This window comes from Pteronotus mesoamericanus, unplaced genomic scaffold, assembly GCF_021234165.1.
Source record: "Pteronotus mesoamericanus isolate MK-2021 breed Mesoamerican mustached bat unplaced genomic scaffold, CSHL_Meso_final scaffold_36, whole genome shotgun sequence".
NCBI classification, from domain to species: Eukaryota; Metazoa; Chordata; class Mammalia; order Chiroptera; family Mormoopidae; genus Pteronotus; species Pteronotus mesoamericanus.
In genome coordinates this window covers 26876066-26948154 of record NW_026555313.1, presented here as the reverse complement: position 1 = coordinate 26948154, position 72089 = coordinate 26876066, and positions in this window count along the sequence as shown.

Here is a 72089-nt window from a genome sequence, read left to right as displayed (position 1 = left end):
ACAAAAGACATTTTAAGCAAAAGTGACAGCCAGGTGGGGTATTGTCATCTAATGGAGAGGCAATGACCCTGAACTAGGTCTCTGCATTTATTTTTTTTATAGGGGTTGGTTAGATAAAGCTCAAGAGAGTTTTGGAGATTTAAGAATGCACTGTGAGCACAGATTGTTCCATTACCAGGTTATCTACATGATAAAGTATTCTTCTGTAAAGTTACCACTCATCTTCAGCTGAAGCTTGCAGTTATCTGCTCCCTTCTCAACCCCCATCCTGGGCTCAGGATGTTGCCAGTTTCCAGCTTTCTCTGTTTTCCAGATACAAGTGGTCAAACATGGCCTTACCAAGTACTTAACTTGACTTTTGATGTCAGCCTTCACTATCCCCCACAGGAGCACCCAAATAAATAAGGAATTTTGGAAGACTTCAAGAAAAAATATATACTGAAGCAGAGGGATAGTAGGGGATTTAAACACCCTACTTTCAAAAGTAGATAGATCTTCCAAAAAATAACACCAACAAGATCATTATCCAGCTAAATGAAGCATTAGAACAAATGGACTGAACTGACATATATAGAACCCTTCATCCCAAAGAAGCAAAAACCATATTCCTTTGAAATGCACATAGAATATTTTCAAATATAGTTCACATGATTAAACATAAAACATGAACCCCAAAATTCAAGGAAATAGAAATCATAACAAGCATTTTCTCAGACTACAAGGTCTTGAAAGTAGGAACCAACCACAAGGGAAAAACTTAAAAACATTTAAACTCATGGAGACTGAATACCATGCTATTAAACAATGAATGGGACAGTAATGAGATCAAACAAGAAATCAAAAAGTTTCTGGAAAGTAATGAAAATAAACACACAACCGTCCAAAACCTATGGGACACAGCAAAGACAGTCCTGAGAGAGAAGTTCATAACAATACAGGCTTACCTAAAAAAGATAGAAACATTTCAAATAAAAGACCTAACACTACAACTTCAATAACTGGAGAATCAACAACAAATAAATCCCAGAACAAGTAGAAGGAAGTAAATAATTAAGATTAGAGCAGAACTGAATGACATAGAGACAAAAAGAACAATTCAAAGGATCGACCAATCCAGAAGCTGGTTCTTTGAAAAGATAAATAAAATTGTCAAGGCTTTAGACAGACTTATCAATAAAAAAAGGGAGAGGACCGAAATTAATAATGTCAGAAATGAAAGAGGAGAAATAACAACTGAGACCACAGAAATACAAAGGGTTGTAAGGAATGACTATGAACAATTATATGCCAAGATATTTGAAAACCTTGATGAAATGGACAAATTTCTAGAAAAGTATAATCTTCCAACACTGAAGGAGAAAGAAACAGAAAGTTTGAACAGACCGATAACAGCTGGGGAAATTGAAGCAGTAATCAAGAAACTCCATAAAAGCCCAGGGCCAGACGATTTCACAGGAGAACTTTACAAAACATTTAAAGAAGAGCTAACCACTGTTATTCTCAGACTATTCCAAAAAATCCAAGAGTACAGATGACTCCCAGACTTTTTATGAGGCCAGCATCACCCTAATCCCAAAACCAGATAAAGATCCTACAAAGAAAGGAAACTACAGGCCAATTTCTCTGATGAACATAGATGCTAAAATCCTCAATAAAATATTGGCAAACCACATCCAGCAATACATTAAAAAGATTATCCACCAGGATCAAGTAGGATTCTTGCCAAGGACGCAGGGATGGTTCAACATACGCAAGTCAATAAATGTGATACATCACATAAATAAAAGAAAAGACAAAAACCACATGATCATCTCGATAGATGCAGAAAAAGCATTTCATAAGGTACAGCATCCATTTATAATGAAAACACTCAGCAAAATGGGAATAAATAGGGCATTCCTCAACATAATAAAGGCCATATATGAAACATCTACAGCCAACATCATATTCAAAGGGGAAAAACTAAAAGCTTTCCCACTACAATCGGGAACACAACAAGGATATCCGCTTTCACCACTTCTTTTCATCATATTGGAAGTCCTAGCCACAGCGGTCAGACAAGAAAAAGAAATAAAAGCCATAGAAATAGGAAAGGAGGAAGTAAAGCTATCACTGTTTGCAGATGACATGATAGTGTACATAGAAAACCTTGTAGCCTCCACCAAAAAACTACTCAACCTAATACGTGAATTTAGCAAAACAGCAGGATATAAAGTCAATATTCAGAAATCAAAGACATTTTTTGTACACTAGCAATGAAATAGAAGAAGAAATCAGAAAATAAAATATGATTCGATATAGCAACAAGAAAACAAAGTACCTAGGAATAAAAATAACCAAGGAGGTAAAAGACCTGTATGCAGAAAACTATAGAACATTGAAGAACGAAATCAAGGAAGAGACAAATAAATGGAAGCATATACCGTGCTCACGGATTGGAAGAATTAATAGCATCAAAATGTCCATACTACCTGATGCAATTTATAGATTCAATGCAATCCCGATTAAGATATCAATGACATATTTCACAGAAATAGAACAGACATTTCAAAAATTTATATGGAACCAGAAATGACCCCGAATAGCTGCAGCAATTTTGAGAAAAAAAAATAAAGTAGGAGGGATCACAATGCCAGGCATCAAACTATGTTACAAAACCAGTATACTCAAAACAATCTGGTGCTATCACAGGAACAGACCCATAGACCAGTGGAACAGAATAGAAAGTGAAGAAATAAGTCCGGTTCTACATGGGCAATTAATATTTGACAAAAGGGGCAGAAGTATAAAATGGAGTAGTGATAGCCTCTTTTTTTTTTTATTAATACCTTATTTATTTAGAGCAGTTTTAGGTTCACACCAAAATGGAGTGGAAGGTAGAGAGATTTCCCATATAGCTCCTGCCCCTCTAACTTCCCCACAAGCAACATCCTGAATTAGAGGGGTGCCTTTGTTACAATTGATGAACCTACATGGACACACACTATAACCCAGAGCCCATAGTTTACTTTAGGGTTCACTCTTGGTGCTGTACATTCTGTGGTTTGGACAAATTTACTTGTATCCATCATGGTAAAATGTCATAAAGGGTAATTTCACTGCCTTAAAAATTCTCTGTGCCTCACCTATTCATCCCTCTCTCCCCTGTACACCCTAGCAACCATTGTTCTTTTTTACTGTCTCCACAATGTCCCATAATGTTGCCATTTCCACAATGTCACATAGTTGGAAACATACAGTATACAGTGTTTTCAGACTGGCTTTTTTTACTTAGTAATATGCATTTAGGTTTCCTCTTTGTCCTTCCATGGTCTGATAGCTCATTTCTTTTTAGTACTGAATCATATTCCATTGTCTGGATGTACTGCAGTTTATTTTTCTTTTTTGTATTTGTTTCAGATGTACAGCTTATTGGTTAGACAATCATATGCTTTATAGTGTTCTCCTCAATATTTCCAGTACCCCAACTGGCACCATATGTAGTAATCACAACATTATTGACTATATTTTCTATGCTAAACTTACTTCCCCAAGAGTGTTTTGGGGAAATGAGTGAGAACTGTAAAGGGACTAAGAACAAACTGATAGTAGTACAGTTTACTTACCCATTCGCCTGCGGAAAGACATTTTGGTTGCTTCCAGGTGGGGGCACTCCTATTACTGGGTCCCCATGGAGTTTTTAACTCTCACACTTGTTGACTCTGGGCAACCAGTAATTTGCTAATTACAGTTCAAGTTTTCACTCTGAAACTGGTTCTCCCCAAGGTTTCTGCTTTTGGGTTTACCTCACACCGGTCATAATGGCCATCATAAACAGATCCACAAACAACAGGTGCTGGCGGGGCTGTGGAGAAAAGGGAACCCTAGTACACTGTTGGTGGGAATGCAGACTGGTGCAGCCACTATGGAAAGCAGTGTGGAATTTCCTCAGAAAGCTGAAAATGGAACTGCCTTTTGATCCAGGGATTCCCCTGCTGGGACTATACCCTAAGAACACCAAAACACCAATACAAAAGAACCTATGCACCCCAATGTTCATAGCAGCACAATTTACAATAGCCAAGTGTTGGAAGCAACCTAAATTCCCATTAGTTGATGATTGGATCAAAAAATTATGGTACATATACACAATGGAATACTACACAGCAGAAAGAGAAAAAGAACTACTAAACTTCGCGACAGCATGGAGGGAACTGGAGAGCATCATGCTAAGCGAAATAAGCCAGGGGGTGAAAGACAAATACCATATGATCTCATCTATAAGCAGAACCTAACCAACAGTGCAAAGATGCAAGGAAAATATAACCAGCAACACTGAAAGGAAAAGAAATCAACAGAGACAAGAGGGAAGGGGGGGCAGGGAAAGGGAAGGGAAGGGGAAAGTCAAGGGACATATAGCAAGGATTCATGGACAAAACCAAAGGGGAAGAGCTGAGGGAGGGAAGGTGAGAGGGGGCAAGGGAAAGAGGTAGGGGGGAGGCAGAGACAAATGTATTTAAAAAGTAAATAAATTAAAAAAATAAAAAATATAAAACAAAAGTCAATAGCTTATACTTTTAGATAAAGTAGAAGAATAAAGGCCAGTTTGGAAGACAATCTGTTATTTTACAGCACAGATTTCATTTAAAGAATAAAACACACCACCAGTGTTTGGTGAACATGTTGTCTCTAATAATGATATAACATCAGTGTTTACACAGTAAGACCAGACTCAACAATACAATTTTTACTGAACAATATTCCAAGATGGCTAGCAGAATGAAAATGGAGAAAGGGATAAAAGCTTTAAAAATGTGTTAAGTTGAAGCATATGCAAATGTAAGACTAAAAACTACATAATACAAATCTGTAAATGAAAAATATTTTGTGGAATGTAAATTAAAGTTATACTCATACAGTTTTTTATTATGTAATTAAAATATAGTTGGCTAAAAAAAGAGAGTATAGGCTCTGATGTTAGACTGGCTGGATTCAGTCAAAATTCAGCCCTTACACTTTCTAGCTATTTGGTCTTGCTCTTACCTTTCTTATGACTCAATTTTCCCATCCAAAAAATGAAGATCATGTCATAAATTTTTAGGTGTACCTTTATATTTTGTACCAATAAAATAATGTTGCAATCAAAATCACAAGAAGATACCACTTCATACTTACTAGATGTCTCTAATAAAAAAGTAACTGAATGACTTCAGTTTTCAGACCTGCAGATAAGGAGCTTAGAAATTGTTGTTTTATCCTGATAACAATTAAAACATTTAAAATATGGAAAAATCAGCAAGTATGCTTAGACTTGGCAGAGAAGCAAAGTCACAGGACAAACTGAAGTCTCCCAAACTGAAGAGACAAACAGTGGATACAGAGAATCACAAACTACCTGAGCCTAAACCCAAAAGTGATAGCTTCTTAAAAAATTCTGTTAGGAGAGCTGGACAGCTACATGAAAAAATTGAAATTGGATCATCAGCTGACACCATACACAAAAATAAACTCCAGATGGATAAAAGATTTAAATATAAGTCGCAACACCATCAAAGTCCTAGAGGAGAACATTGGCAGGAAACTCTCTGATATCCCACGCAGCAATATTTTCACTTGTATGTCTCCTAAAGCAAGGGATATAAAGGAAAGAATAAACAAGTGGGACCTCATAAAAATAAGAAGGGTCTGCACGGCCAAAGAAAACATCAGCAAAATGAAAAGGGGGCCAACAGTATGAGAAAATATATTTGCTAATCAGATAGAGGTTTGATCTCCAAGATATATAAAGAACTCACTTGACTCCAATCCAAAGAGACAAATGATCCAATCAAAAAATGGGCAAAGGACCTGGGCAGGTGCTTTTCCAAGGAAGAAATACAGAGGGCCCACAGACATTTGAAAGGATGCTTGGCATCACTAGCCATCAGAGAAATGCTGATCAAAACCACAATGAGATACAACCTCACACACACAGGTTAGAATGGCCATCATGAACAGATCAACAAACAACAGGTGCTGGCGAGGATGTGGAGAAAAGGGAACACTAGTCCACTGTTGGTGGGAATGCAGACTGGTGCAGCCATTGTGGATAGCATTGCGGAATTTCCTCAAAAAGCTGAAAATGGAACTGTCTTTTGATCCAGTGATTCCCCTGCTGGGACTATACCCTAAGAATCTCAAAATGCCAATACAAAAGAACCTATGCACCCCAAAATTCATAGCAGCCCAATTTACAATAGCCAAGTGTTGGAAACAATCTAAATGCCCATCAGGAGGTGATTGGACCAAAAAGCTATGGTACATTTACACAATGGAGTACTACACAGCAGGATGAGAAAAAGAACTACTACACTTTGCGACAGCATGGATAGAACTAGAGAGCATTATGCTAAGTGAAATAAGCCAGGGTTGAAAGACAAATACCATATGATCTCACCTGTAAGTGGAACCTAACCAACAATACAAAGATGCAGAGAAAATAAGACCAGCAACACTGAAAGGAAAAGAAAGCAACAGAGACAAGGGTGAAGGAGCGAGAGGTGGTCAGGGTAAAAGAAAGGGAAGGGGCAAGTCAAGGAACATGTATAAGGATCCTTCGACAAAGCTAGAGTGGGGAAGGATTGAGGGAGGAAAGTGGGGTTTGGTGGGGCAAGGGAAAGTGGTTGTGGGAAAATGGAGACAAATGTATTCAAATAATAGTAAAGTTTTTTTTTTTATTTAAAGAAATGATTTAGAGAAGCTGGATGGGTGAGAAATTGTAAGAGTGTAGAATGGAAACAAGTGTATTAAGAATGAAAATAAAGCTTAAAATGAAAATAAGAAGAGGATAGAAGATAAAATGAGGTAAGTAAGGGGAAGAATAAAATATGAGGTTTGAAATAAATTATAATAACTAGTGTCATAATATACATGAACTTGAAGGACAAATAATGAATTTTTAAAAGCTATGCAGGAGAGAAAATAACACAAATCATGTCAAAAACCATGGTGGAATTAATCTCTTGTTTTCTCTTTCTCGATCTGCCCCTGCTAATGTCAGATGGCATCTCAGTCGGGCCCTAGGCACTCTCTTCAAGGCTACCAGTGATCGTTTCTATGGCTATCTCTTGCTGTTGTTAATCTATCAAATCTCTATTCCGGAGTTAAATTTAAGCATTACAGCATGGAGCACAGTAATTCTTATGGGAGGAGCTATTGCTTCACCTCAGACTGATGTCAGTTAGAGTGGACTACTCTGAACAAGATACCTTCTGCAGTATTGGGGATGACTTACCACAGGAATCCTGGTGGCTGTTCCCTCAATTCTCTCCCCTAAGCCTCTATCCCCCAGCTCTCCTCCATCATCTCTAGGTCACTCTGCTCCCACTTTGCCAGAGCCCATGTTCAGCAGCTGCAAAATAAATTATGTGCATTAGCCCTTTAAAAATCTCTCTGTGACTCCAGCCATCTCTTCCTGGCAGACATAAACTCTGCCACTCTTCACAGCTGGATGTTATCTGGGTTCCTTTCTCAGCTCTGGTGCTGTAGGCTGAGAAGCCCAGTTTGGGATTTAGACCCCATATTTCTCAAAGGAAACTCCCTGGCCACTGAAGTTCCCTCTGGCACTTCAGCTGCCACCCATGAGAGCCCAGCCAGCCCTCTCACATCTCTGCATTCCATACAGGTCATGTTGTGTGTGAGCAGTTTCTTCTTTCTGCCCATTGTCTCCAGCTATTGTTCTGCTGGTTATTCCAGATGATTTTTCTACAATTTAGTTGTAATTCCAGATTGGTCTTGGGAGGTTAGTGTAGCTTATACTTACTCATCCTGGATCTTAATTTTATTTTTTGTTGTTTTTTATTCTATTACAGTTGTCCCATTTTTTTTCCTTTTTCACCCCTCCACTTAGCCCACCCCTCTAGCCTGCAGTCAATCTCCTCTCCATTGTCAATATCCATGTGTCATTCATACATGATTTTGACTAGTCCATTTCCCTTCCTTCACCATTTCCCCCCTCCCTCCTCCTCTCCTACAACTATTAGTCTGTTCCAGGTTTCCATGTTATTTCTTAATATTTTAGCATTCATGGAATCTTCACATTTTCTTGCATTTTTTCTCCCCCTCTCTCCACTTCTCACTTGATACTTCTTCCTCCTTCTACTCCTCCTCTTTCTTCTTCTCCTTCTTCATTTTCTTCTCAATCTCCTCCTCCTCCCCCTCCTCCACCTCTTATTGTCTTGTCTCTTTTTTTTTTATGTAGACACACACACACAAACACACACACACATACATACACAGATATACGGGGGTGGGCAAAAGTAGGTTTACAGTTGTGAGTAAACAAAACACAATGTGTATTTTGTGTTATTATTTATTAACTATTTTATTATGTATTTGTATTACAACCATAAACATACTTTTCCCCAACACTGTATATATATAAATTTTTAGGGGGAATATTTGATTGGTATTTTATTTGATCCAAGATACAATTTGTAGAGACATGGCATCTTAACTTTACTAAGCTTTCCCAACCCATTATTATATCTATCTCCCTTTACTGAGATCTTTAATGTTTTTAAATAAAAGTACAATTTTTCCATAAAAATCTTACTTTTTATTATATTTATCAATAGTTATTTTATTAAAGTTTCTGTACAAGAAATTACCAAATACTAATGGCTCAAAAACTATTTATTATTACTCCTTATGGTTTTATTCATTAGCTGGGCTCACGTAGTGTTTGGTTCTTATTTGGGTTCTCTCATAGAGGATTAATCGGATAATCCTATAGTGAGTGGGGCAAGAGTCACCTGAGGGCTCAACTGTGCAGAACTGTGATCTGTTTCATGTTTACTAAGCGTGCACCATCTGGCCATATTCTATTGCTTATGTTAAGGCAATATCATGAGGCATTAGAGTAAAGGCCTGGGGTTCAGCAGCCATCTTTCTCACCACCTGGAATAAGCATCTCTGTGAATGCCACAATTATGTTGTGAGAAAGCAGAATACAAATGTAGCAAGGCAGCTAGACCCTTGACAACATCATTTTAGCATCTGAATCTAAGTAATATATTCTATAACTCATTTCAAAATATGTTAAAAAACCTACACAACAAAGAATTTTAAAGTAAAAAATAAAAGTGGCTTGCAGATAATGTTAACAAATGCCTAGATGCTTATCTGGAGCTGCAGAGTAGAGCCTCTAAGTATCTTCTATATGCAGTCTCTCAATGCAATTCAGGTTTTTCATAGTTTGGGGACAGTTTCAAAGACAATGTCTCACTAACAAGAATGGTAAGAACAAATGTTCAAAGAAAGGAAGGTAAAAGATAAATAAATGGACTTTTGTGACCTTGTCTTGGAAGACACACAGCATCGCTTCCATTGTACTCTATTGTCAGAAGCAGTCACAAGCTGCTTCATGTGAAGGAAGAAATATAAAACACTTTGGAGCTATAATGCAAAACTGCCACATTAAATATTTTTTCTTTTCTCTTGCTACAAAAATAATGTTTTTTAAAATTACTTACATTTGCTGTTAAGTGTATAAAAATGCAGCTACATGTGAATATTAATTTTATATCCAGAAACCCTTTATTTTTTTAAATTTATTTACTTTTTAAATACATTTATCTTTGCCTCCCCCCCACCACTTTCCCTTGCCCCCTCCCTTCTTCCCTCCCTCAGCTCTTCCCCTTTGGTTTTGTCCATGAGTCCTTGCTATATGTTCCTTGACTTTCCCCTTCCAATCCCTCTCCCTGCCCCACCCTTCCCTCTTGTCTCTGTTGATTTCTTTTCCTTTCAGTGTTGCTGGTCATATTTTCCTTACATCTTCGCACTGTTGGTTAGGTTCTGCTTATAGGTGAGATCATATGGTGTTTGTCTTTCGCCCCCTGGCTTATTTCGCTTAGCATGATGCTCTCCAGTTCCCTCCATGCTGTCGCGAAGTTTAGTAGTTCTTTTTTTCTTTCTACTGCGTAGTATTCCATTGTGGATATGTACCATGATGTTTTGATCCAATCATCTACTAATGGGAATTTAGGTTGCTTCCAACACTTGGCTATTGTAAATTGTGCTGCTATGAACATTGGGGTGCATAGGTTCTTTTGTATTGGTGTTTTGGTGTTCTTAGGGTATAGTCGTAGCAGGGGAATCCCTGGATCAAAAGGCAGTTCCATTTTCAGCTTTTTGAGGAAATTCCACACGGCTTTCCACAGTGGCTGCACCAGTCTGCATTCCCACCAACAGAGGACTAGGGTTCCCTTTTCTCCACAGCCCCACAAGCACCTGTTGTTTGTGGATCTTTTTATGATGGCCATTCTGACCGGTGTGAGGTGGTACCTCATGGTGGTTTTGATCTACATTTCTCTGATGGCTAGTGATGCTGAGCATCCTTTCAAATGCCTCTGGGCCCTCTGTATCTCCTCCTTAGAAAAGCACCTGCCCAGGTCCTTTGCCCATTTTTTGATTGGATCCTTTATCTTCTTGGAGTGGAGTCGAGTGAGTTCTTTATATATCTTGGAGATCAAACCTCTATCTGATGTATCATTAGCGAATATATTTTCCCATACGGTTGGCTCCCTTTTCATTTTGCTGATGTTTTCTTTCGCAGTGCAGAAGCTTCTTATTTTGATGAGGTCTCACTTGTTTATTCTTGCCTTTATGTCCCTTGCTTTAGGAGACATATCAGTGAAAAAATGGCTGCGTGGGATATCTGAGACTTTCCTGCCAACGTTCTCCTCTAGGACTTTGATGGTGTTGCAACTTATATTTAAGTCTTTTCTCCATCTTGAGTTTATTTTTGTGTATGGTGTCAGCTGATGATCCAATTTCAATTTTTTGCATGTAGCCGTCCAGCTCTCCCAACACCATTTGTTGAAGAGACTACTATTGCTCCATTTTATGCTTCTGCCCCCTTTGTCAAATATTAGATGTCCATAGAGACCTGGGCTTATATCTGGGCTTTCTATTCTGTTCCACTGGTCTATGGGTCTGTTCTTGTGCCAGTACCAGATTGTTTTGACTATGGTGGCTTTGTAGTAGTGTTTGATGTCCGGTATTGTGATCCCTCCTACTTTGTGTCTCTTTCTCAAAGTTGCTGAGGCTATTGGGGGGTCGTTTATGGTTCCATATAAATTTTTGAAATGTCTGTTCTATTTCTGTGAAATACATCATTGGTATCTTAATAAGGATTGCGTTGAGTCTATAAATTGCTTGGGTAGTATGGACATTTTGATGATATTAATTCTTCCAATCCATGAGCAAGGAACATGGGTCATTTATTTGTGTCTTCCTTAATTTATTTTTTCAATGTTGTATAGTTTTCTGCGTACAGGTATTTTACGTGTTTGGTTAAATTTATGTCTAGATACTTTATTTTTTTATCTTGCTATATCGAATGGTATTTTTTCCTGATTTCTCCTTCTTCTATTTCATTGCTGGTGTACAAAAACGCCTTTGATTTCTGAATGTTGACTTTGTATCCTGCTGTTTTGCCAAATTCACTTATTAAGTTGAGGAGTTTTTTGGTAGAGTCTACAGGGTTCTCTATGTACACTATCATGTCTGCAAACAATGATAGTTTTACTTCCTCCTTTACTATTTGGATGCCTTTTATCTCTTTCTCTAGTCTGACCACTGTGGCTAGGACTTCCAATATGATGTTGGAAAGAAGCGGTGAGAGCGGACATCCTTGTCGTGTTCCCGATCTTAGTGGGAAACCTTTCAGTTTTTGCCCATTGAGTATGATATTGGCTGTATTTTTTTCATATATGGCCTTTATTACGTTGAGGAACGCCCCATTTATTCCCATTTTGCTGAGTGTTTTGATCATAAATGGGTGCTGTACCTTATCAAATGCTTTTTCTGCATCTATCGAGATGATCATGTGGTTTTTGTCTTGTCTTTTATTTATGTGATGCACCACATTTGCTGATTTGCGTATATTGAACCATCCCTGCATCCCTGGGGTGAATCCCACTTGATCGTGGTGGATAATCTTTTTAATGTAATGCTGGATGTGGTTTGCCAATATTTTGTTGAGGATTTTAGCATCTACGTTCATCAGAGAAATTGGCCTGTAGTTTCCTTTCTTTGTAGGATCTTTATCTGTTTTTGGGATCAGGGTGATGCTGGCCTCATAGAAAGAGTCTGGGAGTCTTCCGTCCTCTTGGATTTTTTGGAATAGTCTGAGAAGGACAGGGGTGAGCTCTTCCTTAAATGTTTTGTAAAATTCTCCTGGGAAACTGTCCGGCCCTGGGCTTTTGTGTGCCAGCAGTTTCTTGATGACTGTTTCAATTTCCCCAACTGTTATCGGTCTGTTCAAGCTTTCTGTTTCTTCCTCCTTCAGTGTTGGAAGATTATACTTTTCTAAAAAGTTGTCCATTTCATCAAGATTTTCAAATTTCATGGCATATAATTGTTCGTAATAGTTTCTGATGATCATTTGTATTTCTGTGGTATCAGTTGTTATTTGTCCTCTTTCATTTCTGATATTATTAATTTGGGTCCTCTTCCTTTTTTTTCTTGATGAGTCTGCTTAAAGGCTTGTCAATTTTATTTATCTTTTCAAAGAACCAGCTTCTGGATTGGCTGATCCTCTGAATTGTTCTTTTTGTCTCTATGTCATTCAGTTCTGCTCTAATCTTAATTATTTACTTACTTCTACTTACTCTGGGATTTTTTTGTTGTTGATTCTCCAGTTATTGAAGTTGTAGTGTTAGGTCTTTTATTTGAAATGTTTCTATCTTTTTTAGGTAAGCCTGTATGGCTATGAACTTCCCTCTCAGGAGTGCATTTGCTGTGTCCCATAGGTTTTGGACTGTTGTCTGTTCATTTTCATTTGTTTCCAGAAGTTTTTTTATTTCTTCTCTTATCTCATTATTGATCCATTCATTCTATAATAGTGTACTCTTCAGTCTCCATGCATTTGCAAGTTTTTGAAGTTTCTCTTTGAGGTTGATTTCCAGTTTCAAGCCCTTGTGGTCTGAGAAAAAGTTTGGTATTATTTCAATTTTCCTGAATTTGCTGAGGCTTGCTTTGTGTCCTATCATGTGGTCTATCTTTGAAAAACTGCCATGAGCATTTGAAAAGAATGTGTATTTTGCTTCTTTGGGATGTAAGGTTCCATATATATCAGTTAAGTCTCTTTGATTCAGTGTGTCATTCAGTGCCACGATATGTTTATTAATGTTTTGTTTGGAAGATCTGTCCATTTTTTGACAGTGGAGTATTGAAATCCCCTACACTCAGTGTGTTGCTGTCTGTATCTTTTTTGAAGTCATCCAACAATTTCCTTATAAACTTGGGGGCTCCTATATTGGGAGCATGTAAGTTTACAATGTTGATGTCTTCTTGATAGATTCTTCCTTTAAGTACTATAAAGTGCCCCTCTGGGTCTCTCTTTATGGCCTTTGTTTTGAAATCTACTCTGTCTGATACAAGTATGGCAACCCTGGCCTTTTTCTCATGCCTGTTTGCTTGGAATATTTTCTTCCAACCCTCTACTTTCAATCTGTGTAGGTCTCTTGCTCTCACGTGGGTCTCTTGTCGACAGCATATGTGTGGGTAATGTTTTCTTATCCATTCAGCTACCCTGTGTCTTTTGATTGGGGCATTTAGTCCATTCACATCTAGAGATATTTCTGATAGAAACTTACTCATCTTTTCTCTTTGTACTTGTGTTCCTCTTTCTCTCATCTTCTCCTTCATGTGCTTAAACCAGTCCCCATAGCATATCTTGGAGTGCTGGTTTGGTAGAGATATATTCTTTTAGCCTTCTCTTGTTGGGGAAATTCCGTATATCCCCTTCTATTTTAATTGAGAGCCTCACTGGTTAAAGCAGCCTTGGCTGTAAGCCCTTGCTTTTCATCACTTGGAATATTTCTTGCCATTCCCTGCTGGCTTGCAGTGTTTCTGTTGAGAAGTCAGATGCTTGCCATATTGGGGCTCCCTTATATGTTACTGCCTCTTTCTCCCTTGCTTCCTTCAGGATTCTGTTTGTCTTTGACATTTGCCATTTTAATGATGATGTGACTTGGATTGGACCTCTTTGAGTCTCTCTTGAGTGGGGTCCTCTGTGCCTCCTGGATTCATGAGAGCCTTTCTCTCCTCAAATTAGGGAAATTTTCCATCATTACTTTTTCGAGGAGGTTCTCTATCCCTTGTTCCTCTTCTTCCCCTTCTGGTATCCCTATTATACGGATATTATTGCGTTTCAGGTTGTCCTGCATTTCCCTAAATGCCTCTTCATTCATTTTGAGCCTTTTTTCCATTTTTTGTTCTTCTGGGAGCTTTTTTCTACCTTATCCTTGATCTCACTAATTCGATCCTCAGCTTCATCCAGCCTGCTTTGGATTCCTTCGACTGTGTTCTTCAATTCAGAAATGATATTCTTCATATCCTCTTGTGTCTTCTTGATAGTTTTTATGTCCTTTTCCAGGCTAATATATTTTGCTGTATGATCCTGATAGGTTCTCTGCAGTTTCTCAGAGTTATCTTTGAGTTGGCTGAGCTCATTGACCTTCCTTAGAACCATTGTTTTGAACTCAATATCTGATAGTTCCCTTGCCTCTATTTCATTTAGCTATCTCTGTGGGGAGTCCCCTTTTCCACTCATTTGGGGGTAACTTCTTTTTCTTCCGATTTTTGTGAGAATCTGTTCATTAATTTACTTATTTTTTTTTTTTTTATTTATTTTTGCTTCTGCTTCCATTGGGCTGTCTAGATTTCCTGACTTTGTGGATTAAACTTCTATGGTAGTAGGTGGGTCTTTCTATTTATTTATTTATTAATTTTTCCCTTTCCTTTTCTTTCTGGGCCTGCCTGTGATGATGTCTGTTATTGACCCTATATGAGCTTGGGTTGTTTGTTTGAGCCTTCCAGGTGTTTACTGTCTGTGTTTTACTCCTGCTTGGGGCAGCTCTGTGACCCCTTCAGTCTGGGCTGGACTATTTTTTGGGATCACTCTGCACTCTCATGCCCACTCCTTGAGCGTGGTCCCTGGCGTGGCAGGATCCCCCTCCTGCCTGGGCTCGCGAGTGCTGGCTCCAGACCAGGGGGCTTATTCACGACCTCGTGTACTTGTCTGTCCCCCCTGGCCAGTGAACTCCCTGGTACTGGTCAGTTTAGGATCTTCTATTGTGTGTTTTCCCCGCTTTTGGCTCTCTGGGTGCGTTGCTTGCCCTTCGCCAAATGGAGACTATGGAAATGGGAGGACGTCAGCTCCAGGACTCTCTGGTTAATCCTGTCTCCGGTCTCTCCTCCAGGGAGTCTGGGCAGCTCTGTGACCCCTTCGGCCCGGGATCTACTAATTTTGTGAGCCACTCCACAATCGCGGGACGGGCAGGTCAATTTATGCCTGCCCTTGCAGCTCTGTGTACTCCCTCGGAGGCCGTATGGGTGTCAATCTGTGGGAGGCCTTGCCAGCTGGTGCAAGCATTCACCAGCCCGTGCGGGTCACTTGGTGCAAGTTTGCATGCCTGTGCTGGGTAGTTTTGGGGTGTCTATATGTGCTTTTAGGCTTTTGGCTCTTTGGGGGTGTGGCCTTTTCCAGCACAACGGAGACTACGGCAAGGAGAAGGAGACTGGACTCCCCACTTCCTCCTCCAGTTCTTTCCCCAATGCCTCTGTTTCCAGTCTCTCCTCAAGGCTCTCCCAGTCAGTCTGCACTCAGTCCTCCAGCTCACATGCACAAGCTGTGTGTGGAGCACAGGAATGGCAGGTTAATTGATTCCCTTATGCCTGAGTGAGATGGTAGTTGCAGAGTGGGAGGTGCGTTATCACTGGGGCTCCACCAACCGCTGTATCAGTTCTCTTCACAAAGTTTTCCTCACCAGTCTTTTCCCAGGCACCAGCCCACCCTGCTGCCACCTCTACCCAGAGATCAAGGAGGGTGGCTGCCACTGCAGTTTTTGCGTTGGCCCTTTAAATGTGTCTTTGCATCCCCAGCCACCTATCTCTGGCAGAGAGCACCCCTAACCTTTTCGGGGTTTTGTTTTGTCTGTTTTTTCTTGGTTTTAGCTGCTGTAGTTTAGGGGGTCCCTCTTTATGATTCAGACCGTGTTCTTGGGGGAAGCTAACTGGCCGTTTCAATGTCCCTCTGGTGCTAGTGTCTGTGGGCACCCAGCCCACCCTCTCGAGCCTCCACCGCACTTCTCGCCCGTTGGGATGTGTGAGAGTCGAATCCACTGTCTGTGGCTCCAAGGCTCCTCTCTCACTATCATTCCATTGTTTTCCAGGTGATTACTCCACTATTTAGTTGCAATTCCAGTTTGGTCTTCGGAGCAGGTCAGCGTGACTCCCATTCACTCCTCCGCCATCTTCTGTCCTCACAGCTGATAGTCTTATGGGATTTCCTCTGTTAGGTAACCACGTCCTTTTCTTTTAGTGCTTTTAAGATTTTCTCCTTATCTTTAATCTTAGGTACTGTGTTTATGACACTCCTTGGTGTATGCTTCCTTGCTGCCAACTTCTTTGGGACTCTGAGCTTCTTGGAATTCCTGATAGTTTATTTCCTTGGCCAGATTGGGGAAGTTATTCATTATTTTTTCAAAAAAAGGTTTAATTTTCTTGCTCTTCCTCATCTCCTTCTGACACTGGTATGATTCAGATGTTGGAATGTTTAAAGTTGTCCCAGAGGTTCCTAAGGATCTCATTTTTTTTTTTTTTTAATTCTTGTTCCTTCATTCTGTTCCAGTTGGATGTTTATTGCTTCCTTCTCCTCCAAATCATTGCTTTCAGTCCTGGTTTCCTTCCCTTCACTGCAGTTCCCTGTATATTTTTCTTTATTTGCTTTTCATAGCATTCACTTTTTCCTCCATTTTGTGATCATACCCCACCAATTCTGTGAGCATCCTGATTACCAGTGTTTTGAACTCTTCACTTGATAGATTGGTTATCTCTTCATTGCTTAGCTTTATTTTTGGAGCTTTGATCTGTTCTTTCATTTAGACCACATTTCTTTGCTTCAGCATGCCTTTTATGTTGGAAAGGATGGAGCCTTAGGTATTCATCAGTGTGGGGCAACCCAAGTCACTGTGTTGTGACACTGTATATTGTACATTGGTAGGGTCCAAGAGGGAACAATGACACTTGCTAGATTCCTGGCTGGCTTTCAGTTACTTCCTTTGCTACCTACAACCAAATTGGGCCCTCCTAGTGCTGAATCCCAGGTGGGTGAGTTTGAGTATGTTCTTGGACTCTGTGGGTCTCTCCAAGAAATCTCCTTTGAGGCTGAGAGTTTCTCACTTCATCCCCCCCAGATTTTTACTCAGAGTTTTTGAGGGTTTCTTGTCCCATACTGGAACCCTGGATTGTGTGCTCTGTCTCACTCGCCAGCTGCTCCTCCTGGTTTATCTGCACATGAATGTAGGGTCACTCACACTGCCAGCTGCTGCCTTGCCCACCTGGTACTCCTGCTGCCATCTCGCCTCACATCCTCTCTGCCCCAGCCGCCCATCTCTGCCCCTTGTACTGGTCTGGATGTATGTTTCTTCTTTGCCTCCTTGGTTGTCGGACTTCCATACAGTTTGATTTTCTGGAAGCCTGGTTATTTTTTGTTTTTAAACTTGTTGTGGTCCTTCTTTTGGTTGTGTGAGAAGGCAAAGGGTATCTACTTGTGCCTCCATCTTGGCTGGGAGTTCAACCATCTCTGTGAGCATCCTGATTACCAAGTGTTTTGAACTCTGTGTCTGATAAGTTGGCTTTTTGTCTCATAGTTTTATGGGTTTTTTGTCTGTTTGTTTGTTTATTTAGTTTTGGTCTGTTCTTTCATTTGGGCCATATTTCTTTGTCTTGGTTCACCTGTTACATTATTTTGGGTGGAGCTTTACATATTCACCAAGGTGGGGCATCTCACATTGCTGCGTTGTGGTGCTGTTTGTTGGGGAGGGGTCAGAGAGGGAACAGTGTTGCCTGCTTGGCTCCTGCCCTGCTATCAGTCACTTCCTCCACTACCCACAAGTGAATCGCACCATTCTGGTGCTGATTCCTGGAAAGGGGTTGTTTGTGTACCTTTTAGGACCCTCATCCAAAGGACTCTCCTGTGAGACTGAGAGTTTTGACCACCACCACAACCCCCAGAAGTTTTTACAGCCAAAGTTTTGAGGCTTTGTTTTCCCACACTGGAACCCTGGGTTGCATAGTATGTCTCACTCTCCTGTTTTTCCTCTTGGTTTATCAGCACGCAAATGTTGGATCACCAGCTGCTGTCATCTCACTTGTGCAATCCTCTAGCCACTATTTTGCCATATGTCCTCTCTGCCCTGTCCCAGCTGCCTGTCTCTGCCCCTCCTACCACTCTGGGTGAATGTTTCTTCTTTAAGTCCTTGGTTGTCCTACTTCCATACAGTTCAATTTTCTGTCAGTTCTGGTTGCTTTTTGGTTTTAAATTTGTTGTTGTCCCTCTTTTGGTTGTTCAGGAAGGCAAAGTTGTATCAACCTATGCCTTCATCTTAGTTGGAAGTCTTTTGTTCTGTAATTTTTATCTCATGTTTTAATCTAGATTTGGCAACACACCTCTATGGATTTCAAATAATACAGAAGGTTCTATTTTTTTCGTTTTTTTTCTTTTAGTCCTCTCTGTAAGAGAAGAAGAGAAATTTTTATTTTCTTAATATATAATAGAATCCCTCTGTAAAACAACTGATTTTAGTGCTTTCATTATAAGAATATTTTAAAAGTGTGGGTCCATATTTTAAAATGAATGTAGCAAGTAAGGTTTTCTAGTTATTGATTCGATCTGGGCAATTTATATTTTTGTAGGGATTTGTCCATTTAACTTAAGATGTGAAATTTATTTGCATAAAGATATTCTTAATATTCCCTTATAGTGTAAACCTCTGTTGCCTGATTGAAAATATCCTTTCAGTTGTTAATATCTGTGCTTTTCCTCAATCAATCTTGTCAGAGGTTTTTTGTTTACTTTTCTTTTTGAATAACTAATTTTTTTCTATTTGGTTAACTTCTGCTTTCGGTTTATTATTTCTGTTGGCTTTCTTGGTGACTTTATTCTCTTTCATTTTCCTAACTTTTTAAAGAACATGTTTCACACATTAATGATATATTTTCTTCTTTTTAAAAATATTTTATTTAATTTTAGAGAGAAGTGAAGGGAGGGAGTAAGAGAAGGAGAGAAATGATGTAAGAGAGGAACATCAATCAGTTGCCTCTCATAAATGCCCCTACTGGAAATGAATCTGCAAACCAGGCCTGTGTCCTGACTGAGAATCAAGCTGCTGACTTTTCAGTTTGTGGAGACTCCCAGCTAACTGAGCCACACCAGTCAAGGTATATTTTTCTTTCTTAATACAAGAATTTTAGCTTTGAAGTGTATCACTAAGTACACTTTTAGCATAATTCCACACATATTTATACTCAATATTTTATTATTATGAATTTATAAGTATTAACTTTCAATTTTAGTTACTTCTTTATGACTGACTCAAAGTATGTCTCATATATTTCCAATTTATGTGATTCAGAAAATAATTTTTCATTTTCTTTCACATTTTTATTTTTATATATGACATTCTTTTTTTTATATATTTTTAAATACATTTGTCTCTGCCTGCCCCCCACCACTTTCCCTTGCCCCCTCCCTCAGCTCTTCCCCTTTGGTTTTGTCCATGAGTCCTTGCTATATGTTCCTTGACTTTCCTCTTCCCTTCCCTTTCCCTGCCCCCACCCTCCCTCCTTCCCTCTTGTCTCTGTTGATTTCTTTTCCTTTCAGTGTTGCTGGTCTTATTTTCCTTGCATCTTTGTATTGCTGGTTAGGTTCCACTTATAGGTGAGATCATATGATATTTGTCTTTAGTCCCCTGACTTATTTTGCTTAGCATAATGCTCTCCAGTTCGATCCACGTTGTCGCGAAGTTTAGTAGTTCTTTTTTTCTTTCTGCTGCATAGTATTCCATTGTGTATATGTACCATGATGTTTTGATCCAATCATCTACTGATGGGCATTTAGGTTGCTTCCAACACTTGGCTATTGTAAATTGTGCTGTTATGAACATTGGGGTGCATAGGTTCTTTTGTATTGGTGTTTTGGTGTTCTTATGGTATAGTCCCAGCAGGGGAATCCCTGGATCAAAAGGCAGTTCCATTTTCAGCTTTTTGAGGAAATTCCACACTGCTTTCCACAGTGGCTGCACCAGTTTTCATTCCCACCAACAGTGGACTAGGGTTCCCTTTTCTCCACAGCCTCGCCAGCACCTGCTGTTTGTTGATCTGTTTATGATGGCCATTCTGATCGGTGTGAGGTGGTACCTCATGGTGGTTTTGATCTACATTTCTCTGATGGCTAGTGATGCTGAGCATCCTTTCAAATGTCTCTGGGCCCTCTGTATCTCCTCCTTGGAAAAGTGTCTGCCCAGGTCCTTTGCCCATTTTTTGAATGGATTGTTTGTCTTCTTGGAGTGGAGTCGAGTGTGGTATATCTTGGAGATCAAACCTCTATCTGATGTATCATTAACAAATATATTTTCCCATAGGGTTGGCTCCCTTTTCATGTTGTTGATGTTTTTTTTTGCCGTGCAGAAGCTTCTTATTTTGATGAGGTCCCACTTGTTTATTCTTTCCTTTATATCCCTTGCTTTAGGAGACATATCAGTGAAAAAATTGCTGCGTGCAATATCTGAGAGTTTCCTGCCAATGTTCTCCTCTAGGACTTTGATGGTGTTGCGACTTCTATTTATGTCTTTTATCCATCTTGAGTTTATTTTTGTGTATGGCATCAGCTGATGATCCAATTTCAATTTTTTGCATGTAGCAGTCCCAGACGCTTTTTATGAGGCCAGCATCACCCTGATCCCAAAACCAGATGAAGACCCTACAAAGAAAGAAAACTACAGGCCAATTTCACTGATGAACATAGATGCTAAAATCCTCAACGAAATATTGGCAAACCGCATCCAGCAATACATTAAAAAGATTATCCACCTCAATCACGTGGGATTCATCCCAGGGATGCAGGGATGGTTCAATATACACAAGTCAGTAAACGTGATAAATCACATAAATAAAAGAAAAGACAAAAAGTATATGATCATCTCGATAGATGCAGAAAAAGCATTCGATAAGGTACAGCACCCATTTATGATCAAAACACTCAGCAAAATGGGAATAAATGGGACATTCCTCAACGTAATAAAGGCCATATATGAAAAACCTACAGCCAATATCATACTTAACAGGCAAAAACTGAAAGCTTTCCCACTGAGCTCGGGAACACGACAAGGATGTCCGCTCTCACAGCTTCTTTTCAACATCGTATTGGAAGTCCTAGCCACAGTGGTCAGAGAAGAGAAAGAGATAAAAGGCATCCAAATAGGAAAAGAGGAAGTAAAGCTATCATTGTTTGCAGATGACATGATAGTGTACATTGAGAACCCTGTAGACTCTACCAAAAAACTCCTCAACCTAATAAGTGTTTGGCAAAACAGCAGGATACAAAGTCAACATTCAGAAATCAAAGGCATTTTTGTACACCAACAATGAAATAGAAGAAGAAGAAATCAGAGAAAAAATACTATTTCATATAGCAACAAGAAAAATAAAGTACCTAGGAATAAATTTAACCAAAGACGTAAAAGACCTGTATGCAGAAAACTATACAACATTGAAAAAAGAAATTAAGGAAGACACAAATAAATGGAAGCATATACCGTGCTCATGGATTGGAAGAATTGATATCATCAAAATGTCCATACTACCCAAAGCAATTTATACATTCAACTTAATCCCTATTAAGATACCAATGACATATTTCACAGAAATAGAACAGACATTTCAAAAATTTATATGGAAACATAAACGACCCCGAATAGCTACAACAATTTTAAGAAAGAAACACAAAGTAGGGGGGATCAGAAAATATTTTTTCTTAATTGTGTAGGGATCAGAATGTTAACTTGATAAATGATTATTTGATTTCCTTTTTAGACTTGCCTTATAACATAGCACAGAATGGGATTTAATAGATATTGGGTTCAATCTATGGAGTTCTTTAGGTAGTAGGGGTGTTTTGATTATCTTAATTCTTTCAATCCATGAACAAGGTATATGCTTCCATTTGTTTGTGTCTTCCTTAAGTTATTTCTTCAGTGTTGTTAGTCTTCTGAGTACAAACCTCTTAACTCCTCGGAAAGGTTTATTCCTATTACATTTTTTTTTCTCGTTGCTATAACAAATGGGATTTTTTTCCTGATTTTTGATTCTGATATTTTGTTGTTTTAAAAAATAAAGCAGATCCATTTTTAATTTTTGTGGTATCTCCATACTGCCTCCATCCAAGTGGCTGTACCAATCTGCATTCCCACCAAAACTGTAAAAGCTTTCTACTTTCTCCATATTCTCACCAGCAATTGTTGTTTGTTGTTTTATTGATGATAGCCATTCTGACAGGCATGAGATGATATTTCATTTTCATTTTAATTTGCATTGCTCTTATGCTTAGTGACATTGAGCATCTCTCCATATGTCTTTTGGACATCTCTGTGTCCCCCTTGGAGATGTGTCTATTCAGTTCCTTTGCCCATATTTTAATTGTGTTGTCTGTTTTATTTTGATTTAGAGTTTTGTAACTACTTTATATATTTTGGGTATTAATCCCTTATCAGATATAGCAGTGAATATTTTCTCCGATTCTGTAGGTTGTCTTTTTACTTTGTAAATGTTTTTCATTGCTGTGCAAAAAATTTTTAGTTTGATGTAGTTCCACTTGCTTATTTTTTCTTTTGTTTCCCTTGGGAAGATATATTCAATAAAATATTGCTACAAGAAATGTCCAAGAGTTGCCATGATTTCTTCCACGATTTTCTTGGTTTTGGGTCTATAGTTAACTCTTTAATATACTTTATATTTATTTTTGTATGTGGTGTAAAAAGGTAGTCTAGTTTTATTTTCCTGTATATATCCATCCATTTTTTCCCAACACTATTTATTGAATAAAGCATCTTTAGTCCATTGTATTGGCTTGCTTCCTCTGTCAAATATTAATTGGCTATAAAGGTATGGGTTTATTTCTTGGATGTCTACTCTGTTCCATTGATTTATGGAACTGTTTTTATGCCAGTACCAGGTTGTTTTGATTCCTGTGGCCTTATAATATAGTTTCATATTAGGCAGTGAGATTCCTCCAACTGTGTTCCTTCTCATATTTGCTGTTGCTATGAGGGACTTTAGTGGTTCCATATACATTTTTGAAATATTTGTTCTAGTTCTGTGATATATGTCCCTGGAGTCTTTATAGGAATTGAGTTGAATCTATAGATTATTTTGGTAAGGTGGACTTTTTAATGATATTTATTCTTCCTAACCATGAACACGGTGTGTGCTTCAACTTATTTGTACCTTCTATTTCTTTCTGATAATTTTCTGAGTATAGATCTTTTACATCCTTGGTCAGGTTTATTCCTAGCTATTTTATTGCTTTTGTACCAATTGTGAATGGGATTGTTTTCTTAATTTCCCTTTCTGTTAGTTCAGTATTGGTATATAAAAATGTAACTGATTTCTGGATATTAATTTTGTACCCTGCTACTTTGCTGAATTCATTCATGAGTTCTAGTCATTTTTTGGTGGAATCTTTGGTATTCTCTATGTACAGTATCATGCCATGTATAAATAATGGCAGTTTAACTTCTTCTTTTCCAGTTTGGATCCTTTTATTTCTTCTTTTTGTCTGATTGCTGTGGATAGAACTTTCAGTACTGTGCTGAATAAGAAAGGTGAATATGGATATCCCTGCCTTGCTCTCTATCTTGAGAGGAATGCTTGTAGTTTTTGCCCATTGAATATGATGCTGGCAGTTGGTTTGTCATAGATGACCTTTGTTATGCTTAGGTATGTTCCATATAACCCTGCGTTACTGAGAGTTTTCCTCATAGATGGGTGCTGGGTTTTATCAAATGATTTTTCTGCATCTATTAATATGATCATGTAGCTTTTATCTTTCATTTTGCTTATGTGGTGAATCAGATTTATTGATTTCTAAATGATGTACTAGCCTTGTAATCATGGAATAAATCCCACTTGTTCATAATGCATGATCATTTTGATTCATTGCTGTATTCAGATTGCTAATATTTTATTGGGGATTTTAGCATCTATATTCATCAGTGATAATGGCCTATAATTTTCTTCCTTTGCAGTGCCTTTATCTGGTTTTGGAATTATGATGATGCTGGCCTCACAAAATGATTTTGGGAACATCCTTTCCTCTTGAATTATTTGAAATAGTTTGAGAAAAGATATTAGTTCTTAGAATGTTTGGTAAAATTCACCTGTGAAGCCATCTCATCCAGGGCTTTTGTTTGTTGGGAGTGTCTTATTACTCTCTCAATTTCACTAGGTATAATCTTTCTCTTCAGATTCTCTTATTCTTCCTGTATTGGTCTTGGAAGGTTGAGTATTTTGAGGAGTTTATCTGTTTTGTTAAGGATGTCCAGTTTGTTGGCATATATCTATTCATAATATTTTCTTACAATCCATTATATTGCTTTAGTGTGAGTTGTTATTTCTCCTCTTCAATTTTATTTATTTTTTCCTTTTTTTTTCTTGATGAGTCTTATTAAAAATTTGGCAGTCTTGATTATCTTTTTAAAGAACAAGTTCTTGGGTTCATTGATGGTTTGTATCTTTTTTTTAAAGACTCTTTTTCACTTATTTTTTCTGTGATCTTTATTATTTCCTTCTCTCTACTCACTTTGGGCTTTGTTTGTTGGTCTTTTTCAAATTCCTTTAAGTGTGAAGTTAGATTGTTTATTTGAGTTTTCTCTCTCTCTGCTTTTTATTTTTTTTCTTTTTGAGATAGACTTATAATCCTGTGAATTTTCCTCTTTGGATTGCACCACCAGTGTTCCAAAGATTTTGGATTGTTGTGTCCTGATTTTCTTTTGTTTCAACATTTTTTTTAATTTCTTCCTTGATCTTACTGTTAGCCCATTCATTATTCAATAAAATGCTATTTAGCTTCCATATCTTTGCATGTTTTTCAGTGTTCTTTTGTGATTGATTTCTAGTTTCATAGCATCATGGTCAGCAAAGACACTTGATATGATTTAAAAATCTTCTTAAATTTATTGATAATTGTTTTGTGCCCAAACATGTGGTCTCTCTTAGAAAATGTTTCATCTGTAGTATACCCAAAAAGTATGTATAATCTGCTGCTTTGGGGTGAAATTATCTAAAGATATCAGTTAAATCTATTTGATCTAGTATGTCTTTTAAAGCCATTGTCTTCTTGTTGATTTTCTATCTGAAAAATCTATCCATTGAAGTCACTGGTGTGTTAAAATATTCACATATATTGTATTTCTGTCGATCTCTCCCATTATATCCATCAAGGTTTGCTTAACATATTTGGGTGCTCCTATGTTGAGTGCATAAGTGTTCACTAGTATTACATCCTTTTGTTGGATTGTTTCCTTTGTCATTATGTGGTGTCCTTAATTTTCTCTCACTATAGCCTTGGTTTTAAAGTCTATTTTGTTGGATATCAGCACTGCTACTTCAGTTTTTTTCCACTTCCATTTGCATAAACATTTTTTCTATTTCTTTACTTCTAGTCTGTATCTTTCAATCTGAAATGGGTCCATTGAAGGCAGTATATATAAGGGTCTTGTTTTCTTTTCTATTTATCTAGCCTATATCTGTGGTTGAAGCATTTAATCCATTTACAGTTATGGTGATTATTGATAGATGCACATTTAGTTCCACTTTATTGTTAGCCTGTTTTCCTCTTTTTTTATTCCTTTGTCTTTTTCTCAAAGTAAGCCTTTTAACATGTGTTGGAGTGCTGGTTTATTGTTAACAAACTCTTTAGCTATTTCTTTTCTGGGAAGTTCTTTATTTCTCCTTCAATTTTAAATGATAACCTTGCTGTGTAAAGAAGCTTTGGTTATAGTTCTTTGCTTTTCATCACCTTGAATATTTCATGCCACTCCCTTCTGGCCTGTTATGTTTCTATTCAGAAACCAGATGACAGTCTAACAGGTGCTCCTTTATATGCAACTACCTGCTTCTTACTTGTGGTTTTAGAATTCTCTCATTGTCTTTAAGTTTTGACATTTTTATTATGATGTGTCTCAGTGTAGATCTTTCTGCATCCAACTTCTTTGGGACTCTCTGAGCTTCCTGGAGTTGTGTGTCTTTTCCCTTCATATTAGGAATGTTTTTGGTCATGATTTCTTCAACTAGGTTCTTGATCTCTTGCTCATTTTTTTTCTGCTGGCATTTCCATGATGTGGCTGTTGTTATATTTCCTGTTATCCAAAGTGTTTCTTAAGCTCTCTTCATTTTTTAAAATTATCTTTTCTTTCACTCCTCTGCCTGGGTGTTGTTTTATTCTTTCTTGTGTTCCAAATCAGTGATTTGATCCTGTGCTTCATTTAATCTACTGCTTATTCCTTCCAATGTATTATTTCATTCAGAAATTGCTTTTTAAAACATTTCTGACTTGCCCATTTTTAGGCTTTCTGTTTTCTTTTTTTTTTTAATGTTGTTGAGTAACTTTATAATCATTTCTCTAATCTTTCTATCTGATAAATTGCTTGTTTCCATTTCATCTAGCTCTTCTTCTGAAGGATTCTCTTATTCTTTCATATGTGTTCTGTTTCTTTGTCTTCTCACTATGGCTGCTTCTTTATATTTTCTGCAATAGTTGTTAAACTTATCAGTGATATAGCCTCAAGGTTTAGTCAGCAGACTGGCTTAAGCATCACAGGATGGGATGGGTAATTCCTGCAGGAGGTACTATTGCTTCCTGTCAGGCTGATGCCACTTGGAGGGGAGTTCTCTACCTGAGAAGGATGGCTTCTTCAGTATGGAGGATGACCCTGCACAGGGTTCCTGGTGACTGTACTTCAGTTCTCTCCATACTTTCCTCAAGCATCATTAATCCACTATGGCCTCCCTCTGAAGAAGCCCAAGACAAATAGCTGCAAACACAATTTTGTGTGATGGCCCTTTAAGAGGCTCTCTGCATCTCCAGCATCTCTCCCTGTTAGACAGGAAACTTGTTGATTTTCACAGCTGAATGTCATATTGCTTCCTTCCTGGCTCTGGTGCTCTAGGCTGGTGAACCCAGTTTGGGATTTAGATGCCACCTTTCTCAGGACAAACACTGGCCACCGGAATATCCCTCTGGAACTTTAGCTGCTACCTGTGGCAGCCCAGCCAGCCCTCTTGAACCTCTTCAACACTCTGACCAGTCTCATTGTGGTGGTTTTTTCTGTCTGTCCTTGATTATAGGCTTATTTCCAGCTAGTGTTCAGTTGGTTATTCAGGATGATTTCTCCACAATTTTGTTGTAATTCCAGATTGGTCCTAGGAGAGCAGTTATTGTAGTTTCCACTTACTTCTCCACCATCTTGGATCTCATCTTATTTATATTAAAGTTCTGTATGAAAGCATATATGAAGCAAGGCACAACTTCCCTGGCATAGAATAGGTATTAATAAATGTAAACAGTCTATTACTCTACAACTTCTGTGTTCTGGGGGAATACACTTTTTAATATTCTGCTAAAAACTCAATGCATTTCTATAATTTACTCTTCATATGAGTAAATATATGAAATTGATTGTTTAAAAAAAAATTTAGGATTGTAGAACATGGCAGCAAGGTAAGTGTGAGCTGAACCCACTTGCTCATGCACCCAAATGTGACACCTAGCAGATATTTTGAACAATAGAGTGAACAGCCAACAAAATCCCAGATTATATTAAGTTTGGAAGCCAAAGACTGCAGAGGACATTTAAGAATGGGTGGTAAGGAGATTTTATAGGTTCATGGGAACCGCAACTGCAGCAGGAGCATTGGAGGAGATATGGATCAGTGATTATAACTTGGTAGCTTCCTCCCTTCCCAGAGAGGAGAAGTCACAGACCCACACCAGGAGAGATCTGGACTTTTGAAATTATTGGGGGCATAAAGACACAGAAGGGAGACACACAGAAAGTGGCATATCCCAGGTGGGACTGTGTTCATTGGTTGAGACAGTACCAGAGGAATTGGGGAGCCACCTGACATCTGGAGATGGGAGAAGACTTGAGCCCACAAATAAATATCACCCAGTAGCCTCAAGACTAGCCAGAGAGCTAGGGTGTGTGAAAAGCCAGGTGCTTGTTAGGAATGGCAGCCTGCAAACAAGGGGAATTCAATAAAAAATAAAAAGGTTCTCAGCAACACTTGGGTCAGTGAAGAGGGTGGAGGAGGAGCATGATTTGCACGCACTCAGGGCACCTCACAGATTGATCAAGGAAGGGCAGCAGAGACTAAGAGAAGATGCAGTCCCCAGAAAGACTTAATTTCATAGGGGAACTAAAGCACCCTGAAGAGAATTTACCCACACACAGCACCCAGGCCAGCAAAGAGGGAGGAGGAGGAGTACGATTTTCTCCCACTTGGTGCACCTCAAAGACTAATCAAAGGCTTGTACAACAAGGTGGATTAAAGGTGCAGGCCTGGTGCATATAGACACTGTGGACCATGCAGTGCTCTGAAGGTTTAGGCTAGAGGTTGGACTTCTGTGAATATTGTAGCCCATACTGAATCCCCATCCTCCCAGAACCACAGGAAAGGAAAGAAATGGAGCCCAGCACCTCTCTGACTGCAGTACCCAGGAAGACCAGCAGAACCCACTTGGGAGGTTTAAAGTCAGAAGGGGCTTTTTTTTTTTTTTTTTCCAAGTGTAAGACAGTAAGACCTAGACATCTAAGAGAACAAAAAGACAGATCCAGAGAGAGATCCAAAAACTAACACCAACAACTTAGACAAATTTCACTTTGCTGTCCTTCAGAACTTGCATTGTTTGGTTATTTTTATTTTTTAATGTCTCTTCTATTTAGTTTTTTTGTTTGTTTTGTTTGATTCATTTTCTCTGTTCTCACTTTCATATTACATTTTAATTTTTCTTCTTTCACTTCACTTATATTCCAATAACCACTAATATTCATCTTTTATCTTTTATTTTTCTTATTCAGATGACATGTTTCTTGTCATGTTATTGTTGTTCTAAATACCACACAACACCCTTTCTTGGTCTTGGTCCATTTTGATATCTTCTTGATCTTTATTACTGCTGTGGTTAACTTTATTCTTTTGCACACTTCACCAAGTTTTTGTCTCTAACTATATCTCACCATATAACCCCACATAAGCACCCTGCTTTTTGTAGTCACCTCACATTCTTTTACCCCCTCTACTAAAGAGTCTTATCTCTTTTTCACCATTTATAAAAAGTAGCTAGTTGGGTGAAATATCATAATTATTGAAATACTTATCCAAAAAATATCCTATCTATTCTTTCCTTGCTGGTATTTTAAATCCCATAGAATGATCTCCTGCTGTCTTACATCATTTTGCCTTTACCCTGTCCTGGCACACACACAAGATAAGGTGGGATTTGTGAATACCAATAAGCCTGCTGGAGGAGATAATTGACCAACAAAGGAGATGCTAACAGGTAAAACCCAAGTAGAATAAGAGAGCCCACAGAAATGGAAGAAAAGGCAACCACAGAGCATCCAGAGAAGGAGATCAGAGTCTACACAACTGAATGCAACAGAACTCCTATCACAGAAGTTAGAAATATTTTGGCTTCACTAACAGGTAAAGTCCACAGAAATAAGAGAGCTCACAGATAAGGCAAACATAGAGCATCCAGACAAAGAGATCAAAGAGACTACACAACTGAGTCCCACAGAAATCCTACCACCGGATTTAACCTGATGAAGATAGCTGGCAAAGCAGAGCATTGGGAATTGCAAACACAAGCAAAATGGGTCACCTAAAATGGGGAGACAGAAAGAGAGCCTGGAACTGAGAGGAGTGGAAAAGTCCACAGTAAAAGAGCTAAATTAAATGAAGGCAGGCAAACTATCAGATATAGAATTCAAAAGAATGGTTATAAGGATGCTCAAGGAACTCAGTGACAACTACAAGGAACTGGGAGAGAACTACAACAGTGTGAAAAAGTAAACATAAACAATAAACAAGAACCAGGAAGAAATGAAGAATACAATTTCTGAAATAGAAAAAAATACACTAGAAAAAATTACAGCCTGGCTGGATGAAGCAGATGACTGATTTAGTGAGGCAGAAGATGAGGTAGAAAGAAATACCTAGGTAGAACAGCTATATGAAAAAAAAAATTAAAAATATGAAGATAGCTTAAGGTAACTGCAAGACAACATGAAATGAAACAACATTCAAATCATAGGAATACTGGATGGAGAAGAAAGGGAGCAAGGGATAGAAACCCTGTTTGAAAAAATAATGACAAGAAAGTTCTCAAACCTGAAGAGGGGAAGAACCATGCAACTTCAGGAAACACAGAAGGACCCAATCAAGATGAACCCAAAGAGACCTACTCCAAGACACATAATAATTACAAAGTCAAGTTTTAAAGACAAAGAAAGACTCTTAAATGCAACAAGGGAGAAACAAGAAGTAACATAAAAGGGAGCTACAATAAAGCTAGCAGCTAACTTCCCAACAGAAACACTACAAGCTAAAAGAGAATGGCAAAATATATATATATATATATATATATATATATATATATATATATATATATATTACAAACAATGAAAAACAAAGGCCTGCAATCAAGACTACTCTACCCAGCCAGGCTCTCAGTTAAAAGCAATAGCAAAATGAGGAGTTTCCCAGAAAAAAAGGCTGAAAGAATACATCTCCACCAAACCAGAACTGCAAAATATGCTAAAGGGACTGCTTTAAGCAGTGTGGAATTTCCTCAAAAAGCTGAAAATGGAACTGCCTTTTGATCCAGTGTTTCCCCTGCTGGGAATATACCCTAAGAACACCAAAATGCCAATACAAAAGAACCTATGCACCCCAATGTTCATAGCAGCACAATTTACAATAGCCAAGTTGGAAGCAACCTAAATGCCCATCAGTAGATGATTGGATCAAAACATCGTGGTACATATACACAATGGAATACTATGCAGCAGAAAGGAAAAAAGAACTACTAGCCTTCGCGACAGCATGGATGGAACTGGAGAGCATTATGCTAAGCGAAATAAGCCAGGGGGCAAAAGACAAATACCATATGATCTCATCTGTAAGCGGAACCTAACCAACAATACAAAGATGCAAGGAAAATAAGACCAGCAACACTGAAAGGAAAAGAAACCAACAGAGACAAGAGGGAAGGAGGGAGGGGGAGCAGGGGCAAGGAAGGGAAGGGGAAAGTCAAGGAACATATAGCAAGGACTCATGGACAAAACCAAAGGGGAAGAGCTGAGGGAGGGAAGGAGGGAGGGGGCAAGGGAAAGTGGTGGGGGGTTGGCAGAGACAAATGTATTTGAAAAAATAAATTAAAATAAAATTTAAGAAAAAAAGAAGAGATGAAAAGAGTGAGAGGAAGAGAAAAACACAAGTACAAAGGGGGAAAATGAATAAATACCTATCTATAATAACCTTAAATGTTAATGTATTAAAAGCTCCAATCAAAAGACATAGCTTAGCTGAATAAATAAAAAGCATGGCTGTCACATATGCTGCCTACAAAAGACCCATCTCAGAAAAAGAGACCTACCCAGACTGAAAGTGAAGGGTTGGAAAAAATATTCTCATCAAATGGACAGGAAAACAAAAGCTGGTATAGCAATACTTATATCAGATGAAGTAGACTTCAAAACAAAAGCCATAAAAAGAAACACTGAAAGACATATGATAATACTCAAGGGAAGAATCCATCAAGAAGACAGAAACATTGTAAACTTATGTGTAGACAACATAGGAGCACCAGAATATATAAGGAAAATCTTGAGGACTTCGAGAAAGGCACAGACAGCAACACACTGATAGTATGGGATTTTAAAGCCCCACTGTCAACAATGGATAGATCTTCCAAACAAAATATCAACAAGGATATTGCGGCATTGAACAATGCCCTAGATCAAATGGACTTAAATGTATGTGCAAAACCTTTCATCCCAAAAAAGCAAACACACATTCTTTTCAAATACACATGAAACATTTTCAAAGATAGGCCACATGATAGGACACAAAATAAGCATCAACAAATTCAAAAAAAGTTGAAATTATATTAAGTATTTTCTTGGACCAGAAGGGCCTGAAGCTAGAATCCAATCTCAAGGAAAAAACTCAAAAACACTCAAACTCATGGAGATTGAATATCATGGTATTAAACAACGAATGGGTTAATAATGAGATTAAGGAAGAAATCAAAAGGTTTCTGGAAGCAAATGAAAATAAAGACACAACAGTCCAAAACTTATGTGACACAGTGAAAGCAGTTCTGAGAGGTAAGTTTATAGTTCTACAGACTTACCTAAAAAAGATAGAAACATTTCAAATAAAGGACCTAACCTTACATTTTCAAGAACTGGAGAAACAACAACAAATGAAGCCCAGAGCAAGTAGAAGGAAGGAAGTAACCAACGTGAGAGCAGAATTAAATGACAAACTAAAAATCAATTCCAAATGTCAGTAAATCCAGTAGCTGGTTCTTTGAAAAGATAAACAAAATCAACAAACTGTTAAGGAGTTTCATCAAGAAAAAAAGATAAAGGACCCTGTGTTGCAATGTCCCTAGGCTGGGCAGGTTCACTCAAGAGTCAGGGAGACAGAAGAAGATGCATGAAGCCTTGGGGATGCTTGATATGCCTGTTTTTGGAAGTCACACAGGCCCCAAGCCCGTATCTATGTTGGCACCATGACAGTCTCATCTCTCTCTCTCTCTCTCTCTCTCTCTCTCTCTCTCGCAGAAGTTCCTACCTCCTAAAGTACTAGCATAAGCAAAGCCACCCTCAAGCCAAAAAGTGAGGTAACCTAGCATGAGCTGTGCATGTGAGCCTACTCAAGGCTAAGGGGCAGTATATAACACCTGGACTCAAGGCCATGAGAACCAGGCTCAAGACTGTGAGAATACTGCTTTATCAGACTCCTTCAAGGTTGTGAGAAGCTGCTCCCCCTACTTACCCAGGAAACTAGGTGAGGAAGCCAGATTGCCTCCACTTACTCTACAGACACAAATAAATATGTCAGAAACGAAAGAGGAGAGGTTACAACTATTATCAAAGAAATAAAAAGGATTGTAAGAAATTACTAAAAACAACAAAATGCCAATAAATTTAAAACCTGGGTTAAATGGACACATTTCTAGAAAAATGCAATCTTCCTGAACTGAATGAAGAAGCAGAAAGCCTTAATATACTGATAAAGCTCATGAAATTGAAGCAGTAATCAAGTAATCAAAGTACACAAAAACCCTGGACTAGACATTTTCACAAAATTTTACACAACATTTAAGGAAGAACTGGCCCCTATACTTTTCAGACTATTCCAAAAGATTTTAAAAGAGGGAAGACTCCCTAACACTTTCTATGAGGCCAGTATTATCCTAATCCCAAAACCAGATAAAGGTACAACAAATAAAGAAAACTACAAGCCTATATCACTGATGAACATAGATGCTAAAATTCTCAACAAAATATTGGCAAACTGCTTCCAGGAATATATTAGCAGAATCATACATCATGATCAAGTGGGATTCATCCCAGGAATGCAAGTATGGTACAATATCATATTCAATAAATATGATGCAGCACATAATCAAAAAGAAAAATTAAAATTACATGATCATATCAACAAATGCCAAAAAAGCATTTGATGAGGTACAGCATCCATTTTTGATAAAAAACAGTACACAAAGTGGGAGTAGAGGGGGCATACTTGAACATAATAAAGGTTATATATGAGAAAATTAGAGCCAACATCATACTCCATGGGAAAAATCCAAAGCTTTCCCATTAAGATCAGCAAGAAGGCAAGGATCTCTTCTTTCACCAATTTTATACTGCACTGCATTGGAAGTTCTATCAACAGCAGTAAGAAAAAGAAATAAAACACAACCAAATTGGAAAAGAGGGTGTAAAATTGTCATTGTTTGCAGATGATATGATAGTCCACGTAGAAACCCATTCGGCTCCACAAAAAAATCTACTTGACCTAATACGTGAGTTTGTCAAAGCAATGAGATATAAAGTCAATATTGAGAAGCCAAAGGCATTTTTGTACACCAGCAGTGAAATATCAGAATCAGAATTGAGGGAAAAAAAAATCTCATTTGCTAGAACAAGAAAAATAAAGTACCTAGGAATATACCTTACCAAGGAAGTAAAATATTCTTATGGAGAAAACTAAGCAATACTGAAGAAAGAAAATAAGGAAGACACAAATAAATGGAGGCATATACTGTGTTCATGGATTAGAAGAATAAAAATTATCAAAATTTCCATCCTACCCCAAGCAATTTATAGATTCAAGGCACTCCCTATAATATACCAATGACATGTTTCACCGATATGCAACAAATATTTCAAAACTTTATATGGAACCATAAATGACCCTGAAAAGCCACAGTAATTTTGAAAAAGAAGAGCAAAGTACGATGGATCACTATACTTGATACCAAACTGCATTATAAGACCAAAGTAACAAAGAGTCTGGTACTGGCATAAGAAGAGACACATGGACCAAAGGAACAGAAGAGAGAGCACAGAAATAAAGCTGTGTTTCTATGGTCAATTAATATTTCACAAAAGGGCCAGAAGCATAAAAGGAGTAAAAATAGACTTTTCAAAAAATGGTGTTGGTACTGAGTCAAAGAGACATAACTGACATATATAGAACCTTACATGCCAAAGAAGAAAAATACACATTCTTTTCAAATGCTCATGGCAGTTTGTCAAAGACAGACCACATGATAGGACAAAAGCAAACCTCAGCAACTTCAGGAAAATTGAAATAATACCAAACTTTTTCTCGGACCACAAGGGCTTGAAACTGGAAATGAACCTCAAAGAGAAACTTCAAAAACTTGCAAACTCATGGAGACTCAACAGTAGACTCTTAAGCAATGAATGGGTCAATAATGAGATAAGAGAAAAAAATAAAAAAAAAAACATTATGGAAACAAATGAAAATGAACAGACAACAGTCTAAAACCTATGGGACACAGCAAAGGCAGTCCTGAGACGGAAGTTCGTAGCAATACAGGCCTACCTAAAAAACATAGAAACATTTCAAATAAAAGACCTAACACGACAACTTCAAAACTGGAGAAACAACAACAAATAAATCTCAGAGCAAGGAGAAGGAAGGAAATAGTCAAGGTTAGAGGAGAACTGAATGACATAGAGACGAAAAGAACAATTCAGAGGATCAACCAATCCAGCAGCAGGTTTTTTGAAAAGATAAATAAAATCGACAAGCCTTCAAGCAGACACATCAAGAAAAAAAGGGAGAGGACCCAAATTAATAATATCAGAAATGAAAGAGGAGAAACAACAACTGATACCACAGAAATACAAAGGATGGTCAGAAACTACTATGGACAATTATATGCCAAGAAACTTGAAAATCTTGAAGAAATGGGCAAGTTTTTAGAAAACTACAATCCTCCAACACTGAAGGAGGAAGAAACAGAAAGCTTGAATAGACCGATAACAGCTGGGGAAAAGGAAGCAGTAATCAAGAAACTCACGGCACACAAAAGCCCAGGGCTGGACAGTTTCACAGGAGAATTTTACAAAACATTTAAGGAAGAGCTAACCCCTGTCCTTCTCAGATTATGCCAAAAAATCCAAGAGGAGGGAAGACTCCCAGACTCCTTCTATGAGACCAGCATCACCCTAATCCCAAAACCAGATAAAGACCCTACAAAGAAAGAAAACTACAGGCAATTTCACTGATGAACATAGATGTTAAAATCCTCAGCAAAACATTGGCAAACCGCATCCAGCAATACATTAAGAAGATTATCCACCACGATCACGTGAGAGTAATCCCAGGCATGCAGGGATGGTTCAATATATGCAAATCAGTAAACATGATACATCACATAAAAAAAAGACAAGACAAAAACCACATGATCATCTTGATAGATGTAGAAAAGCATTTGATAAGGTACAGCACCCATTTATGATCAAGACACTCAGCAAACTGGGAATAAATGGGGCATTCCTCAAAGTAATAAAGGCCATATATGAAAAACCTACAGCCAATATCGTACTCAAAGGGCAAAAACTGAAAGCTTTCCAACTAAGATCGGGAACACGACAAGGATGTCCGCTCTCACAGCTTCTTTTCAACATCGTATTGGAAGTCCTAGCCACAGTGGTCAGAGAAGAGAAAGAGATAAAAGGCATCCAAATAGGAAAAGAGGAAGTAAAGCTATCATTGTTTGCAGATGACATGATAGTGTACTTAGAGAACCCTGTAGGCTCTACGAAAAATACTCCTCAACCTAATAAGTGAATTTGGCAGAACAGCAGGATAAAAAGTCACCATTCAGAAATCAAAGGCATTTTTGTACACCAGCAATGAAATAGAAGATGAAGAAATCAGAAAAAAAAATTCCATTTGACATAGCAACAAGAAAAATAAAGTACCTAGGCATAAATTTAACCGAAGACGTGAAAGACTTGTACGCAGAAAACTACAGAACATTGAAGAAAGAAATTAAGGAAGAAACAAATAAATGGAAGCATGTACCATGCTCATGGATTGGAAGAATTAATATCATCAAAATGTCCATACTGTCCAAAGCAATTTATACATTCAACTTAATCCCTATTAAGATACCAATGACATATTTCACAGAAATAGAACAGACATTTCAAAAATTTGTATGGAACCATAAACGACCCCAAATAGCCTCAGCAATTTTCAGAAAGAAAAACAAAGTAGGAGGGATCACAATACAAGACATTGAACTCTCCTACCAAACCACTATACTCAAAACAATCTGCTTCTGGTACAAGAACAGACCCATAGATCATTGGAACAGAATAGAAAGCCCAGAAATAAGCCTAGGTCTCTATGGGCATCTAATATTTGACAAAGGGGGCAGAAGCATAATATGGAGCCATAATAACCTCTTCAAGAAATGGTGTTGGGAGAGCTGGATGGCTACATGTAAAAAAATTGAAATTGGATCATGAGCTGACACCATACACAACAATAAACTCCAGATGGATAAGAGATTAAAATATAAGTCGCAACACCATCAAAGTCCTAGAGGAGAACATTGGCAGGAAACTCTCTGATATCCCACGCAGCCATTTTTTCACGGATATGTCTCCTAAAGCAAGGGACATAAAGGAAAGAATAAACAAGTGGGACCTCATCAAAGTAAGAAGCTTCTGCATGGAAAAAGAAAACATCAGCAAAACGAAAAGGGAGCCAACCATGTGGGAAAATATATTCGCTATTGGTACATCAGATAGAGGTTTGATCTCCAAGATATATAAAGAACTCATTTGACTCCACTCCAAGAAGACAAACGATACAATCAAGAAATGGGCAAAGGACCTGGGCAGACACTTATCCAAGGAGGATATACAGAGGGCCCAGAGGCATTTGAAAGGATGCTCAGCATCACTAGCCATCAAAGAAATGCAGATCAAAACCACCATGAGGTACCACCTCGCACCAGTCAGAATGGCCATCATAAACAGATCCACAAACAACAGGTGCTGGCAAGGCTGTGGAGAAAAGGGGATCCTAGTCCACTGTTGGTGGGAATGCAGACTGGTGCAGCCACTATGGAAAGTAGTGTGCAATTTCCTCAAAAAGCTGAAAATGGAACTGCCTTTTGATCCAGTGGTTCCCCTGCTGCGACTATACCCTAAGAACACCAAACACCAATGCAAAGAACCTATGCACCCCAATGTTCAGAGCAGCACAAAGTACAATAGCCAAGTGTTGGAAGCAACCTAAATGCCCACCAGTAGATGTTTGTATCAAAACATCATGGTACATATCCACAATGGAATACTACGCAGCAGAAAGAAAAAAAAGAACTACTAAACTTCACAACAGCATGGATGGAACTGGAGAGCATTATGCTAAACAAAATAAGCCAGGGGGCGAAAGACAAATACCATATGATCTCACCTGTAAGTGGAACCTAACCAACAATACAAAGATGCAAGGAAAATAAGACCAGGAACACTGAAAGGAAAAGAAATCAACAGAGACAAGAGGGAAGGAGGGAGGCGGGCGGGAAAAAGGAAGGGAAGGGGAAAGTCAAGGAACATATAGCAAGGACTCATGGACAAAACCAAAGGGGAAGAGCTGAGGGAGGGAAGGAGGGAGGGGGCAAGGGAAAGTGGTGGGGGTTGGCAGAGACAAATGTATTTGAAAAAATAAATTAAAATAAAATTAAAAAAAAAAAGACTTGAAATTCCGAAAAAAAAAAAAAATGGTGTTCGGAAATCTGGATAGATACATGCAAAAAAATAAAAAAATAAAAAAGGAAAAAAAGAAAAATGGAAACTTGACCAACAGCTTATACCATACACAAAAATAAATTCAAGATGGATAAAAGACTTAAATATAAATTGTGACACCATAAAAATCCTAGAGGAGAACTTATGCAGGAAAATCTCAGATATTTCATGCAGCAATACTTTCACATATATATCCCCTAGAGTAAGTGGCATATATGAAATAAAAACAAATATGGCATTGTCAAAATAAAAATCTTCTCCACAGCTAAAGAAAATATCAGTAAAATGTAAAGGGAGCCAACCATATGGGTAAATACATTTGCAAATGATACCTCAGACAAGGGATTGATCTCCAAAATATATAAATAACTCACACAATTGCATTCCAGGAAGACAAGACACCCAATTAAAAAAATGGGCAAAGGATCTGAATAGACTCTTCTCCAAGAAAGACATACAGAGGGCCCAGAGACAAAAAAAAACAAAAACAAAAAAAAACAATGCTCAGCATCACTAGCTATCAGAGAAATGCAAATTAAGACCATAATGAGTTGCCACTTTACACCAGTCAGAATGGCTATCATTAACAAATTAACAAACAAGTGCTAGTGAGGTTGTGGAGAAAAAGGAAGCCTAGTTCACTGTTGGTGGGAATGCAGGGTGTACAGCCACTGTGGAAAACAGTTTGATATTTCCTCAGAAAAATTAAAAATGGAACTGCCTTTTGACCTAGCAATTGCACTGCTGGAATTATCCACTGAGAATGCTGAAACATATTGAAAAGAACCTATTCACCTCAATGTTCTAAGCAGCACAATTTACAATAGCCAAGTGCTGGAAACAATCTAAATGTGCATAAGTAAACAAGTGGATCAAAAAACAATGGTATATTTACACAGTGGAATACTACGCATCAGAAAGGAGTTCCTACTCTTTGTGACAGCATGGATGGTACTGAGGGCATTATGCTAAGTGAAATAAGCCAGGGGGTGAAATACAAATACCATATGATCTCACCTATAAGTAGAAGCTAATCAACAAAACAAACAAGCAAGCAAAATTTGACCAGCAACATTGAAAAAAAAAAGAAACTGACAGTAACCAGAGCAGAGAAGGAGGGGCATAATGGGGGAAAGAAGGGGAAGGGTCATCAAGGAACATGTTAAAGGTTCCTTGGATAAAGTCAAAGGAGCTTAGGTTTGATGGTGAAAGGCAGAAGTGAGTTGGATACAGGTAAGTGGTGGGGAATAATGGAGAGAACTCTACCTGAACTTTAAAAAATGAAAAATTGTGCCCTGGGTGTTCTGGAATGCCAGCCTGCAAACCAAAGGGTCGCTAGCTTGATTCTTAGGGCACATGACTGGGTTGTAGACCTGGTCCCTAGAAAGTAGAGCATGAGAGGTGACCACACATTGATGTTTCTCTACATCATTTCCCCTCTATCTAAAAATAAATAAATAAAAACTTTAAAAAAATAGATCTGAATCAGAAAGCAATACCTAGGGGCAGTCAGTTAAAGATAATGAAGAACCATGACCTGTTAGTGTGCAACATATTTACTCTTTTGGCTTATGACCGGATTTTATTTAGTTCAATCTCTAGTTTACCAGGGGTATTTTATCCAAGTACAACAAGGGGTAATTACAGAGCAACTTACCTTGGTTGGCTATGATATGGTCAAGAGCAATTTTAGTTTCTAATATAACTCATCAAGGGAATTTGAACATTTTTCTGGATGGTTATCATTGTGGCTGTTATTGCAATAATTTTCCAAGGGAAAAGTACTTTTCCAAAAGTGGTGTCTTCACTGGGGTTGACATCACCAGATACTGAACATCCTTAATTACTTGTGTAAGCATTTGAATATTTTGACCTATTAAGTAGATTTGAAGATGATGCCCAATGTGGAGTTATCTTCCCAGTCAGAAATTAAGAGGACAAAGGAATAAATAATTATTATAGTGAGTGTTTTGCCTCATAAGATTTTTGTGGGATAAGAATGAGCTAAAGTTAGAAAAAGGGGAAGAAGTTAAAATAAAGGTGTACATTAAGGCTTGGTTCAGAACTTTGGGTTAGATGTTTATAACAAATATGATCAGCTTCACTTCCTAGTAATTTTAATTTCAAATCTTCTGTTGGTTTAGCATTCAAGTTAGGTGTAAAAAATTGTCTTTAAATTAGGATCCATGAATCCAAGAGTTAACACATAAATTTGGTAGCCTATGGATTAAGAGTGTCTAAAATTTTGGAGAAACTAAGTAGGAAGAAAGAGATAAATGTTTTAATTTTGCTTACAAAGGTATAATCTACCAAATTTCTATAGGTCATAAGTAGCTTTGGAGAAAAAAGTGTCTTACATCTAAAAATCAAAGGAAATGAACTGTGTAATTTTATATAAAAAGTCATAAAATTATAATCATCCTTTTCAGTTCATATTAGTTCATTTAATAATTAGTGTTATTAATTCTTCTTAATTTGATCTTTGTGTTAGCACTTTTATGAATCCAGTTTTTCCTTTGAATTCTGTAAATCTTTATCCAGTTGAATAGTATGACCTGAAAGTTAATTAGAAATGTGTATTCCAGGGTGTCAGAATATTCTCCATAATTTTCTCTGAAGATAAAACACCTCTCTAGAAACGTTTTTATAAAATAATCAGAGTAAAACAATAAATATCTATAAATGAAAAGGACATAAAAACACCCTGGTGAGAGTTTATATACGTACATATAAATAATGCAATTGACTTTATTATCCATTCCTATCTTACTTAGTTAGATCATATATAAAAATCTTTTCTCAAGATACTTTCTCCACAAACCTGCAATATCCAAAAACCTCTGCAACATATACAAACCTTCTGCAACTTACATATATTATGGGGGACTCTGGTCCATGAAGTCCCCTGGTTAACTGTGGATGAAAGAATGAGCTCTTCCAGACACTGGTTGCCTGGTTGCCTGGTGCTCAATGGATTATATTGTGAGAGATACAAGTGGGGGATAAGTAGCAGGAATGTATAAGTAATCTAATTACATTAGTAAGTTAAGCTTACAGAGAATAGGTGATGTTTAAAGATGACAATGTCAGGAACACACTGAAATGCTTTGGGTCTGTGTTGAGCAAACATTATGGCAGCAGGTGGGATTTGGGTCACCATCCAGGAATTTTGTAAATTTCTTTCCCAGCCGTGAGCTGGTTATCTGGTATAAGATTCACAGAGCTTGAGGGAGAAACCAAGCATGCTTCAAGGAGTGTAATTTACTTCTAGGCCTGATTTCCCCCAGGGGCCCTCAGAGTTACTCTCTGGTCTTGCCTATCAACAGCATTACCATTGTTCTGGACAAGTCTTACAGGTCCTTTCCCAGGCCCCAGCTTGTGCAGGACTACAGCTCCCAATACCACTCAAAGCAGCCCCCTACCATATATCTTTTAGTTCTTGTCCTATCTTTTCCTTCTTATCTTGAAATAATTATTTTATTTTAGAACAAAATATTGCTTTCTTCTTCATATCTCTAAAAACAAAAAACAAGTCAAAGACAACCCATGTTCTTTATATCTGTCCTTATTTGAAACCACATTCTACTCTATTTTTCAACAAAAATGCATCTCCATACCTTCTTCTAAAAAAGACTCATATTTTGTTTTCCTGATTATTTTAATTATCCTGAATATTTTCTAATACTTTTGTAAAAACTTTGAATCTATCGTAGATCAAGTTGTTAAGGGTAGCTTATAGCGCTTTGAATTTTTGAAAGGAGTTTTTTTTGTTTTTTTTGTTTTTTTAATTTTATTTTAATTTATTTTTTCAAATACATTTGTCTCTGCCTATCCCCCACCACTTTCCCTTGCCCCCTCCCTCCTTCCCTCCCTCAGCTCTTCCCCTTTGGTTTTGTCCATGAGTCCTTGCTATATGTTCCTTGACTTTCCCCTTCCCTTCCTTTTCCCTGCCCCGCCTCCCTCCTTCCCTCTTGTCTCTGTTGATTTCTTTTCCTTTCAGTGTTGCTGTAAAGGAGATTTTTTATTATTCCATGGCAATGTTTCAGTGGGTTTCTCAATGTACTACATTTCAAAGACATGAGAAAAGTCACAAATTTAAGACAGGATTGTAAAGATTTTTTTAACATTATTTGACAATGTTTCCCATGTAATTTAACATGCTAAAAATGCTCAATTAGGTTAATTCACTCCTTTTTATAAAGAGTGAAATTTTCTTCAAGGTATATCAAGGATTTTTCTTAAAAACTACAAAGGTCCTAAAAATCTCAAAGGTAAATAAAACTATTCTATTTAATTTGTTTATTTGAATCTTAAAATTTTGTCAAACATATGAAGCATTTTAAAACATTTGTTCAAATAAACTGATCTTTGTATTTATTAATTTTACTAATTAAAATTAGTAAAATTAGTCTACCTTCAGATGTAGACATGCATAAACATACATATATAGACAAGAGACCTGAAAAGTTTCATGTTAAGATTTGAGACAGGCAAAACTCATTAATTTGTAACAGTTGAAATACATTAAGTTTATTCTTTCAGATGGCTAATAAGAGTTTTATTTATTCTGATAAAAAGTTTTTAAAGAGTGAGGAGACCTACTTAAGAAAGGGAAATTTTTCAGCTGCTCTTGATTGTTTAAAAATAAAGCTTTTATCCTTCCTTTTCCCCTTTCTTTTGATTTTTATAATTTCAGGTAGCTGTTGGCTGTGTTTACATTTCTAGTTATCAATAGAAAGACCTTGAACAGCAACAACATTTTAAAAATCCTATTAGACTTTTAATTTTGTCAAATTTCTGAACATAAAGTAATTAAATTCTTTGAAATATCTTGTCAGGCTTCAGACATGACAAATAGTAAGAAATTTCAGAACACCTGCTCATATGGCCAGTTTCTTTTAGGATTCATTGAGAAATTATTTTTTCTTTTTCTTTTTATTTAATTAATTAATTTAATTTTTCAAATACATTTGTCTCTGCCTTCCCCCCACCACTTTCCCTTGCCCCCTTCCTCCCTCCCTTCTCTCCCTCCCTCCCTCAACTCTTCCCCTTTGGTTTTGTCCATGAGGTCTTGCTATATGTTCCTTGACTTTCCCCTTACCTTCCTTTTAGAAGCTTCAGTTTATCAAATAACAAATACATTTAATAAGAGATCAAATAAATGGGTAATTACCCATCAAGAAATGGCCTCCAGTCATTCTTTTTTTTTATTGAATGGTTTCTTTTTTTAATTGAAGAAAAGGTATTACTTATCTTCATTCAGTTATAGAGGATATAAAGTATAGAATTTCAATATCATAAAATTTAAAGAGGGTGCAAGTTTCAATTCAAATACAGCTATGATTAAACATTTTCACATTAACAAATTTAAACTATACAGAAGCACATGAGAGAGACATTAATGGCTCCATTTTTATATTAGAGAGAATGAGCCTTAGAGAGGTTAAATAGCTTGCCTGCCTAGAATATAATAAAGTAGAAGCTGAGATTTAAAACTTAGATATTTTGGCACTAAATCCAATGCTCTTTCCACTATACTATGCTGTTTGTCTTATGCATCCATTTTAAAATCTTTTCAATAACCAAAGCTAACAATGTCCTTTCCATTGCTAGGCCTTCAATGATATTTCCTTTGATGTTATTAGATAGAAAAAGTCTTTTTCACTTGGAACTGTTTCCCCCCCTCACCCCAGATATAGTCTCAATCACTAGATTTCCAGAGCTGTGGTGGATCTTTATCTCCCTTGCAGGGGGTATGAGGTCTTTGAACAAATTGAATTGAAACTTATAATAGCATTTTCTCTTCCAATCATTCTTGATACATTCTACCAACTGATGGGTTCTGGGGTCATCATTTCATTTGAGGGAATAAAATCCTCCCACTTTTAGATAAGGGCATTTGTCATCACCAAAACAAGGAGTGAGGTTGTGAACCTAACACTGCCTCAAAATCTAGGAGACAACGCTGAGTACACTGGAAGCACTGAGTACAACACAGGCTCAGTGGGTACCATAGTCAGTTCCAGGGGATGCTGGTCCATGAAAATGAAGCCACTTTAGAGCCTGCTCATCATGCTGGGTATATTAACCTAAAAACAAAATAAAAAAAAAAAAAACCTTTCAAAATGACTTAATACAAATATTTATTTGAGATCAATAATAATAACTACTTCAATTAATTGATTTGTGCAGGAGCCCAAATAATGTTCTGATTAGGAGACAAAGGCAATAGGTATTTATGAGAAAAGGAAGGTGGACTATTACATCAATAGAAGGAAGACATTTTTATTGGTGCAGATGTTGTAATTTAGTGATCTTAATTCTAAACAATGCTTTAAATTTTCAGTTTAGTAGTCATCAGTCCAGTAGTCATAAACTGCTTTCTTGTTATCTTTAAAAACAGTTCTTTGGGACACAGTGCTGCCCTAGGCCCAATGCAAAGGTTATTTTTCCCTATTTTAACATCCTAAAATTTGAGGTGTAAGGCAGTTGTTCTGGCATGGCAGCTCTGGCTCCATTTATATCATTGTTTATATTTTCTACAAGTTTTTTTATATGGTCATGGCAGTGGTAGAATAAAAATAAGACAAAAAAGAGTAAAATAATCAAGAATAATAAAATATTAGCTGTAGTTATTTCTTTTTATCTTGTTATTTATTGATTTTAGAGAAAGGGAGGCAATGAGAGAAGAGAGAGAGACATCGATTTTTTGTTTCACCTATCAATGCTTTCATTTGTTGATTCTTACATGTGCCTGGAGAGGAGATCAAACCTGCAAATTTGATATATCAGGATGACTTGCTAACCAGATGAGCTACATGGCCGGGGCCAGTTGCAGTAATTAAAAACTAAATAGAGTCTCATTAACTTCCCAAAAACTGAGATAGCAAACCATGTTAACCTAAAATAAAAACTAAATATTTGCATTTCTCTTTTCTGGAAAAATAAGTCTACAACTCTTTTTTTTTTAATTTTATTTTAACTTATTTTTTCAAATACATTTTCCTCTGCCTACCCCCCACCACTTTCCCTTGCCCCCTCCCTCCTTCCCTCCCTCAGCTCTTCCCCTTTGGTTTTGTCCATGAGTCCTTGCTATATGTTCCTTGACTTTCCCCTTCCCTTCCTTTTCCCTGCCCCGCCTCCCTCCTTCCCTCTTGTCTCTGTTGATTTCTTCTCCTTTCAGTGTTGCTGGTCTTATTCACTTCTCCTCCTTGGAGTCCTGTGATAAATCTTGAGGGAAATCATAGGAGAAGTCTTCTTTAATATGTAATATTTTTGACAATTTTATGATATCCATCTCCTTATGTGAGGAGCTGATGGGACTTTTTGGACTACCTATTATTTCTTAGCCATTATTCTACTTATTCTTCACAAATATGCTGTAAGTTAAATATCTCAGTATATGCTTTTCACATGAGGAAATTGTAGCTCAAGATATAAAATTAGTTGTTCATGATGCAATGACTGTTATATAATAAGAAGAGATCCAAGACAAGGCACACCTGGCTTTACTGCCCATTTCATTATGGTCTATGAGAAATAAAAGCACTTAAGAATCTCTCTTTTTTCTATGCTATTTAATTTCTGAGGTTAGCATGACCAATCATTTCCCTTGTACATCAAAACTACTGGTAAGTAAGTGTCCAGCTACATTCAATAAACTGCATATTTTATCCTTTGGATACATAGTAAAAAAGAAAAAAGTTGTTTAAATAAGTTTTCTAGAAATCTTTTTTGACTACCACATAAATATTTACAAATTACCTTAGATACGATATTTATCTGAGTGTCTTATGTTAAAATTGTGTAGAGAACCCTGGGTAAATTATATTTAACTACCTAAAACTAATGTTATATTTCCAATCTTACATTTTACCTTTTGCTGTTTTGTTGTAATGTCATTATCATTATCATAAATTCTCAGCAGAATCAAACATTTGTTAAGTTCCTAATATTCTATATATCTCCTTAGCTTCTGGCATGAATATTTGAAAGAGCTGAATATTTTAGATCCAGTAAATCCTGGAGCTCAATTCTTATTTTTCTCAGAGTAGACATGATCCTTAGAAATGGCTTAAGATTATTCCAGCCTCTAATAAGTCTGCCTAGTTTTCATCATAGATGCTTTTCTCTTGACTCTCATGTTTTCATTAGGAAGCATTCACTAAATGTCTTCATATTTTCCTGTACCTCCCCTGTGGAAATACCAATTTGTCTTCCATAAGTGGAGCCAAAACCTACTGGTTTCTAAGTATGAAACCAAAATTGTGTGGGCTATTTGCATTTTCACATTTGTTTTTTTAATTAATTAATTAATTTTTTCAAATACATTTGTCTCTGCCTACCCCCCACCACTTTCCCTTGCCCCTCCGTCCCCCCCTCAACTCTTCCCCTTTGGTTTTGTCCATGAGTCCTTACTATATGTTCCTTGACTTTCCCCTTCCCTTCCTGTTTTGATGAAAATAGCATTATAGTTATTTGTGTTTTCATTTATTTGCTTTCAAAATACCATCCATCCTATCATTACCAATTTCAATAGGTTATGCTGAGTTGCTACCTCTAGGTGATTTGTATAGCACCTGAAAAATTTCTGTTACTAAAGAGAATATATGTAATCATCTAAACCTGAAGACTTTAGGGCATTATGTGTATATATTTTGAGGTTATCATATTTGTTTTTTTTTTTAATTGTTCAAGTAGAGTTGTCTCCATTTTCCCCCTACCACTCTCCCCAACCTTACCCACCCCAACCTCCCACCCTCAGTCCTACTCCCGTTGGCTTTGTCCATGGATCCTTCATACGTTTTCCTTCACTGGCCCTTTACCTTTCTTTTCTTCATTATCCCACTCCCCCTCCCCCTCTGGTTACTGTCAGTTTGTTCTTTATTTCAACATCTCTGGTTATATTTTTGGTTACCTGTTTTGTTGATTACTTTCCTCTTGTAGGTGAGATTATATGGTATTTGTCTTTCACCACCTGGCTTATTTCACTTAGCATTATGCTCTCCAGTTCCATCCATGTTATTGTAAAGGATAGGAGCTCCTTCTTTCTTTCTGCTGCATAGTATTCCATTGTGTAAATGTACTATAGTTTTTTGATCCACTTATTTAGTGATGAGCATTTAGGCTGTTTCCAAGGTTGGTTATTGTAAATTGTGCTGCTATGAACATTGGGGTGCATAGGTTCTTTTGAATATCATATTTATTTATTATTACTTCATAAAAATCACAGTATTCTAGTTTGCTGTTTCTGTAATGGTTTATTTAGGTTCTTGTAAAAGCAGAATGGATGATAAATCATACAGTTGTTTTAATTGTGGCTTTATTATTAGCATTTTGTATATTACTTAATTCTCCAAAATGCCCTGCAGAATTTTTACATTTGTCTCTCCAAATATATCCAAAGATATCTAAACTGAAGAGTAAACAGCCTTGGAGAGAGAAGTGGTGAGCAGGACATTCACAGCAATAAAACAAACAAACAACACTTAAAGTTTGGTTTATTCAGCTGAAGCACCTAATATTTACTAAGTAAGTCTAAATGTGTGACCTGTGACAAACCCATGATAAAATCTCCCTTCCCTACTGGACTTTACTTTTCAAGCAGAGTAACAAGTCTTTAACCACCTGTCCTCATGGGATAACTGGGGAGAATCAATGTTCTGCAGGGTGCTATTCTGCCCAATGGTTTTATTCTTATTAGAGGTCACCATGGACAGTTTGTAGAACTTGTTTCTATAGGCATTATTTAATATTTAGGAATTTAATAACATAATCCTGTTTTCCTCTCTGTATTTTGTTGTTTCATTTTAATTAATTTCTTTTTTTAAATTTATTTATTTTTTCAAATACATTTGTCTCTGCCTACCCCCCACCATAATTAATTTCTTGATCCATTTTCTAATTTGTGCAAATCTCAAATGCATAACTGATATGTATTGGCACACAGGCTTTGGCTCTGGGAAATACATTTAATGCAGCTTGAATTTAAAGCCATGTTATTTCCATTGGAAAGCTCATATATCTAAGCACTCACTTAATTTAATTCACAATTTGTCTGAAAACCCATAAGACACACCATAGAAATATACTTGCTGAAACAAACCTATCAATAATCTTTCCTTTACTTTATAGAAAACTGCTAGTTGGTGTTATTAGACTAGCCTTGCTGTGATTCTGTCATGACTGTGTCACAGTTATTATTTTCATAAGTAGCAACTCTCTAGAAGTACTAAATGGTTCATGTAAAGATAAGTTTGCTTTATTTTCTTACCTACTTAAGTGAGTTATTATTTGGTTCAAAACCTAAGCAAATAGTATTTAAAATATTCTCCTTTCTATATCCATTTAATGCTGTCCATACCTTCTGTGTGGTTATCCATGGGCATTTACTTCTCTGATTAGCACTATTCTTGGAAATATGCCTTGTCTAGATGAACTATTCAAGAAATGGATAAGATATAAAATGTAATTCTCTTTACTTATGGGGTAGACTAAGGATATTAGCATAATTAAAAAACTTTATTCATTATCATGGCCCTGTCTTGTTGTTTTTAAATGATAGCAACTTGCTTTGCTGAGTCTTTTTGCAAAAGACCTTGCCGAGGTCAAGGTACTGAGATCATCCAGGCAACCAACCTTCAGAAGAGAGATAACTCAAGAAGGCAATTTGCTAATCAATGGAGCAGAAACTGGTAATGGTTACAGAAGGAAAAACAGAAAGTAAGTAATAGTTCCTGATTCAATAGCTGCATAGGTAAAAATGAAGATGAGAAAATTAATTAGCAGTTAATCTAGCAAAAGACTGAGTGAGGTATAGGAGTAATGAACCTTTTGCTCTGCATGCACTTTCCTGGGTTCATATTGACTTTGCTATGTTGCTTAACTAATGAATTCTTATCATCCCCTGCCAGGTTTCTGCTTCATTATCAGCAAAACTAAGGAGCACATTGCTGCATTCACAAAGTTGCAAGGCCTATTATGTTTTCTTGAGCTCCCATGACTTTGTCCTACCTGGCAAAAGAGACAGAGAGGATGAAGTGAAGATCTTCATGTTAACAGGTAAGCCCTTGCAGAGATTCTCCAGGGGGACTGCTCCAAGCCTGATGACACACATGGGTTAAACAGCAACAGGAGAAAATTACAAGAGATATGTGGTCATAATTCCTACCGATTATGGAATTGCCATAATTTATGCTTCTTTTAAATTATTTTTAGTGCCCTAAGAATACTAATTATATTATTTACTAAAATTTAGTGATTTTGTTTCAAGAATTTTGTGATATGATTTGAGATAAATACTTTCTGAGATGTCGATAGGAACATGGTATTCTATCTGCATGGGAAAAAAGAAAAAAATCATGACTCTAAGGTCAAACAACTATTTTTAGAACTGATTTGTTCATATATATTGGGCACTTGTACTTAGAATAGTATATACTCAGAAATAATATTTTAGTAAGGAATCTAGTTCAAAGAGCACTGAATCCCTTTTGTCAATGATTCTAAAAAGGATATTTCACTGTGATCATATTCTTTCAATAGTCACTTGTGAATTTTTCTAGTTGTCTAGAATAATTGTACTTAAAATAAGATTTATCTTAGACATAAAGCTAAGATTTTTCCAAAAAATTTGTTGAAAAATATCTGAAAATAATTTATTAAGAAGTCATTAAATTTTTAACCCTCCATGTGGGTTTCCCAAACTCTGAAGATACAAAGGAACAAGACACCATGCCATCTCATTCATTTCTATTATTTATCTGGGCAGAATTTAATGAAAAACATTCTTAAGTAAACCTGTTTAGTCTGGTTTGTTCTAGAACTTGACTTGGATATTATCATTGGATACATTTTTAGCAGGGAGGGAGAAGATAGATGAAGAGAGACAGAGAAGTTCTGGCTGCCACACTCAATGCTGTATGTGACTTTATATTGCCATTTGGTGACAAGTGAACTCAAGGGCCACAAAAATAAAAATACTCAAAAAGTGAAACTATCCAGGATTAGCTCAAATTGCACAGCTCTGGAGGAGACTAGAGAACATCCCTTCCTTTTCTAGAACTTTGGATAGATTCAAATGTCTATCTATTGAAAATAGAAAAATACAACATAACCTAAGATGATTACATAGAAAGAAGTAAGAGGCAAAAAACAGTACTCTAGTACTTCTGGGTAAAATCTGGGAATTTTTAATAAAATGGTCTTGTTGAGAATTTATCATTATATTGAAAAGATATTTTGATTTATAAATATATGCTTATTTCCTAGAAAAAAGATAAAAATTATACATGATTTTTCTGTGGTATAAATCTAGGGTTAGTAAACTATGTTCTATCCATTTAATATAGACCAACACCACTTTTTTTAACATAAAATTTTACATAACATTTTATTATACATAAAATTTATTGTACATAAAATTGTATTATAACAAAGTACCACTCATTTACTAGCATACCATAGATGCTAGCTTTCATGCTGCATTGACAGAGTATGTGTAACAGAGACTATATGACCCACAAACCCCAAAGTATTTATCGTCTGGCCCTTTACAGGAAAAAAAAAAATCCTTACATCTGATTGATGCTGATGTCAAGAAAATAGATGAGGTTTATTTGTCTCTCAAAATATAAAGTTCAGTGTTATTTATTTTTATTAATTTATTTATTTTTTCAAATACATTTGTCTCTGCCTACCTCCCACCACTTTCCCTTGCCCCCTCCCTCCCTCCCTCAACTCTTCCTCTTTGGTTTTGTCCATGAGTCTTTGCTATATGTTCCTTGACTTTCCCCTTCCCTTCTTTTTCCCCCACCCTCCCTCCCTCCTTCCCTCTTGTCTCTGTTGGTTTATTTTCCTTTCAGTGTTGCTGGTCTTATTTTCCTTGCATCTTTCTATTGTTATTAATTAGAGTTAAATGATTTTAAAATCTCTAACAACAGAAATGGGGAGAAAGTCAAGGTGGTGGAGGAGTGAATGGAAGTCACACTGACCTCCTCCCAGGACCAATTTGCAATTACAACTAAATTGTAGAGATATGACCCGAAACAAACAACTGAACAATAGTGAAGGAGGAGCCTTATAACCTTGGAAAGACAGAAGAATTTGCAGTAGCACAACCTAGCTGGTAAGGAGTGCAGTAGATACTCAAGAAGGTGGGCGGGGCACCCACAGGCAGCAACACCCGAAGGACATTGAAAAGGCCAGCTGGATTCCCCTGAGAATAGTGGGGTCTAAACCATAAGAGGGGATCTCCAGCCTACTGCATCAGAGCCCCCCCCCAAATACACAGATAACAACCAGCTGTGAAAAATGGCAGGGTTGCTCTCTGCCAGAGACAAGTGGTTGGAGATACAAAGAGCCGTTTAAAAAGCTGATGAAAAAAAATTTATTTTCAGCTGCTTACCTGGGTCTCTGGCAGAGAGAGGGGCAGAGTGGGCTAGAGACACCAGAGGAGAGACTCTAGAAAGAGGCTTTGGAGAGAGAACTGAGAGAGCAGCTGGTGGGGTCCCAGTGCTATATACGGGGTCCCTATACGGCAGCAGCCATCTGGCTCAGGGATACTCCCCTGAGTGGCAACAACATGAGAGGACCCAAAAACCCCACTCCCATTAGGGACTCTGCCCTGGCCTCGTGGTGCAAAAGCCTGTCTTCTGAGTACAGAATGGAAGCCACAGATAGTACATTTCTGGCTAAAGAGGCGCAGAGCCATCTACGGATACTTGAGGAAGGGTTGAGACGAATGCTTTGGGGAAAGAATGGAGAGAGTAAGCTGGCAAGATCCTGGTGCCTAATCCTCTCCCATACAGCAGCAGCCATCTGGCTCTGGCAGACCACTCCCATGAGAAGCTGCATCATAATAGTACACCATAGCCCTGTCCCCAGGAGGAATTCTACCCCACCCTATGGTGCCTAAGCCTGACTGCTGAGTGTAGACCGATTAGATTAGCAACTGAGATAGACAGCCAGAGACAGTAGATTCCTAGAAGTCTCCAATAGGTTGCCTAAGGTCATATAGGGTTAGCATCTGACGTTCTCAGAGGAAGATCCAGAAAGAAAAAGCAGTATTAAATTCTAGAGGATACCGAAACAAAGTTACTATGGTCTTCTCCATGATTTGCAATATTTTCTTTACTAAATTATTTTTAATGTTCATTAGGGGTCTATCAAGTTTGTCCATATAAAGTCATTAAATTTTATACTACTAGTTTATTTCTCTCATCCATATACTAGTATTAATCTCTTTACAGCTTTATTAATACTGGTTCATTTGCTCCTGATAGTGGGACTGCAGGAGGGACTTATCTTTGTGGATGTAGGTTTGTTTCCAGGACTTTGTGGTTTTGTTTTGGAAACACCTGCACAAAAACACAAAAGATGTGGAGGGCAGAGTGACCATCAGTCAGCCAGCTGCAGAGTAGGACCCACCAAAGAATTACCAAACAACAATCAAAACACAATATCAGAGAGTAACATAAGTGGTATAAAAGGCATCCAAAGAACAGCAAGTTCAGGAGATCAAGGAGACTGCTCCACTGAATCTCACAAGTCTCCTAACATAGAAATTCACACCACAAAGCCAGGAAACCAAGACAGATCAATTAAGAACCAGAAACAAAAAAGAAGAGTCTCACAAACAATGGGAAAACAAAGAAACACCATTCAATTGAAAGGAAAGGAGGAATCCCCAGAAGGGAAAATAAATGAAATACAGGCAAGTAAGCTATCATATATTGAGATTAAAATTATAGTTATAAGGAAGCTCAGTGAGCTCAGAGAGAATTACCAAAAACTACAGGGAAGCTACAAAGAACTTACTGCAAACTATACCAGCATGAAAGAGAACATAGAACTGATCACAAAAAAAAAGCAAGAAGAAATAAAGATTACAATTTCTGAAGTGAAGAACACACTAGTGGGAATCAAATCAGGCTAGATGAAACAGAGGATTAAATCAGTGAGCTGGAGGGCAAGGTATATAAAAGTTCCCAGAAAGAACAAAAAAATGAAAAAATAAAACTCAAAAAGAACAGAAGTTAAGAAAATGCAGGACAACCTGAAAAGTAATAATATTCATATAATTAGGATACAAGAAAGAGAAAGAGAGAAACAAGGCATAGAGAATTTGTTTGAAAAAGTAATGATAGAAAACTTCCATAATTGAAGGAGAGAAAAAAAAAATCACACAAGTCCTGGAAGCACAGAGGGTCCCATTCAAAAGGAATCCAAAGAGGACCAGTAGAAGACACACCATAATTAAATGGTAAATATCAAAGACAAAGAAAGACTGTTTAAGGTAGCAAGGGATAAAAAGGTGGTAACACAAGAGAGCTCCAATATGGATAGTAGCTGATTTCTCTACAAAAACACTACAAGCCAGAAAGGAACAGCATGAAATATTCCAAGTAATGAAATGCAAAAGCCTGCTTTTCATTTCTCCAAGACTACTTTATCCAGCAAGCCTCTCAGTCAAAATGGAAAGTGAAAGAGGGTGTTTACCAGACAAAAGAAGGTTAAAAAAATACACCTCTTCCAAACCAGAACTGCAAGATATGCTAAAGGGACTGCTTTAAGAAGATGAAGACATAATGAATGAGAGAGAGGAAGAAAAGTACAAAGGGAAAAATTAATAAATACCTATCAATAATAATGTAAAATGTAAATGGATTAAATGTTCCAATCAAAAGACATAAGGTATTTGAATGGATTAAATATATTACCTGCACATATGTTGCCTACAAGAGATCCAACTCACAACACAGGACCTACACGGACTGAAAGTAAAGGGATAGAGAAAAATATTCCAAGCAAATGGACAGGAAGAAAACCAGGGTAGCAATACTAATATCACACAAAATAGATTTCAAAACCGAGGTCATATAAAGAGACACAGGAGGATATTTCATAGTACTCAAAGGAAGAATCCATGAAGGAGGCCTAAACATTGCAAACCTATGTGCGCTCAACATAGGAGCACCCAAATATATAAGAAAATCTTAGAGGGTATCAAGATAGATATAGATAGCAATACATTGATAATAGAGAATTTCAACCCCCTATGGTCAACAATGAATAGATTTTCATAACAATATATCAATAAGGATACAATGGAACTGAACGACATATTAAATCAAATCAATTTAACTGATTATATATATAATCTTTCATTCCAAAGAATCAATACAGACATTCTTTTCAAAGCATATGGAACATTTTCAAAGATAGACCACATGATAGGACACAAAACAAGCCTCAATAAATTCAAGAATTGATATAATATCCAGTGTTTTCTCAGACCACAAGGGCTTGAAACTAGAAACCAACCTCAGGGAAAAAAACTCAAAAACATTCAAACTCATGGAGACTGAATAGCATGCTATTAAACAATGAACAAGTCAATACTGAGATCAAAGAAGAAATAAAAATGTTTCTGGAAAAAATGAAAGTGAACACACCACAGTCCAAAACATGTAGGACACAATGAAGCCTTTCCTGAGAGGGAAGTTCAAAGTAATACAGGTCTACCTAAAAAAGAGAAAAAATTTCAAAAGAACAATTTAAGCCTACATGTTCAAGTTTAGTAGAAACAACAACGACCAAAGTCCAGAGCAAGTAGAAGGCAGGAGATAATCAAAATCAGAGGAGAATTGAATTACACAGAGACCAAAAGAACAATTCAAAGGATCAATCAATCCAGGAGCTGGCTCTCTGAAAAGATAAACAAAATTGACAAGCCACTAAGCAGACTCATCAACAAGAAAAGAGAGGACCCAAATAAATAATAGCAGAAATGAAAGAAGACAAATTACAACTGAAATACAAGTTACCACAGAAATACAATGGATTGTAAGAAATTACTATGTACAATTACATGCCAAGAAATTTGAAATTCTCTGAGAAATGGACAAATTTCTGGAAAAATATAACCTTCCATCACTGAACAAACAAGAAGTAGAGAGACTGAACAGACTGATCACAGCTGGTAAAATTGAAGCAGTAATCAAAAAATTCCCAGCACACAAAAGTCCTGGACCAGAAGGTTTCACTAGAGATTTTTACAAGACATTAAAGGAAGAGCTAACCCCTGTCCTTCTCAGAGTATTCTAAAAATATCCAGCAATAGGGAAGACTCTCAAACATTTTGAGGCCAGGATGATCCTAAACCCAAAACCAGATAAAGATACAACAAAGAAAGGACTCTTTCTCTCAGGGTGATTAGCATAGTTTTAAAATGTCAATGAAAACTCTTTTGCTTTTCAAGGGAAAAAATATGTCTTGTGTCGAATTATTTTTTTGTTTATTCAATAATGGTTTGTTGAGCTGCTCTTAGTGTATGACATCATATATTTTAAAACAAGTGTTATGCCTAAATGTTGATTTCCAAAAATGCTGCCTGAATAAATTAAGAAATTAATTGATAATCATGACCAGTGAGAAATTTAAAAATTGCATATAAAACAATGATATAGCATATATTACCCATTCCACTGGACAAATTTATCACATCCAAATCTGGTGAATTTCTATGGAAATGGACTTCCTCACAAATAACCTACAGGGGTGTAAAATCCTGCAGCAATTTTGGAAAGAGATTTAAGAATATCTACTCAAATTCCAGATGCATATAGCCTTTGACATATTTGAAGTATATATCCTAAGATAAGATACTTTTGGTATGAAGTATTTATCGGATATTACAGAGTTATAAAGTAAGGTAATTAATTCTGTATTAAGAATCTATATTTCAAATTTCTGATTGTTTTTTCTACAAATAAAATAATTTAAGTAAAGCATTTGTATCCTAAGCAGACTGCACATGATGCTCCATCATTTTATTTCCTTCTATTGGTTTTTTACCTGCTTCAATTAAAAGTGTTTTCTAAAGAAACAATATATTCAAAGTGACTTAAACTTTCAAAATAAATTTATATGTACTTCCTCACATATGTTAATGAAGTAAAGGTGCAGCAATCATAACAATATGTTTAAAAAAGAAAAAGAAAGAAATCTTTGGTCAATATCACTGATGAACATAGGCACTGAAATCCTCAACAAAATATTAGCAAACCACATCTAGAAATACATTAAAAAGAACATACATAATGAAGTAGGATTCATTACAGGCAGGAAGGGATGGTTCAATATTTGTAAATCAATAAAGGTAACACAGGAGGATCAAGGTGGCAGATGAGTGAATGGAAGTCACAAACCTCCTCCCAGGACCAATATGGAATTACAACTAAATTGTGGAGGAATCACCTGGAAGAAACAACTGAACTGTAGCAAGAGAGAAACCTCATAACATTGGACAGACAGTAGAATCAGTTTTAGTACAACCTAACTGGTAAGGAGTGGGATAGAGACATTAGAAGGTGGGTAGGGCACCCATGGGTGGCAGTGCAAGAAGGATATAGAAATGGCCAATTGGATCCTACTGAGAAGAGCGGGGACTAAACCATAAGTGGGATGTCTATACTATCGGACCAGAGCCCCAAAAGTACACACATAACAGCCAGTGCTAAATTCAGCAGGATTGCTATCTGCCAGAGACAGGAGGCTGGAGACACAAAGAGCCATTTAAAGGGCCAATTCATAAATTTTTATTTGCAGCCACTTACCCTGGGCACTGGCAAAGGTGGGGACAGAGTGGGCTGGAGACACCAAAGGAGAGACTGGGGAAGGTGGCTTTGTGGAGAGAAATGAGAGAGTTGCTGGTGGGATCCCAGTGTGGACTCCCCACCCAAAAAAAAAGATAGCAGCCATCTGGCTCAGGCATACCACTGCCCTGAGCTGCAGCAGTGTGAGAGGGCCCAATAACCCCACATCCAAGAGGGACTCTGCCCCACTATAGGATGTCTAAGTATGACAACTCAGTATAGAGTGACTAGATTAACAGCTGAAGGAGACAACCACAGACAGTAGAATCCTGGAAGTCTCTAACAGACTGCTAAGGTCAGACAACATTAACATCTGACATCATCAGAGACAGATCCAGAAAGAAATAACAGCAACCTCCTACCATAGAAATTCACATCACAAAGTCAGAGAAAACAATACAGATCAATTTAAGTAGCAGAAGCAAAAAAGAAGTGTCTCACAAATAATGAGAAGACAAAGAATCACCCTCCCCCAATCAAAGGGAGAGAAGGAATCCTCAGAAAGACAACTAATGAAATAGAGGCAAGTAACCTATCAGATGCTCAGTTCAAAACAACAGTTCTAAGGAAGCTCAAAGAGCTCAAAGCTCGGAGATAATTACCAAAAACTACAAAAACTACAGGGAAACTACAAGGAACTTACTGTAAACTATATCCACATGAAATAGGACATAGAAACTATCAATAAGAAACAAGAGGAAATGAAGAATACAACTTCTGAATTGAAGAACACAGTAGAAGGAGTCTAAAGAAGGCTAGAATCAGAAAATAGAATCAGTAAGATGGAGGAAAAGATAGAAGAGATTTCTGAGAGAGAGCAAGAAAATGAAAAAAGAGAAAGAATGAAGAGGAATTTAGGCACATGCAGGACAACTTAAAATGTAATAATATCTGTGCAATAGGGATACCAGAAGAAGAAGAAAAGAGGAGGGGAGAGAGAACCTGTTTGAAAAAGTAATGATGGAAAACTTCCCTAATTGGAGGAGAGAAAAAGTCACACAAGTCCAGGAAGCACAGAGGGCCCCATTCAAGAGAAACCCAAAGAGGCCCACTTCAAGACACATCATAATTAAAATGCCAAATATCAAAGACAAACAAATAATCCTATAGGAAGGAAGGGAGAAAGAGCTCATAACATACAATAAATTCACAATATGGCTAACAACTGACTTCTCAACAGAAACACTACAGGCCAGAAGGGAATAGCAAGAAATATTTCAAATAATGAAAAGCAAAGGCCTGCAACCAAGACTGCTCTACCGAGCAAGGTTCTCAATGAGAATGGAAGGTGAAATAAAGAGTTTCTCAGACAGAAGAAGGCTAAAATAATACAGCTTCATCAAACCAGCTCCGCAAGATGTGCTAAAGGGACTGGTTTAAGAAGATGAAGAGGAGATTTCAGGATGGGGGAGGGGTGAGTGGAAGTCACACTGACCTCCTTCCAGGGCCAATCTGGAATTACCACTAAATTGTGGACAGATCACCTGGAAAACAACTGAACAATATTGAGAGAGGAGCCTTAAAACCTTGGACAGACAGAGGAATCAGCTTTATTGCAACCTAACTGGTAAAGAGTGCGGCAGAAGTTTGAGAAGGTGGACTAAGCGCCCAAGGGCTGCAGTGACAGAGGGATATTGAAATGGCCAGTTGGATCCCCCTGAGAAGAGCAAGGTCTAAACCATAAACAGGGATCTCCAACCTACAGCACCAGAGCCAAAAAAGCACACAGATAACAGCCAGCTGTGAAAAGCGGCAGGGTACTCTCTGCCAGAGACAGGTGGCTGGAGACACAAAGAGCTGTTTAAAGGGTCAATGCAAAAATTTGTGGTGGCAGCCACTTACCCTGGGAGCCAGGGGAGGCGGGGGCAGAGTGGGTTTGATCCACCTCAGAAGAGACCGTGGAGGGAGGCTTTGGGGAGAGAACTGAGAAAGTGGACTGCGAGTTCCTGGTGCTGACTCAACCCTAAATGTTCAGCTGCCATCTTGCTTATGCAGAACACTCCCCTGAATGGAAGCAGCATGAAAGAACAAAATAGCCCCTCCCCCAGGAGGCTCAGCCACAGTCCAGTGTTGGGCAAGCCTGACTGCTGGATACAAAGTGGCGGTCACACAAAGTAGATCCTTGGCTAAAGGGGATCCAGAGTAGTCTAGAGACACCTGAGGAGAGATAAGCATAGGGGAGATAAATGAGGGAGTAGCCAGGGAATCCCAGTGCTGATTCCTCCACCATACAGCAGCTGCCATCTTGCTTAGGCAGACCACACCCCTGAGCTGTGGCAGTGTGAAAAGACACAATAGCTCTGTACATGTGAGGCTCGGCCCCAGCCAGGTATTGGGCAAGCCCAACTGCTAAGTACAGAACAGCAGTCATAGATAGTAGATCCTTGGCTTAAGGGGACACAGAGTGGTCTAGAGCTGCTTCAGGAGAGTCTGGAGACGGAGACTCTCCTATTCATTGGGGAGGGAACCAAAGGAATAGCCAGGGGGATCCCAGTGCTGACTCTTCCCCCATATGGCACCAGACATCTTGCTCAGGCAGACTACTCCCCTGAGTGGCAGCAGTGAGAAAGGACCCAATAGACCTGCCAACAGGAAGGATTTTGCCTGGCTGTGACTGCTGAGAGGAAAGTGAGGAGATTAACAACTAGAGGAGATGGACAAATAAAGTAGATTCTTAGAAGGCTCTTAAAGACTGCCTAAGGTAAGAAGTGGGCAGCAGCTGACATCATCAGAGGCAGATAGAGAAAGGAAGAAAAAAAAAGAAGTCTCCTAAAAAAGAAGTTCACACCACAAAGTCAGGAAGTCAAGACAGATCAATTTAAGGAGCAGAAGCAAAAAAAAAAAAAGTCTCATAAATAATGGGAAGAAAAACAAACACTCCCCAATCAAAGGGAAAGGAAGAATTCCCAGAAAGAGAACTAATGAAATAGAGCCAAGTGAACTATGAGATATTGAGTTCAAAACAACAAACTGAGCTTGGGAAGCTTGGTGAGCTCAGAGAGCTCAAAGGGAATTACCAAAAACTTCAGAGAAATTATGAGGAACATATTGCAAACTACATCATTATGAAAAGTGACTTAGAAACTGTCAATAAGAGGCAAGAGGAATGAAGAATACAATTTCTGAATTGAAGAATACAGTAGAAGGAATCAAAAGCAGGCTCAATGAAGCAGAGAATTGATTCAACTGGATGACAAGGTAGAAAAGAGTTCCAAGACAGAGAAAGAAAATAAAAGACTAAACAAGAACGAAGAGGTGTTCAGGGAAATGCAAGACAACCTGAAACATAAACTATATCTGTATAATAGGGATAGAAGAAGGAGAAAAAGAGGAACAAGGGATAGATAACCTGTTTGAAAAAGTAACGATGGAAACCTTCCCTAAATTGAAGAGAGAAAAAGTCATCAATGTTGAGGAAACAAAGAGAATCCCATTCAATTGGAATCCAGTTAGGCCTACCCCAAGAAACATCACAATTAAAATGGCAATTATCAAAGATGAAAAGAAAATTCTAAAGGCAGCAGGGAGGAAACAGGTAGTAAATTACAAGAGAGCCCCAATTGGGCTATCAGCTGACTTCTCAACAGAAACACAAGTCTGAAGGGAATGGAAAGAAATATTCCAAGTCATGAAAAGAAAGGGTCTGCAGCCAACGCTGCTCTACACAGCAAGGCTCTCAATAAAAATGGAAGTTGAAGTAAGGAGTTTCCAAGACAAAAGAAGCCTGAAAGAACTTGCCTCCACCAAACCGGCGCTACAGATATGCTAAAGGGACTCCTTTAAGGAAATGAAGAAAAAGAGCGAATAAAAGGGGATCACAGGTACAAAGGCAATAAATGGATAAGTACTTACCCAAAAGTTTTAAATATAAATGGATTAAACGCTTCAATAAAAAGACATATGATAGCTAAATGGATTAGAAAACATGAGCCACACATATGCTGCCTGCAAGAGACCCGCCTCAAATCAAAGGACTTACACAAACTGAAAGTAAATGGATGGAAAAAAAAAAAAAGATTCCAAGCAAATGGACAGGGAAAAAAAGCAGGGGCAGCAATACTTATATCAGACAAAATAGATTTCAAAACGAAGTCCATACAAAGAGACCCAGAGAGATACTTTATAATACCCAAAGAAGAATCCATCAAGAACACAAACATTGTAAACATATATGCACCCAACATAGGAGCACCCAAATTTATAAAGAAAATCATGGCGGAGTTCAAGAAAGAAACAGACAGTAACACAATGATATAGGAGATTTTAATACCCCACTGTCAAAAATAGATAAATCTTTCAAACAAAACATCAACAAGGATATTGTGGCACTGAACAACTCAGTAGACTTAATGGACTTTACTGACATATATAGAACATTTCATTAAAAGAAGGAAAATACACATTGTTTTCAAATGCACATGGAACATTTTCAAAGATGATAGGACACAAGACAAGCCTCAACAAATTCAGGAAATTTAAAATCATAACAAGCATTGTCTCAGAACGAAAAGGCTTGAAAACAGAAATCAACCTCAAGGAAAAAGCTCAAAAACTTTCAAATTCATGGACACTGAATAGCACTCTATTAATCAATGAAGTGGTCAGTAATAAGATAAAAGAAGAACTTAAAAAGTTTCAGGAAACAAATAAAAATGAACACAGTCCAAAACCTATGGGACACAGCAAAGACCATCCAGAGAGGGAAGTTCATAACAATACAGGCCCAACTAAAAAAGATAGAAACATTTCAAATAAACGGCCTAACCCTCCAGATTCAGAAACTGGAGAAAAACAAAGAACCAAAGCCCAGAAGGAGTAGAAGACAGGAAATAATCAAGATCAGAGCAGAAGTGAATGACATAGAGAATAAAAGAACAATTCAAAGGATCAACATATCCAGGAGCTGGTTCTTTGAAAAGATAAACAAAATAAAAAAGCCTTTAAGATGACTCATCAAGAAAATAAGGGAGATGACCCAAATTAGTATGAGAAATGAAAGAAGGCAAATTATAACTGAAATACAAATTACCACAGAAATATAAGGATTATAAGAAATTACTATGAACAATTATATGCCAAGGCATTTGAAAATGTTGATAAAATGCACACATTTATTGAAACATATAACCTTCCAACACTGAATGAGGAAGTAGAAAACCTGAACAGACCAATAACTGCTGGTAAAATTGTAGGAATAAACAAAAAACTCCTAGCACACAAAGCCCTGGATGGGAAGGTATCACATGAGAATTTTACAAAACATTTAAGGAAAAGCTAACCCCTATCCTTCTGAGAATATTCAAAAAATCCAAGAAGAGGGAAGACTCTCAAACTTTTTTTATGAGGCCTGTATCATCCTAATCCCAAAACCAGATAAGGACACCATAAAGAGAGAAAACGACAGGCCAATATGGCTGATGAACATAAATGCTAAAATTCTCAACAAAATATTGGAATACCACATCCTGGAATACATTAAAAAGATCATCCACCATGATCAAGTGGGATCATCCCAGGGATGCATGGCTGGATCAATATTAGCAAATCATTAAAGGTAATATATCACATTAACAAAACGAAAGACAAAAACTGCATGACCTTTTCGATAGATGTGGAAAATCATTTTATAAGGTACATCACTCATTTACAATGAAAACACTCAGAAAAGTGGGAATAAAGGGGGCAATCCTCAACATAATAAAGTCCAAATATGAAAAACCTACAGCCTACCTCATATTCAATGGGTAATAATTAAAAGCTTTCCCACTAAGATTGGGAACAAGACAAGGATATCCCCTTAAACCACTTTTATTGAACAGAGTATTGGAAATCCTAGCCACAGTGATCAGACAAGAAAAAGAAATAAAATGCATCCAAATTGAAAAGAAGGAAGTAAAACTACCATTGTCTGCAGATAACATGATAGTATGCATAGAAAACCCCATAGGCTCCACCAAAAAACCACTTGATGTAATAAGTGAATTTGGCAAAACAGCATGATATAAAGTCAATATTGAGAAACTGAAGGCATTTTTGTACACGAAAAATGAAATATCAGAAGCGGAAATCACTAGAAAAATCCCCTTTTCTCTAACCACAAGAAAATGAGTGCACTTAGGAATAAACTTAACCAAGGAGGTATAAGACTAATATGCATAAAAATATGCAACACTGAGGTAAGAAATTAAGGAAGAGAGAAATAAATGGAAGCATATACCATGTTCATGGATTGGAAGACTTAATATCATCAATGTGTCCATGCTAACCAAAGCAATTTATAGAGCCAATGTAATCCCTATTAAAATACCAATGACATATTTCACAGACATAGAACAAATATTTCAAAAATTTATATGGAACTATAAATGGTCCCGAGTAGCCACAGCAATTTTGAGACAGAAAAATCAAGTAAGAGGGATCACAATACCTTACATCAAACTATGTTACAAGGCCACTGTGATCAAAACAGTCTGGTACTGGCATGAGAACAGACACATAGATCAAGGGAACAGAATAGAGTGACCAGAAACAAACCTATGTCTCTATGGTCAATTAATATTCAACGATGGGTGCAGAAACAGGAAATGGAGTTAAATATTCTCTTCAACAAATGGTATTGGGAGACCTGGATGGCTACATGCAAAAAATTGAAATTTGACTACCAACTGATACTATACACAAAAATAAACTCAAGATGCATAAAACACTTAAATATAAGTTGTGACACCATAAAAGGCCTAGAGGTTAACATAGGAAAGAAACTTTCAGATATCCTAAACAACAATATTTTCACTGATATGTCCCCTAGAGCAAGTGACATAAAGGAAAAAAATAAACAAATGAGACATCATAAAAAAAAAGAAACTTCTTCAGGGCTAAAGAAAACATCAGCGAAGTGAAAAAGGAGCGAACAGTGTGGTAAAATATGTTTTCCAATAATAACTCAGTCAGGGGTTTGATCTCCAAAATATATAAAGAAGTCACCCAACCACTCCAGGAAGACACGCTATCCAATTAAAGATTGGTCAAAAGACCTTAAGAGATACTTCTCCAAGGAGGACATACATAGGACCCAGAAATATGAAAGGATGCTCTTCATCACTAACCATCAGAGAAAAGTAAATTAAAACCACAATGAGTTACCACTTCCCACTGGTCAGAATGGCCATCATAAACAAATCAAGAAACAATGGGTGCTGGTGAGGTTGTAGAATAAAGGGAACCCAAGAACACTCTTGGTGGGAATACAGACTGGTGCAACCAGTATCAGTTTGGAATTTCCTCAAAAAGCTAAAAATGGAACTGCCTTTTGACCCAGCAATTCCACTGCTGGGATTATACCCTAAGAATCCCAAAACACCAATCAAAAGAACCTATGCACCCCAATGTTCATAGCGGCACAATTTACAATAGTCAAGTGCAGGGAACAACCTAAGTGTCCATTAGTAAATGAGTGGATCAAAAACTATGGTACATTTACACAATGGAATACAACAGAGCATAAAGAAGGAGCTACTACCCTTCGCAGCAGTGTGGATGGAACTGCAGAGCATTATGCTAAGTGAAATAAGCCAGGTGGTGAAAGACAAATACCATATGATCTCACCTATAAGTGAAACCTAATCAGCAAAGAAAAGAGGCAGAGAAAATATCACCAGCAACATTAAAAGAAAGAAGAAACCAACAAGGACTGGAACGACGGAGGGAGGTGTGTAGCGGGAAGGGGAATGGGAAGGGGAGGGTCAAGGAAAAGGGGAAGCAGAAAGGCCAGATCAAAGAATGGGTGTGAAAGACACATGGATGAAGCCAAGATGGGGAAGGACGGAAGGGGGCAAGTAGGGGTATTTGGGGCAGGGGAAAGTGGTGGCGGGAAGGCGAACATAAATGTATTTGAAGAATAAAAAAAAAGAAATATATAAATTAAAAAAAAAACATAAACCAAATAAGATGAAGGAAAAGAGTATAGGAATTCCGTTTCTCTCACAGTCACCAGTACTTTCCAATATTTCCAATATTTTTAATACTTAATCTGATTGGGACAATGATGTGTTATTTTAATTGTTACTTTATTATTTATTGCAACTAAACCTGTTTTTGTATATTTCTTGTCTATTTATATTATTTAAAAAAATTTAAAAGACTTATTGATATTCTTTATCTATTTTTTGATTACATGTTTGTAGAATATTTTTCTCCCAAAAAACCCCAAAACTATTAACCCTTTTTTCTGGATGTGTTGGAGACAGTTTCTTATTTTATTACTCATCCTTTAACTTTTTATATATATGTAGTTTACCATATAGTCTTAAGTATTTAACATAGTCACATTGTCAAAATTTTAATTTATAGCTTCTGGGTTTGAATATTTTACTTTAGGTTAAGAAAAATATTAGTTTGTATTTTCTTGTAAAACTCCTTAGATTTTACATATTGATTTTTAACTCAACTGAATATTTGTTGTATAATGTGTGAAATAAAGCTCTATATTTGTTTTATTTAAATAAGAAAGATCCATGCACCTTATTTGTTGAATAAGCTTTATTTTTCCCATTGATTTGAGATATCAATTTAATCATATATTCAATTGTTTGACAGATAATATGTTTGTTTCTAGAATGCTCATTTTATTTCATTGATCTATTTGATTATTTCTGTGCTTGTGTCATGTTCTTTTAATTGCTGAGATTTATTAATGGATTTAACTTTTAAAGTATTTTATAGTGGGTTTTGAAGTTTAAAAATAAATAATTAAAATTAATATGGATTTTTAAAAAAAGAAAGAAAGAAGGAACTCCTACCGTTTGAAACATGGATGAAACAGGAGAATACTATAGTGAGTATGGATGAAAGAATCCAGTTGGTGAAAACAAATACCATATGATCTCACCTATAAGAGGAATCGATTCAATAACATAAACTAAGCAACACAATAAACTACAGGCATGGAAACATAGGATATGGACAAGAGTGTCAGAATTGACTGCGGGAGTGGGGGGTGGGGTGGGATGTGTGGAAGAGGGTAAAGGGGGAAAAATTGAGATAACTCTAATAGAATAAAACTCAAGATGGATTAAAGACTTAAATATCAGTCACACCACCATAAAAGTCCTAGAGGAGAACATAGGCAAGAAACCCTCTGATATCCCATGCAGCAATATTTTCACTGATATGTCCCCTAAAGCAAGTGACATAAAGGAAAATATAAACAAGTGGGACTTCGTCAAAACAAGAAGCTTCTGCATGGCTAAAGAAAACATAAGCAAAATGAAAAACGAACCAAGTGTATGGGAAAATATATTTGCCAATGATACATCAGATGGAGGTATTATCTCCAAAATATATAAAGAACACTCATAACTCCACTCCATGAAGACAAACAATCTAATTAAAAAATGGGCAAAGAACCTGGGCATACACTTCTCCAAGGAAGAGTAACAGAGGGCCCAGAGACATATGAGAGGATGCTCAGCATCACAAGCCATCAGAGAAATGCAAATTAAAACCACAATGAGATACCACTACACATTGGTCAGAATGGCCATCATAAACAGATCAACAAACAATAAGTGACGGTGAGGCTGTGGAGAAAAGGGGACACTAGTCCACTGTTGGTGGGAATGCAGACTGGTGCAGCCATTGTGGAATACAGTGTGGAATTTCCTCAAAGAGCTAAAATGGAACTGCCTTTTGACCCAGTGATTCCACTGCTGGGATTTTACCCTAATCATCCCAAAATGTCAATTCAAAAGAACCTATGCACCCCAATGTTCATAGCAGCACAATTTACAATAGCCAAGTGTTGGAAGAAACCTAAATGTCCATCAGTAGATGAATGAATCGAAAAACTATGGTACATTTACAAAATAGAATACTACACAGCAGAATGGAAAAAAAAGACTACTACCCTTCATGACAGCCTGGATGGAGCTGGAGTCCATTATGCTAAGTGAAATAAGCCAGGGGGTGATAGACAAATACCATATGATCTCACCTATAAGTGTAACCTAACCAACAAAACAAACAAGCAAGGAAAATAGAACCATTAACTTTGAAAAAAAAAAAAAGAAACCAACAGAGTCAAGTGGGAAGAAGGGATGGGTGGGTTGGGAAAGGGAAGGGAAGGGTCAAGTAAAGGAACATGTATAAAGGACCCATGGACAAGGCCAAAGTGGGCAAAGATTGAGGAGTGGAGTAGGGAGGAGGCAGGGGAAAGTGGTGGCGGGAAGGTGGAGACAAATATATTTGAACAAAAAAATAACAATTTAATAAATAGATAAAAAGAAATGGGAATTGTGGCTTGTAAAGAATCTATGTTTATGCAAATTTTTCTCAGAATTTGGTGCTGTGTGGGCTTTTTCTCTTCTATGAGGTCTGTCCAGAAGGTATCCATTAATATAATGTGAAAAATGGAGGCATTTATTTAAGGAGATACAAGATAAAAGAAACATTGTACATAGGACTGAAATACCTCAGTCCTCTTCAAAGTAGGCACCTTGGGACTTCACACAGTTCTCCCAGTCACCATCATGTGCTTGAATCTCATCAACTGCCTGAATTCTCTTCCCTTCCAAAGGTCTTTTTAGTTTTGTTTTTGGAAAGCCAGAAATCACAGGGCACGTATGGGCTGTAGGGGGATTGAGTCACCTGGGTGATTTTATGTTTTGCTAAAAATCTCTGCATGAGATGGGGTGCATGAGTGGGCACTTTGTCATGATGAAACTGCCAATCACCAGTTTCCCATAACTATGGCCCTCTGAATGGTTTCTGCAGAAGAATGTTCAAGTTTAACACAAAATTTGATGGAGCTTTGTTGCTCGACTCTCTCAGTCATTTTTTAACATAATCACCACACAGTACACGTGCTCACTCAATGGTGTCTACTGCTCCCATTGACTAGTACAGTAAAGTCATTGTTCATGCATGCACATTCCTATCCACTATCCTTAGCTGCCAGGTTACTTCAATATTGTACAAGCCATTCTCTTTATATTAACAATGACTGGACTTTCTTCTGGACAGATCTCATATGCATGCTAAAAGTTCTCTTTATCACTTCTTTATATGACAGGATATCATACTGATAGCTTAAAAGCCTTTGATGCTGAGAATAATATTAGTAACATTCTATGTTTTGTTTTTATTTGGCAGGCAAATCAACCAAAATTAAGACCTAGACTTAGTTAATAGAAATAGATTCTGTAGCACTTGCTATTTTAAAATGTCTTTAGAGACTCTGTGATTAGAGATACCTTTTGAATAGCAAATGTGATCAAATTCTACTCCTTGATTTGGAACTAGAGAGCATTATGCTAAGTGAAATAAGCCAGGGGGCGAAAGACAAATACCATATGATCTCACCTATAAGTGGAACCTAACCAACAATACAAAGATGCAAGGAAAATAAGACCAGCAACACTGAAAGGAAAAGAAACCAACAGAGATAAGAGGGAAGGAGGGAGGGGTGGGGGAAAAAGAAGGGAAGGGGAAAGTCAAGGAACATATAGCAAGAACTCATAGACAAAACCAAAAGGAAGAGTTGAGGGAGGGAGGGAGGGGGCAAAGGAAAGTGGTGGGGGGAAGGCAGAGACAAATGTATTTGAAAAAATAAATTAAAAAAATAATGTACTATTCACAATAAACCAGTAAAGTGGAAAAAAAAAGTTGTTTTTTTTTTGTTTTGTTTTGTTTTTTTTGCTTTAAAGCAGTCCTGAAAGTAGTTGTTGAGCTCTTATGGAGTATTAGTCAAAGCTTTTCCTGCTCTGTAAGTTTCCCAGATCAATAGACTGTGACATCTGGCTGATTAAGCTTTCTTTCTGTTACTATGCATGACATTGTACAACGTGAGCATCACTCTCAAACCAGATGGCCTAAGACCCAATGACCTCCTGGTAGACCTTGATCATAAAGTTAATCTCTTGTGCTTCACTTACCTCCTATTTGTTTGCACATTATAGGGTGAATATAAAGAACTTAGATCAGTGCTTAAAATATTCTAAGTGTGAAATGTTATCATAATCCTCTAAATAGAAGTCAGAAGCAAGAAAGCTCCTTTGCAAAGTAATAAAATAACAACATTTTGAAAAAATACAAAAGTTCATATTTCAATAGGGATTATAATGAATTCAACAGAATATTATTTTTTATTGTTCAGTTACAGTTGTCTCCATGTTTCCCCCCACTGCTCCTGCATGTTCCATCTAACCCAGACTCCCAAAGACAATCCTGATGCAATTGTCCTTGTCCAACACCTCTTCTTTTGATAGCGGAATATTTTTCTCTGTCTCATTCTCACCCTTGCTTTCTCTCATTTTTCAGTGTTAGTTTAGACAACAATTGGCATAATTTTCCTAAATTGACAAGAGATTGAGTTCCTGACACAAACAAGTTTAGCAAATCAAACGATTACCTCAAAAATTTGATTGATGTTATTTTTTCATCACACATGCAATTCTAACATGAATCATCTTTATGGAAATGTTTAAGGCTAATACATCTTTAAGGCTAATACATTTAACCACAGCATTGGATTATGCAAGTAAAATAGAACAGCAGCTCAGCCAAACACATTAAAAGAACCACCATTGCAGTATACACAGTGAGCCAAGTGGCTTTTCTAATTTTCAAATGTTTTATTTTATCTATTAAAAACTTAACATTTAGTGAAAACAGAAAGGCAAGTGTTAAAAATGCCACAGTGTGGTGCCTGGTGAGAATAAAAAATGTGACCATAACAAATCACCTTGCAACAGACAGCACAAGGCCACATTTTAAAGCATCACCCAAAGTCTAGCCTCTTAATGGGTTTTGTTTTCCCAAACACTAGTTTTGATCTGCTAATATAGTAAATAAATTTTGTAGGAAGCCTCAAAACCTTAACCGGAAGTATAATTTTAAATTAATGTGAAATTTAAATATACAAGGAGGAAAGTACTACCTAGAAAAACTAAAAAGAGGGTGAAAAACTAATTTTGAGGATCATTTTGAAGGAAACATTAAAAATTGTTTTTTATATTAACATGGACCTTTTGAGCTTTACTGTAAAAATGGTGATATAGAATAAATTTAGGAATGATTTGAATGTTTTTCTTTTTTAAATACATTTGTCTCTGCCTTCCCCTCACCACTTTCCCTTGCCCTTTCCCACGCACTCCTTGCCCTTTGGTTTTGACCATGAGACCTTTCTATATCTTCCTTGACTTTCCTCTTCCCTTTCTTTTCTCCCGCCCAACCCCTCCTTCCCTCTTGGTCTCTGTTGGTTTCTTTTCCTTTCAGTGTTGCTGGTCTTATTTTCCTTGCATCTTTGTATTGTTGGTTAGGTTCCACTTATAGGTGAGATCATATGGTATTTGTCTTTCGCCCCCTGGCTTATTTCACTTAGCATAATGCTCTCTAGTTCCATCCATGCTGTCACAAAGTTTAGTAGTTCTTTTTTTCTTTCTGCTGCATAGTATTCCATTGCATACATGTACCATGGTTTTTTGATCCAGTCATCTACTGATGCACATTTAGGTTTCTTCCAACACTTGGCTATTGTAAATTGGGCTGCTATGAACATTGGGGTGCATAGGTTCTTCTGAATTGGCGTTTTGAGATTCTTAGGGTACAGACCCAGCAGTGGAATCACTGGGTCAAAAAGCAGTTCCATTTTAGCTCTTTGAGGAAATTCCACACTGATTTCCACAATGGCTGCTCCACTCTGTATTCCCACCCATAGTGGACTAGTGTTCCCTTTTCTCCAAGCTTCGCCATACCTGTTGTTTGTTGATCTGTTTATGATGGCCATTCTGACCGGTGTGAGGTGGTATCTCATGGTGGTTTTGATCTGCATCTCTCTGATGGTTAGTGATGCCGAGCATCCTTTCAAATGTATCTGGGCCCTCTGTATCTCTTCCTTGGAAAAGCATCTGCCCAGGTCCTTTGCCCATTTTTTTGACTGGATCATTTGTCTTCTTGGAGTGGAGTTGAGTGAGTTCTTTATATATTTTGGAAATCAAACCTCTGTCTGATGTATCATGAACAAATATATTTTCCCATACGGTTGGCTCCCTTTTCATTTTGCTGATGTTTTCTTTAACCGTGCAGAAGCTTCTTATTTTGATGAGGTCCTACTTGTGTATTCTTTTCTTTACGTCCCTTGGTTGAGGAGACATATCAGTGAAAAAAATTGCTGCGTGGGATATCTGAGAGTTTCCTGCCAATGGTCTCCTGTAGGACTTTAATGGTGTCGTGACTTATATTTAAGTCTTTTATCCATCTTGAGTTTATTTTTGTATATGGTGTCAGCTGATCATTCAGGTTCAATTTTTTGCATGTAGCCGTCCAGCTCTCCCAACACCATTTGTTGAAGAGGCTATTATGTTTCCATTTTATGCTTCTGCCCCCTTTGTCAAATATCAGATGCCCATATAGACCTGGGCTTATTTCTGGGCTTTCTATTCTGTTCCACTGGTCTATGGATCAGTTCTTGTGCCTGTACCAGATTGTTTTGAGTATAGTGGCTTTGTAGTATAGTTTGATGTCCAAGCAAAATGGGAATAAATGGGACATTTCTCAATGTAATAAAGGCCATATATGATAAACCTACAGCCAACATCATACTCAACGGGCAAAAACTGAAAGTTTTCCCACTAAGATCGGGAACACCCCAAGGATGTCCGCTTTCACCGTTTCTTTTCAACATCATATTGGAAGTACTAGCCACAGCGGTGAGACAAGAGAAAGAAATAAAAGGCATCCAAATATGAAAAGAGGAAGTAAAGCTATCATTGTTTGCAGATGACATGATAGTGTACATAGAGAACCCTGTAGACTCTACCAAAAAACTCCTCAACTTAATAAGTGAATTTGGGAAAACAGCAAGATACAAAGTCAATATTCAGAAATCAAAGGCATTTTTTTACACCAGCAATGAAATAGGAGAAGAAATCAGAAAAAAAAATACCATTTGATATAGCAACAAGAAAAATAAAGTACCTAGGAATATATTTAACCATGGAAGTAAAAGAGCTGTATGCAGAAAACTATACAACATTGAAGAAAGAAATCAAGGAAGACACAAATAAATGGAAGCATATACCGTGCTCATGGATTGGAAGAATTAATATCATCAAAATGTCCATACTATCCAAAGCAATTTATAGATTCAACACAATCTTTATTAAGATACCAATGATGTATTTCACAG